General features: G+C 41.2%; 1 long non-coding RNA gene across 1 annotated transcript; it reads left to right on the forward strand.

Annotated features, from left to right (window-relative positions):
• Window positions 1–23,200: 23,200 nt before the first annotated feature.
• Window positions 23,201–56,396, forward strand: LOC125427314. Its single transcript, XR_007243662.1, has 3 exons — window positions 23,201–23,241; window positions 54,162–54,307; window positions 56,261–56,396. It is a non-coding gene; the product is annotated as an uncharacterized LOC125427314 (long non-coding RNA).
• Window positions 56,397–72,089: the final 15,693 nt, after the last annotated feature.

A 72,089-nucleotide genomic window follows, 5' to 3' on the forward strand; every position in this document is an offset into this window, starting at 1 on the left:
TGTACCAGTTTGGTTCCAGCCCTGACTGTGGGCTCCATCAGAACTGACATAATTAGACTTTGAGATAAGCCATCTGCTTGTGAGCCTTTTCTGGTCTCTGGCTTGAATTGGAACTGCAGAGGCCAGCCACAGGTCGGCAGCAGGAGAGGCCTGTCAGTGTCACAGCATCTGCTTACTGAGATACTGAGCCACTCTTGCAATTGAGTACCTACGTGCTGGGTTTTTTTAAATGTCATCAGCCAAGAAGAAAAACAGCATCCTCTTGCTTCTTCCTTCTGAAGACTGTACGCAGTGTGTATAGGGTGTAGGAGAAAGGCGGATGTTGTGGAGAAGAAACTTGAGGAGAAGAAGCTAATCACAGTTATGAATTAAAGATTCACATATTAGCATGAAGTGTGAAGGAGAGGGAAATCTGGCTTGGATTAATGGTAGCTGATTATGATTGTAAAATAATAAATAATTCTGCCTCTTAGTTGATGTTTGTTGAATGTTGCTGGAAGTCTTGCTCCATCACACAGATCACTAAAAACACTTGAAACTGTATCTGCAATCAGACACTTAGAATTAAGAAGTCACTGGGAAAGTCTGAAATTGCTTGTAGAGCTATTATCCTACAGCTGCTCAGAGTTCACCATTGAGAACTAGAATCATGTCATCATCACAGAATTGTTTCTGATCCCTGAGTAAAATAAGACACAGAATGTTGGACTTGGACTAAAGAGATGTAATTTTGGAAGTGTCAAACTCTTTGAACATAATGCACCTAACAAGCTTGCTGGGATGAAAAAAATAGAATAGCCTCCCAGCGTACCTTCCTGAGTTTCTTGGAGGAAGAAGAGGGCACAAATATAATAATTCTCATGCATTTTTTTTTGTCTAGTCAAAAACCTTGCGTTACAATTTGGGAGTCCATTGTACATATGTGGATTGCTATTATAGTGTCCCATTATTTCTGTTATATATAAGGCAAATTAGTAAAATAAAATATGTGCTCATCTTCTAATACTCCAAATGTGTAACTGGAGGCCCACTGGTGAATCGTTTATTTTTTCTTGAGGTGATCAGTCATTTGGCCTTGGCTGTACTGGGCCAAGCTACTGAAGTCACAAGTCTTGAAATATAAGAGTGAGTGTTGAGAACTAACGTCTGGGACCCTACGTCCCCTTCCACACATGCAGAATAATGCACTTTCAATCCACTTTCACAATTGTTTGAAAGTGGATTTTGCTATTCCGCAAGCAAAATCCAGCTTCAAAGTGCATTGAAAGTGGATTGAAAGTGCATTATTCAAATGCATGGTAGAGGATAAAGAATTTGTGATAAGAACGTTGAAACAAAAATGGGAGAAAGAAAATTTTTAGAAGAAGAAAAATAGAAAGAATTATGGACAGTATGAAGAAGATAAAGATTGAAAAATATGTGGAATTAGAAAGAAAGGTTTTACTTAAATGGTACAGAACCCCAATACAACTAGCCTATATGATTAAAGGATTAAGCCCAAAATGTTGGCATTGTGGAGTAAAAGGAGCATATTATACTCATATGTGGATAAAATGTAAAATGGTGAAAAAGTTTTGGGAGAATATTTTGAAATATGTAGAACAGTTAGTAAAAGTGAAAATTGATGTAAATAATGATTTACTAATTTATTGCAGGGATAATAGATGGTAGAAGAGTGAACAGAAGTTTGGAACCAATGTATAAAATAATGATCAGAGCAGCACACGCAGTGTTGGCGTTGGGCTGGAAAGATAACAAAAAATGGACAGTTTCAAAATGGTTGGAATATATTTGGGAGCAAATACAGTTAGAGATTTTTGTGAGACTGACAAAAATATATTATGGCAAGAAAAAATAGAAGATATTATGAAGCTATGGACAATATATGAAAAATGGAATAAGAGAATAATGAACCTCCTGCTGCTTGCATGAAATAACCAATAGAAAAGAGGGGGGAAGGAAAAATGTATAGATGGAACAAAGATATTGAATGTAACAAATGTACATATATTCTATACAATAAAAAAATTTTAAAAAGAAAGAAAGTGCATTATTTTGCATGTGCGGAATGTTCTAGATCTTATGTTCTAGATCTTAACCCATGTTCTAGATCTTAACTCAAATTCACCAGGTTTCAACAGTTGGTAAATCTCTTCTGAGAAGATCATTTTGTTGGGTGCATCTCCAGTTGGGAAACCCTTATCATTGGGAAGAAGTCCATAGATCCAAGCTGTTTAGAAGTAAGAAGCCTGGGAGGTGGAAGGGGATGTGGAAGAGCTGACAGTCTTTGGCTAGAGAACCCTTGCCAGCAAGGCTGCTGCTGGCTGTACCTGTAGCTGGATAGAGTGCATGGCTCTTCCCCTCACCCAGAGAATTTTAAAATGCCGTCTTCATATGCACTAGTGAGTTCCGTTCTGCCTTCTCGTTTGTCCTGTACATGTGAACTGGGCTGTAACATGTCAGGCAGACTCAACTCCCAGTTGCATGCTGTGTCCCAGTTGTGCAGCTGCCTTCTCCAACATCTGTTTGTAGCAGTTCTACCAGGCTTGTTCAGTCATTCGCATCTGCCCAGAGGGTAGTGCTGTGGAGGGTAGTGCTGTGGAGCTCCCAGCCTGAGTGCCCACTGCTGAGGGGGTGAGTCAGCCAACACATACATTCTTGGGCAGGGCTGTAGACACTGCTTGACCTTCTCTTCCTGTGATAAAAGGTGGTGTGGAGAGGGCACCAATTAGATAAGTGCACAAGGCAACAAATTGGTGGCCAGTTGGACTTTTTCTTGGCCTGGAAGACCACCAACAGTTCTCTTTGTTTTGCTTGCTGCAGCCCCATGGAATGTGCTTTACAACCAGGCCTCAGCATGTCATATTTGTGGGTGCCTAGTGGGCCAGAAGCTCTACTTGCCCTAGGTCCTTTTTTTTTTTTGTAGATATACGTTTGTCTGGGCAGTTAATGATTTGTCCCTTTTAGTCTTTGATCAGATACCATTTTATTTTACTGCCCACATGGACTCATGGGTGGATTAAAGCAATTCATAAAAATTAAATCAGGTGTGTACTAAGTATTTATTTTTGATACTCCACTCTCAGCTACATTACAAAGGATTTGTTCACTTTTTTCCATAATGGAAAGGAATATGTTTATCCTGCATATTTTAATATATTCTGTCTTTGTTTGTGGAATATACTTGTACTCTGAGCATTCTGTATGCATGATGATATGAATGTCATTGGGTTGTTATACTGTATCACTACCATGCATATTACTTTGCATGAAACAGGTGCATTTATATTACCTTATCTGACTTTTCTTTTGACCCAAAGGTCTTGAACAGATCAAAATCCAACTCTCTTACAGGCAATCACCACTGTTAAATATTTAGTGCCTGCTAAGAAAGTTTTCCAATCCTAATCTAGAAGAAAAAAATGGACAATTTTTGGAGATGATAAATTCGCAGAACCTATTAAGAAGGAGAATAAACATCATTCTCTCAAATTAGACCAGATTTCACACTCCAAGCTGACCAGATCCACATTAAAAACTCTGACCAAATACACTATGCCTGTAAATTGGTCTTCCAGTATGGAAGAATTTAGCTGAGTAAGCATAGTCTTCTATAATGAGGAATTGTTAGGCCTTTTAAGTAGCTCAGAATAGCATAAGAGAAGGGAACATCAAATAACACTGGTGAGCATACATGCCGTGCCCTCAATAAGACTTGTCCCATCCATATTCAATACTTAGAGCTTTATTTGTTTTATGATGATGTTCGTATGGTGCCATAAAATCCTAACCACTGGAGTATATTCTTAACAATCACCTTCCATAGCCCTATATAATAATCTCTCAATAAGATCCAAAATTCCTTTCCTTGCATTGAAGATTTTTTGCATTAATTTAAATCCCAAGATCCACAGACAAGCTTCTAGTGAATTCTGGGCCAGCTCATCTCCTAGAGCAATACCTGAAACACAGCTTGGTATACAGCAGATCTTGTGAATAAACTGTAACAGAGGTTGATCGAATGATTCATCCACCATGTTTACTAGAACTCCAACTCCATACTATAATTGGGCTACTGCCTTACAATTGACTATCTGAATAGCCCTGGTATATAATCACCAACTTGAGTGAAGAAAAATTGAGTAACTGCAATACTGGTGAATCTGTTTTTTTCCATAGCACTACTCAGATGCCCTTTCCAGCTCAACTACTGAAGGATGACCACCAGATACCTAAAGTGCTTTCTTTGTTTATTTGTTTGTCTGTTTATGAACTAGATATAGGTTTTACCAAATACTGTAATTTTAATTACTTTTAGCAGTTCACTTAACAAAGCAGAATGCATGATAATACAAGTATATCATCCACATACAGCAAAAACAGCAGTTTCTCTTTTACAATGGAAGATGGATTAGGGCACCCTAATACAATTAGACATCTCTAACCCAGTCTTTACCAAACTTGGAGGTTCTTCTAAGGAGAATTACTAGTAGCTATGCTGCAAATTTTGTGCCTTTAAAAACACCCCCAGAGCCCCAAAAAGATTTTCCCTAGGCTCCATTGGAACCATTTTTGGGGGGAATTCCCCCCTCCAAATTAGAAATTTGGGAACCCCCCCCCCCCAAATCAGCTCCAATATAGCTGACATCATTTTTCCTGATTTTTTTTACAACCCTATTTGCCTGGTTATCAATTATATGATGCTCATTTATAATCAGTAATTTATTTAATATACATAATTTCAACCGTTGTTTCTCTCCAGAGTTAAATTTAAGATTGTTAGAGGTTTCTATTGAAGTTCCCATAGTCTATACAATAATCTAAATCCTCCCTGTCAGATTTAAGAAGAAGAAGAGTTTGGATTTATATCCCCCCTTTCTCTCCTGTAAAAGACTCAAAGGGGCTTACAATCTCCCTGCCCTTCTTCCCTCACAACAAATACCCTGTGAGGTAGGTGGGGCTGAGAGAGCTCCGAAAAGCTGTGAATAGCCCAAGGTCACCCAGCTGGCGTGGGTGGGAGTGTACAGGCTAATCTGAATTCCCCAGATAAGCCTCCACAATTCAAGCGGCAGAGCTGGGAATCAAACCCGGTTCCTCCAGATCAGAGTGCACCTGCTCTTAGCCACTGCTCTTAGCCACTACGCCACTGCTGCTTAACAAGATCATCTCACTTTAATTTGCCTGACCTCACATTAAAATCACTTGCCAATATCATATCCGCTTTCAGTTATAGAATACAAATATTTCCAACATAATTACTCTGTCTCCACTAATGGTTTAACATGATCAGGTTCAAAGCATGAGGAATATATATGAATATTATTACAAGCAAACACCACTTCAGTTCTAATAGAATGGCCATTGCGATTAGAAGTCAGTCAGAAAGATTATGAAGCTTTACCTTCAGGGAATTAGACATGAAGCACTCTAAGGCTGCCCTAGCTCTTCCACTTATGACCTCTTTATTTGCTGATAGGCAACACAGATAGAAATAAGGTTGCAAAGGTAGAAAGGTGGAAAGGAGGAAATAAGTCAAAGAAAACCTGGCTAAAAAAATTCTGTTAGTGAAAAGCTTTTGGCCACCCTGCCTCACGATCATGTATTGGAATTATGCACAAGTGTGGGCTTATGTCATTAAGAGCCCAATGCACGAGGAGGAACAATTACAGAGTCTGAGCTTATACTTATTGGGCTGTATACATGTAGGCACCTGTTCAAACATGCCTCCACTTTCCACATTTCAGGCAGTCAGAGCTAATGTAGTCTGGTCCTCAACTGTGCGTGTATTTTACAGTGTCTGCACAGGCTCTAAGACTTGCAGTACAAGCAACTAACTGCCTTTTAAAAATAGCTATTTATTGGTGAACATTAATTACACTGAATTTTATCTTTAACACTTCTGGAAAGGTGATTTGTCAGGGGGAAGGGAGGAGGTTTATTAAGATTCTGTGACTCTATAGCCCTGTTTTGAAAGAGCATGGTGATTGCTTGTGTGTCTAATGAGAAGTTTTCCCCCTTTTGATCACCTAAAGTCAAATTCATTTACTCTGCTTGAAACAAGGATTTAATTTGATTGGGGGGAGGCTGCATCAAAAGGTGTTTCTACAGGACCACTGCCTACTAATCAAGAGAGAGACCATTATAAATCCTATTTTATGAATATTCACATCAGAGGGCAGCACCAACCTCATTAGGAAGGGTCTTGCAATCATTATTAAACTGTTGGAGTCCATTATGATTCAGAGTACAGTAATGATGACTGATACCCACTAAGGGCAGCTGAGAGGAATACTGGCATATAATGACCTCACTTCTTTATAAACCCATGGAGCTTTTTAGAGCTAGATATTCAGTTTGTGTCCTTTTCATCAATTCTATAAAAGTGGTTTAATATCAATGATTCGTCCGTAGAAGTGGTGTGAAAAGATACATTTGAGCAATTAGGGAGTCCAAGTGCACTACATTTGGGCGGCGTTGTTAAATCACTAATGCCATTAATTCTTTCAAATCTAGGGGCTTCATTAATGAGTTTTTTTCCTTGTCAATTAGACTAAAAGCTCTGTGCTTATAGAGTGCGCACAAAATCCTTTTTATTATTCGTTGTAAAATGAGACAATGTCAAACTTCAACCTCTATTTGACCATTGATAAAGAAGCATTGTTATAGTTAATGGATACTGTCAATGTAAACCAATCTTACTTTCGTTCCTTTCCCTAGAGCTCAAATTTGCATTACACTAAAACTTTGCTTAGTGCAAACCACACAATTACATTTTTTTTCCTGTCATGCAGTTTCTGTGCTTTATTTGACAAAGAATGTCCACTGCTCAGTTTAGAATCCTTGCCTTGCAACTGCCTCCTTGGTTTTGAATGGTTCGGATAAATGTTCTCTGGCAGGATAGGATTTTGGGGGTTGGTGTTGTTTTTTAAACATTTATAAGAAATCTGGAGAATCTTTATAGCCATCTTTAAGTCTCTTAAGTACAGTCAGAGATCCATCTATAAACTTTTGGCATGAATGTTATAATTCTGTCAAACATAATTGCTGCAGTGATTCAAATATGTATAAGTGAAATGGAAGAAAGTATGAAAGGAAAAACTCTTGGGATCACTCTTTCTCTTTGTATTTTACAGACAATACTTGTTCCTGTTTTGATACCACACAGCATGGCACTCTGACCAAGATCAACACAGTCTCGCTTTTACCACTTTTTTGTATCCCAGTATGTCTCCTAGTTCAGGCTTCAAGGCTACACCAGGAAAGGTATGTCTGGGACTGTTCTATCCATGTGGGACTGAAGCCTTAGTTGCCTCAAGTTGGAATTCAGACTAAGTACATCTTCTTTTAATGTGATTTTAATTGACATTTCTTGCTGCAATGTTCTTTTTATACGCTTGTAAGAACCTGTGTTTGTAACTAGTGAAGCTGACCATATAAATTATTCTGTGCTAATTTTACTTGAAGAACAGGGGATTGTTGGAACAGTAAATGTGAAGGGGGTCAGACATTTGCCACCCAAGAGCCTCCCCTTATTTGGCCTGTTTCCAGATTAGCTTCCTATTAACTCTAGTGAGATCACTCACTGTAGTTTGAGCATATTTCATTATCCAGTTACTGGAAAAACATATGTTGTGTCTTTGTTTCAAGCATAATTGTTACAGATGATCATAGCAGAAGTAACATCAGTCTTTATGATGTTCAGTGTGTGTGTGTGTGTGTGTGTGTGTGTGTGTGTGTGTGTGTTGCAACAACCTTAATGTTAATTATATTTAGTAAAGATAGTAGAAGAATATAAAAATCTCATAATAAGCAGGGTTGGATTTGCCTTTCTTAATAAATGATCCTGCTAAGATGATTGATTAGGATTCAGTTGAAATAAACTTCTTGTAAAAATTATGTCTAGCATATCACAGAAAAGTATGAAAGGGCTTCTTTAGAACTTGGATGCAATATCAAGGTGGCAAAAAGAGAAGTATTTATTAGCGGAAGTTTTGGGTGGCATAACTCCATTTTGGGCAATGGAAGGCTTTTCAGGTGGCTGAGAGATTTTTCTTTTTTCCTGCCTTCCCATGCTGCCTGAAATCCATCTGGAGGCAGCATAGTGGCAGCGCCATCCCTTGTCACCTCAGGCCTTGGATGGGGCTGCCCATCAGTAAGCCTCACATGTACTGGAAAGATGAAAAAGGAGCTCCTGGGGTGACAAGGAGATTGGGTTTTTCTTGTGACACCATCTGATTGAACTCAAGGGTCCGGTGGATTAACTTCACTATGGTCTTGGTTCGGGTGAACCAACACCCCACTCCCTATATTGCTTCTTCCAGAAAAGAATCTACAGTTGGGATTTTGATTATCAGCTCATTCTTCTTATTTTGCTAAATATTCTCCACAGTTGATCACATTCCTCATCTTTAATCATGATGAATTAGCTTCATTTATTTGCTTATAACATGTTATCTATCTTTTTAAGTGAAATTTAAGCATGCATGGGGCTTCCAAGTAGTCTCTCATTCAGGCACTGACTTGACAAGACATTCCTAGTTTTGAGAAAGCTGCACTATGAGCTTGATACAAAACATGTATCCAAACTATTGGCCCTGTCTCCTTGAGTCATCTTATAGAATCATTCATGTATTCCTTCTGACAACATTTGGGAACCAGAAATATTACTTCTGGCCTTTGCAGTCATGTGGTAATTTACCACCCTTTCCCTCACTCAGCCAAGAGAGTACATGCAATGTTTGTATCAGCCTTACTTGGGTAATGCTAGAACTGTTTCTTCAAGAGGAAAATTATTCCATGTGCTTGCCCAGATATATTCCTTGATGCCATATGAATAATAATGCATGTTCAGAACAAATATTTGTCTACTAGTTGTTGTTGTTTTTAATTTTAAAAACCTTTTCTGTAGTCTATCACAATATAATCAGGCTGGGGTGGAAAGTGCCATCAAGTCACAGCTTGGTGTGATCCCATTGGGTTTTTAAGGTAAGAAACATTCAGAGGTGGTTTGCCATTGCCTGCCTCTGTGTGGACTGAGAGAATTCTAAAAGAACCACAAGTGGCCCAAGATCACCCAGCAGACTTCATGTGGAGGAGTGGGAAATTGAACTTGGTTCTCTTGATTAAAGTCTATTGCTCTTGACCACTACACCATGCTGTCTCTCATAATTAGGATACATCACAAATATTAATTATTAGTTTCTTCAGAACAGCCAGGACAAGATCAGGTTTCAATTTTGTTAAGGTTTTTATTTAAAATTACAAAAATTCTACTAATGTGGTCACTATAGACTTGCACATGCAATCACATCAGATCACTTAAGGCTTCCTCCCAACCCCATACACACTGACTTATTGATGATGAGTAGTTTTGAGTGCTAAACAGCTTGCAGAATGTTCCTATTAGTGTAAATTAAAAACTTCAAAAATAAAATGTAAGAATTAGGACAATGTATTTGATCCAGTGAAGGACTTCTGCAGGTGGAGGACAACTGATTTGCCCTTCCATGACTGTTCTTTAGGACCCCGTTTCCCCCAGCAGCAGCATTTTGGATGTCTTTTTTTATTGCAGTGGTAGATGAGAAAGTCACGTTGGATCCAATCCAAAGGCTGCATATTCAGCCTTGGTAATTGGAATCAAATAATGGGAGATTTATTGGAGCCTTAGATTCCACAATTCATCATTACCTTCTTATGACACTCATGAAATAGTGACTGTGAGCCTAGATGATCCATTTCCCAACATGCAGGAAATTTTTCTCATTCATTTTGGCAAAGATTATTACAATTTTTGGCTTGTGGATACTGGATGGATGTAAGCAAATGTTTTCCTTAGAGGCCTGAATTCAATAAGTTAGTTCCATAAGACTAAAATATATGTGGCTTTTTTTCTTCATTTGCTCCAACAACCTCTCCTGGAGGGCTGGTGACTCATCACAGTCCATCATGTCTGGGGACTGCAGGGACCACACTGCCGGACTTGTCCCACCACCAGGAAGCCACCTGGCTCCAAAAAGGACCATGGCCTACCTGGAAGCCCTAGTCACAAAGGCAGCAGGAGGAGTGGCAGGGAAGAAGAGAAGGTTCCTAGACCCGGGGAAGCAAGCCAGGAATCACCAGAGAGCAGCCAGGCTGGGCTCAAGCTGCAGAGCAGTAGCCCAAGTGGAAGGTTCTGGGTGAGCTGCAGTTGGCATGAAGCCAGGGCCACCAGGGGGAGGAAAGATGCTGCCATGACAACAATGCCTCCTTCTCTCAGGCTGTCTCCCAGAGCCATGACAAGCAAAAAGCAGGTAGGAGGAGAAAAAAGCCTTAGAGGTACACTAGGGGGAAGAGCATAGACACAGCAAGGGGTTTAGGTTGGAAGTCAGGGGGCAGAAAAAAAGGGAAAGAAGGGATAAGAAGCCTTGGGGACCTGATGGCCAGGAAGGAGAGGCTGGCAGGCAAATGCCTGAGGCAGGGATGGCAGCAACTACATGAGCCGTTCTCAGGAAAAAAAATCTTGAGCTCCATCTGAGGTCACAGGACAGACACTGCAGGCCAGGATAAGAAGACAGGTGGAGCTATGGCCCTCAAGGTGTGACACATGATAAAGAATTGGGGTTTGCCATTAAATGGGAAAAAAGTCAAAAAATTCCCAGTCACACCCAAGGCCTGGAGTACACTTAAAGTTGTTCTTTGATTCCTGTTAGGAGTTGACTCCTAACTCCATATTGGGAAATTCCTGGTCATTTGGAATTGGAGGGTGCAGTTTGGGGACTTTAGTGAGGTATAATTTAGTGAGGTATAATTTCAGAATCTGCTTCCTTCTTACTTCATTTTTTTAAAGATCCTAGAATACCCAGCAATAACATAAACAGCAGAAACAGCAACATATAAAAGAAATGTATACATGCATACAACCTCATTAGTCTAACTTCATTATTTGGCAAGAACAGACAGGTTCTGAATAGGGGCAGTCCACCCACCAAAGCAATAGTTTTCTCCAGCAGAAGAACTGTTTGTGTTCTGTTATAATTCTGGGAGAATTCCAGGCCCATCTAGAGACTGGCAAACATAATTCCTGCCTATTTCATTTCTGTGAGGCAAGCAATTCATGTTTGCTGCAAAGTACCGAAAACTGGCTCCCTAGAGTATTCCCTGTTATGGGCATTTCATTTTATATGAACTTCCAATGGTCTTTCTAGTAGAAATTTCTTTCTCAGTAGGTTTGAAAAAAATAATTACATTTTGAGGCCACAAAAATCTTTGTCAGCCAGGGAACTGAAGGGGAGACAACAGCTCTCAAGCATCTCTATCCCACTGATAATGCCCACAAGCACCCAGCACTTCAGGCTTAGGCAAGAAAATGTTTCTACCTGGAAGGGAATGATCAAAGGGCATCTTACACCCTGGCAGTAATGTGACCCTTTGGAGGGGACAAAGATTTGGGGGAGGCAAATGGCAGTTAGTTTCTGTTCCTGAGCAGAAAAGGAAGAAAAAGGAATATGCCATGAGGGGGTGGGCAGACAGGACAGAGGCAGTACATTCCCAAGACACGAGGGAAACGGTGTCCATTCAGCATAGTTCATTTTACAGGGTCCATTTTGCAGGGTCCATTTTGGGTATTTTACTAGAGGGCCATCTTAATGGCCATCATTGCCACTTAGTCCTACAAACTGCCAGCAGCCCAGAAAAAGACTCCAAGGTAATAGGGAGCTTTCAGAATGTTGTAACTCCTAAGCATAAAGAGCCTGGCTTAGAACAGGACTAGCTATAGCAGGGGTAGGGAACCTGCGGCTCTCCAGATGTTCAGGAACTACAATTCCCATCAGCCTCTGTCAGCATGGCCAATTGGCCATGCTGGTAGGGGCTGATGGAAATTGTAGTTCCTGAAAATCTGGAGAGCCGCAGGTTCCCTACCCCTGAGCTATAGTATGCATAAGGCTGAGGGATGGAAAATTGCATTCTTGCACCATCTCTTTGTATTTCTGGCTTGATCCATTGTTGTGCAGAGTATGTGTGCAGGCTTCCCCCCCCCCCCAATAAATCCTTTTCTATTGAAATGATGGTATTTGTTCTCCATACCACATAGACCTGCACCATTTGAGCATGATATGTAAATGGGTGCCTGGGAAGGAGTGTGCAAGTAAGTCTTTCCCATGATAATCAGTTATTGGGTAGTAGGAGATGTGGGCATTAGGTTGAGCCTTTAAACAGCATCAGGGATAGAGTGGTAAAAATGCTGACCTACCAGCAGGTACAACTCAAATTGACCAGATTGGGACAGCAGAATTACTAGAGAGAAGTGAGGAAAATGACTCCAAGATTCAAGTGAACTTGGGAGCAGTGGCGTAACTAGGCAAACTGGAGCCCTGGGCAAAAATCCTGAGTTTGATCCCCCCCCCCCCCAGGCGTGTGTCCGGTGTAACGCACACACACCCGGTCCCTTGTAGCTACGCCCAGTGGTGTATCTAGTCAAACTGGAGTTTGGCACCCCCCATGGGCAGTTGTCCTCCCCCACCATGACCAAGCAATGATTTTTTACACTAGGTCATTTCAAAGTCACCATCACATTATAGAACATGCCCCAACTCACAAATCTGAACACAGCAATAGGCCATGCCACACAGCAGAAATAAATGCTTTGAAAATGTTTTATTACTGCTATGAAAACAATTTATAGTGTTGTATCCAGTCCCCCCAATTGGGGGGAACAGCATCACTTTCAATGTTATTTAAACTGGGGACCCCACATTCTCCTTTTAAATCCACCTTAAAGGGAGAATCTGGGGTCCCCAGTTTAAACAACATTGAAAGTGATGCTATTTTGGGGTTGATTCTCCCCCACCCTGAAACAACATTACTTTCAATGTTTAAACTGGGGACCTCAGATTCTCCCTTTAAATCCATGCCAAAGGGGGGCGATTTAAAAAGAAAATCTGGGGAAATTTGGGGGGTGCCTGCTGTCAGGGGTGCAATTGTTAACCTAGCTGTCAGGGGTGCAATTGTTAACCTAGCAGCACCAAACTTTCAGGGTATCTTTAGGAGACTCTCCTAATGATACCACTCAAGTTTGGTGAAGTTTGGCTCAGGGGGTCCAAAGTTATGGACCCTCAAATGTGCAGCCCCCATCTTCTATTAGCTCCCATTGGAAACAGTAGGTGATGGGGGCACCCCTTTTGGGAGTCCATAGCTTTGGACCCTCTGGACAAAACTTCACAAAACCTGGGTGGCATTAGTAAGAGACTGTCCTGATGATACCTCCCAGGTTTGGTGAAGTTTGGTTGATGGGGTCCAAAGTTATCGACCCTCAAAAGTGTAGCCCCATCTCTTATTAGCTCCCATTGGAAATAATGGGAAATGGGGCACCCCATTTGGGAGTCCATAACTTTGGACTCCCTGAACCAAACATCACCAAACCTGGTTGATAGCATCAGGAGAGTCTCCCAAAACATCCCTGAAATTTTGGTGCTGCTAGCCTAAAATCTGCGCCCCCTGCAGGCCAAAAACAGAAAACCCACTAAAATACTCAAAAAACCCACAAACAAACCCTGCATTTTTGGTGCCCACCACAAGGGGGCACCCTGGGCAACTGCCTACTTTGCCCACTGGGCATTACGCCCCTGCTTGGGAGAATGACTTGTCACCAGATTGATGGCTGAGTGTCTAGATGCCTCAGAGGGCCAAAATGGAATGGGGCCATGGGTTATCAAGGCCAACTGCATGTATTACCTTTTAATTTTTTTTGACTGACATGAACAGTATACATCAAACTTTTTTTTCTTGAGCATTTTGAGCAATCTCTTAATGCTCATTGTCTTGAGCAATAGGGCACATCCTCACATATAATTAGTGTGTCTCAGCTCAGATGTCAGTGGAAGATGAAAGGAGTACTTCTCAGTCATGTTAGAATGGTCTTCCACACTCTAATTTTAGATGTCAGAATTCCTAATTGAAGATGTGGCACTCTGTTTTCAAATAATATGAAGTGATTGTATGATTATTAAGAATTAAGGCTAAGCCAAATCAAGAGCTTTTTTGTGTGGACTCTTAAATATGCAGGTTTTTGTGTTTCTTTGTGTGAAGCTTGTTAATGTTGAAATGGCACCTCTTCCGCTTGTGTGTTGTCAACAGGTTTACTTTGAAATGCTGCAGGCCAAAACAAATTCACCTACAGCCGCTAATGAAAGTGTTTCTTGAGCATTTTTTTCTTGGGACTTTCAGAATGTTATAGTGATCCTGTGAGTTTAGGGACTAATGTGTCTAAAAATATTTTCTCTACCTGTGCATTTCTACACAGTTTCACCACTGTCAAAGCAAAGAAGTATTTTTTACAAATGTAAGAAGTAATTTTATATCCTCTGAATCTTTTGCACTTCCAAACTACACGGAGTGTTACAAAACAAATATTGAACTAATCAGATTAACCAAGATGCATAGAATTAAACACATAGAATTAAACAAAAAAAGAATAATCAATATGTGTTCCATCTTTTGAAAAGATCCCATGATGGCTTAGAAATAATATTGATGTACAATAAGAGCAAAAGCAGGCAAAACCTATATATAACATATCACATGAAATATAATTCCATAAAATATAAAATAATCATTAAAATATGACCATATAGTATAACCAAAAATATCAATGCAGTAGTAGTAAAAATGAGTATGAAAACAAAAATGGCAATCTTGTATCACATGAAAGATGAATACATTGAGGCATAGAGTTTCATGAATTAGAGCCCCCTGTGTCAAAGGCATAAAAATTATAAAAGCAGTAAATCAACAATATCCAGTGTATAAAACCAGTGTATAAGCCTCATATCAAGGTATTCCAAATTTGGAAGCATTAGCTGAAAAGGCTCTGTCTGGACTAAATTTAGCTAACATGACTTACAGAACAGCTCTCAATGCTTCTGCAGGTAGATGTGTTGTACATATTAAAGTTATGAAACCAAAACAAATGTTTTTATGCACAATTGAATAATGCACGAAAGTTTTCTTAGTTAGAAAATGATTTCTGTCTTGCTCAGTTGTGGCTTGATTCATTAACCTATTTGAAAAGATTCAATAATATTCAGTGGAGTCAAAGTAAACTCCAGTATTACGTTCATGTCCCCTCAAGGACACACCCCTTTTGTTCTGAAAACCAGACTCTTCATAAACATTCATTGTCTGTTGTATGGGACTTAAAGGTTCATGCTCCCTAGTAAAAGGAAGGGAATGCAGAGGAGAAGCCCAGTAAGAAGATCTGGGAAGACTGACTGGTGAGAGGAGCCTATCCTATGAATGAACTAGTTCTTGGCTTTTTGTTTGTTTTGCATGTGTGTGTGTGTGTGTGTGTGCGTGCGTGCGTGTGTGTTTTATATTACTATTTATATTGTGTGCTTCAGAATTCCCTTTCCCAGGAAGCTCACCTTGTTATCTTATTCCTGCCTTCCATCATTTTCTAAATATCTTTTTTGTTCTGAAACATGTTGAAAGTTTTGTTAATCTCCAATCCTGCTGGGCTGGGTTGTTTTATGCTCATAACAAGTTTTATAGTGATGCCTTAGTGAAAGATTTTATTATATTGTTGTGTTGATTGTATATGATGTTAGCCAACTTGAACACCATGTAACACAAAAGGCAGGGCGCAGATACATGACTAGGACAGGCCCAGGTTTTAACCAGTTGGTCTGTTGATGTCTGGTTGAGTTTAGTCTTACAAGGATTGGAGGCTGGAATGAGGCAGTGAAAAAGTATATGAGAAATTCTGAACCAAAACTGAGATAGAGAAAGAGGAATAACTTACAATTCTATAAAACAGAATTGGACAATTTACTATAGTGTGGGGCCAGGATCGCGTTTCTGGTCCTACACAGCTGAGTTAGTTTTAAGAAAAACTTAAAATTAGCAAACACCCAAGAAGTAATTTTGAGAAAGATATGTTAGAAATAAATTCCCAAATAAAAGCACAAGACCTCTGACATCAGAAACAAACAGACAGTTTTTACTTAGCAGAATTTTAGACAAGTTACAGAAGGTGACCTCTCCCGAGGGAGAGACACGCCCCAGTGCTCTCGATTGAGAGACACGGAATTTAGATCGTTACAGGAGGTTGACCTCTCCTGGGTGGCTCTCGAAAGACTCACGGCCAGTAGAGGAAGAGCCTTAATTTTTATAGATGCAAAGACGTCACACAATCCATCCCCTTACGTTCCATGTATTATAATCCATACCTCTCACGTGCTACAAGCATGTACCTTAAAAATCTTATTGGTCAGAATCTGTCTCCTGGTCACAGTAAGACAACCTCTTATTCTACTACGTGTTCACATTCCTTCTGTTACTCAAACGCTACATGGTGTGAGCTCGTGGCCCTCTAGGCATATGCAAAGGACAGTAATAAAACTAGCTTGCTGTCTTCAAGAAAAACCCGTTTTGCTAAGTTTCTCCCAGAGAGAGCTATACCTCCAGGGCATGCAGGATTCCTTTGGCTCATAAGACTTAATTTTCCCCAGCATGAAATGTTTCTAACATTTTAAAAGATTTTACAAACACTGATTCTAAGACAATAGAATTATAGTAAAATACTAATACATGTGAATTTCTCCTTATCATTTATGTGTTCATTTAACTATATAGAAAAACACTTTGTAATTTAACTAATCACATTCATTTCTAACCCAAAAACCAAAGTTATAAAATGCATTTGTCTTCTGTCACGTAGTAACCTGCAGTTACAAGATACTAAAGATGTTATCTTGCTTGTTTGCATAGCCACTGACAAGCTTTGACCTACTGCAAAAATGCAGGCTTTGGGTCACTTACACAGAAGCTCCCATTTTGATTCTTTACAATTCTTTGGTTCTATAACTTAATCAAATACAAATTTATACACATTCTGGCCTGTTCCCACAATTGCAACATATTGATTTTGTTTATTATATTTTTATTATGCCTTTTCTCCTGGGAGTTCAAGGTAGCATACATAGTTTTATTTCATTCTGCTTTATCAAAACCCTGTAAGGTACATTAGGTTATGAATACAATTGACTTCAGATAACTGTGGTTTGAGAAAATTTTGTTCCCCCAGTCCAAATTCAATGTTTTGCCCACGGCGCCACACATGGTCTTTTTGTGTATTTGTGTTAATCACTAGTTTTGGACAGTTGTGTGAGTGAGGAAGAGGGGTATCATTTTGACTTTTTAAAGTCTCAGTGAAAGCCAGAATGACTGAAGAGGGCCTTGAATCCAAGTCTGACAGATCCAAATCCAATGGTGTATCTACATTTTTGTTGCATCAGTTCTAATGTTGTAATACTTTTCAAACCTATGTGTATCACAGTGTAAACATTTCCTGCTTTCTTATAAAATATTTAGGAAAAGAATCCTGTTTTGATATCTCACTGAATTATCTTAATACACAGCTACATGCTGTTCTAGTTCAAGAGATTTTTTTTTCTTTAAATAGGTAGGGGACAGTTGTCATCCTCAGACAAGCACAAAGTCAGGAGTGAGAGCTGTAAGAAAAATAAGCTTCACCAAATAGAGCAAGAATTGGCAGACCTATACGCAGCTAAGAAGCATTCATATGACTTCTGTAGATATGTTTGTTTTTATATCAAGAGCATGTTACATGAATGACTTACTGGTAGTCACAAAGATGGATTGGTGGACTGTTACTGGAGGGGAAGCTGCTGGCATACCAGTGATAAAAAGAACTTTTCAGAAGTGACATAAGCCCACTTATCTTAATAAGAACAGTCACTGCAGAAGCAGAGCCAGGTAACAGAAGGAAATTCACTCAACATATTACCTTGAAGAGAAAGATATACCACACAACAGCTGCTTTGTTTCCTGTATCTTGAAATTCCAGCTCTCTAGACTGACCTAATAGTTCATGTAACTAATCACTTTTACTAATTCATTTGCTGAAATAATATGGTATGAGTGTTGCTCAAAAAGGTTTTACATAAAGCTGTGGTAAAATAAACTTTAAAAAGGCTGCCTTATATCATGTTCAAGGCTAGGAAAAAGGTCCTCCTCTCGCATTCAGAAGATACTGAGTAGTGGTATATGTTTCTTAGTAGAATACTTAACACTAAGGTACCGTATGTAGTTTAAAGAGATAATCCAAGGCAAAATATCTAATGCAAGGTATTGCCTACACTGTTTTGCTTGTCAATCTTCAGGAACAATATAGGATTAAAAAAATATTCTACAAAGTTTATAACACATCTTCCTGCACTCACAAGAGCCCCACAAATTGTGCTAAAAATGTGGTGTTAGCAGTTTGGCAGCTGTCAATGTTATAACTATGTACAATACAAAAAATAAACAATTTTCAAGGAGTGGGGATGGGTGGAATCTTTAAAGAGATGAATTTGTTGGCATGTTTACAGGAACTCAGATGAATATATTGATAGAAAAAGGAATAAATTGTCTAATCTTTCACTGAACATGCTGAAATATAGATACCAATGTCTTTTGTGGTTACCTTTCTACCAGATTTCCATCCAAACTTCCCCTACATGCACCACTCCAGCTTTGGCCATGGAAGCTCCTGGTGCAGATCCAACAATAATTTCTATTTACAAAATGAATTTTTTAAAGGGCAAAGGACTTTCTTGCCTCCCTGGTACAGCCTAAAACAGTCTCCAGAATGTTTCTCCTGGGGGACAGGTATCCCAGCAACTACACAAGATCTGCACTGGAATGGGAGAACTGGGCAAAAATCACTCCTTCAGTGTCTCTGAGACTCCAGGATTTGAGACACCTCGTAATGCACATTCTCGTCCACCATGACAGTACAAAGACCTTTGCAGGGGGATGCCACTTGTCCAGGAGAGGCACTTTTTTCAGCAAGCTACAATGGAGTACAGGATATATGTATGTTTATAAGTGTTAGGCAGTCCTGCTTCGATCACCACGTCATTTATGAATCTCATCACCTTGAATGGCCCCATGAATTTGTATGGCCCCATGAATTTCATTTGCTGACTGTAGAGATCTTTGGGAGCCATATCGGGGATGGGGCGGTATAAAAGCCCAATAAAATAAATAAATAAATAAATATCGGGAGAGATAGTCCCATAGATACACAGCCCCAGATTATTAGGGGCCTTGAAGGCTAACGCCAAAACCTTCAGATCAGATCAAGATATTGATCAGATATTCTACCTGGAGCCAGTGCAGCTGGTAGAGCACAAATTGAATGTGTGCATACCAAGGAGTCCTGGTGAGGACCAATGACATTACATTCTGCACCAGCTGGAGTTTCTGGAGGAGACACGAGAATAGTCCTGTGTAGAGTGAGTTATAGTAGTTTAGTGTAGAGGTGATGTTTGCATCTGTCAATGAGCAATGAGCACAGCCACTGCAAGGCTGAACCCTGAATTGAAACATCAGCGAGATGGTTGGTCAAGATGTCTTGCTCAACCAAGTTGAACTCTGCTGTCAGATCAAACAATAATAACTGCTGACCCACCTCAGTTCAGGTGTTTACAGAGGTCATCCGTTAGAGTGGTCAGAGCTATTTCCATCCCATGGTCAGCACAAAAAATGGATTAGAATGGATCCAAGACAGATGCTTTGAGTCTTTCTAATCTAAGCTTTATTCAAAGTATTTTCTAAGATTTTTCTTGAATAGTCCCATAAAATTAGATGGTACTATGATCGGTGTGAACTTTTCATAGCTCTTAATGTAGTCTGCTCACCAACCTTACCTATGATTTATGAACGCTCAAAAATAATGTCCATATAATTCTTCAACATTTCTAAATTAGCTCCCTTTTTTATGTGTGAAAAGTTTCACATTGCTGATTGGGAACTGTAATGAGCAGTGGTGTTCCTAGGCAAACTGGCACCCTGGGCAAAACCTGAGTTGGATGCCCCCCCACATGGGTGGCCACCCTCCCCCACCTGGGGCCAGGGCGGGGGAGGCGGTGTTTTTACCCCTCCCTGCCACCGCTGCTGCAGTTTTTCTGGTTCGAGGCAGGAACAGAGGCAGACCCCTACGAGTGCCCCTCCCACTCACTCAACCCAGCCAGCTGTGCAGGCGTCGTCATCGCTTGGGATCCAAGCTGAGGCACTGCTCCTCCTCCTGGCCAGGCGAGCGCAGCTCTCTGCAAGAACCAGCTGCTCTCCTCCTCCCCAGGCGCAGATCCAGGACCAACGCTCTGGACAGAGGAGGGAGAAGAGGAGGCGCCGCGCCACTGGGGAAGGGAGGGGTGGGGAGATCCCCTTGGAGGTCCCCAGACCAGCCTGCAGCTTTACCCACTGGGGGGAGGGGGCACAGAGGAGGGGGAGGGGGCACGGAGATCCCCTTGGAGGTCCCCAGACCAGCCTCAGACACAGCGTGGGGCAGACCCCAAGCCAGGCATGCCAGAGTGGCCAGGCTGCATGGGGTTGGAGATATTGCATCCAGCACCTAACAATTTGTAAAAATAAACTAAATCAAGCGGTGCACAAATCGAAGCCCCTGCCTGGGTGAAGGCGGGTGGGGGCTTGACTGACAGTACCTGTTTCTCCATAGCAACTTTTCCCTTCTGCCAGCCACCCCCCCTCCCCACCCTGCAGCACCTTCCTTTAGGCAAAAATCTTTGCCTTTAAAACTCACCTTTGCTTCACAGCCATTCAAGGCAAGGGTGCCCTCTCCCAACAAAGTAGGAAAGAGCCAAGCTGGGTCCAGGAGGACTCCTCGCCTTCCAACCCCACCTCCCTTCTCAAATCTCCCCAGGTCCTCCAGCTTTAACCCGATGCCTCCCCATCCCTGGAAAGGAAGCCCTTGCAAACTGCCTGTGTCAGGGCTGTTCCTCCTCCTTTGCAACTACAAGCCCCGTTGACCCCCATGGGATTGAATCCCCAGGAAAGCATGCATGGGGAAGCACTGGGCTCAGGGAGCCCAGAGTGGCGCCATCAGGCAGGTTGGAGGTTGAAGGGGGGAGGGAGGGGGTCTCCTGCAACTTCACCATCATGGCATTCTCTCCCCCCAGTTGCCCTGGTTGTTTCCAGGGCTGGAGACCAGCCTTGCCTCACCTCGCCCCCTCCCCTCTCCTTCCCTGATGCATCAGAACCCCCTTAATATTTCCAGAAGTTCCCCCAACTCCTTCTGGCATCAGAGGCTCATTGGTTGTGAGCAGTGGTGCTGAGATGGTGGGCTTGGAAGGACACGCAACAGCTCCGAGTTCTCGTCCACGTCCAACCTCACTAGGCTTCTTCAAAACTCTTTTCCCGGTGTGATCGCAGCATGGCCAAGACAGGGGCGAAGCTCCTCTATCGGCCATGTGTGACCGCAGCCTCTGCCGGCCAAGCTGTGTGGGCTCCCGAACCTGCCTCAATCACTGACTCCTTCTACTTCCCCAACCTGTGGGCCAACGGGAGCCAAGCCACCAGCTGGCGGCTTCATTGCTGGCCCTCGCCTACGGCTGCAAAAGGCTGGCTGCTGCTCCGTTCCAGCAGCCAGCATCTATGAATTTCTTAAAGGAGCAATTCCCCAAAGATTGCTTAAAGGGGAAAGCAATCTTTAAGCAATCTTTGGAGAATTGCCCTTTTAAGAAACTCATAGATAGTGGCTCAGGCTGAGCAAGAGCGGCAGCCTAAAGCGAAGCCTGAGCCACGGGTGAATGAAGGGGATGTGTGGGGCGCTGACAGGCTGACAGGCGGGTGGGGGGTATGGGGGAAGGAGCCTGCTGGATCATGGATGCCCCCACAACTCTGACCTGCAGGCTGCTCGGCTTGTGCCGGCCACAGTCCGGAGTGGGTGGGGCCGCTCAGAAATTTTGTTGCCCCTTATGTGACCTACAATTTCTACGCCCAAGGCAGCTGCCCATTTTGCCCAATGGCCGGTCCACCTCTGGTAATGAGGGTATGGGGGAAGGAAACGTATTGCAATGATGAAAAAGCTGGGATTTTAAAAATCACCAGGGTTCACGAGTGACATTTTTTCCAATTTCCACACACAGAGCTTTCATTGTTGTAAAAATAAGCTGTAGAAATTGAAATTGTGAACTTATGATAGATCTCAGGCAATATCAGTAGTCAGAATCTGGCATTAAGATTTTCTTGAAAAAAGGACAACTAATTGTTTCTATGCATATAATTTATGTATTCCAAAAATACTACTTCAAGGATAGACATGGTAGAGGAACCAGCCATTAGACTGACTGTGTAAGGGACAAAATGCTTTACCAGAAATGTCTCAGGAAAGGCAAGAGGAAGCGAGAAGCATGTCTTGATATCTCCTTCTGTCAGAGTTTCATTTAATCATCAGATAACTCTCTTTTCCTCAGCTGGTTACAACTAGACTCTGGCATCATTTCAGAACTGCCTTACCTGGTTACTTCAGTAACATGACAATTCTAATATTTAACAAGTTAGTAGAGTCTGGAAGGCTAAAAGAAAAAGCGTTATAACTATGAGTCAATATTTGTAAAGAACTCCAACAAAGTGCTTCATGAAACAAACAAATTAAGGGTAACAGAAGTTTTGGCAGTAAGCCAAACAGATTGAATAAACAGCAGCATTAAGCTCTTAAGTATCTTGCCTAAAGATCATATGTGGAATTTGCATATGTTAAACTCTATCATACCCTAGTTGTATTTTAGGAGCATCTGGCAGGACATGGTTGGAAACAAAATTCTGGATTATACCAGCCTTTTGGTCTGATCAAGCATTTGAAAATTGAAGTATTAGCACAGGTTGCTTCTCAAATCTGACATCATTATGATCTAGGAATTCATTCATCTCTATGGCTTCTTCTTTTTTACCATACTCATATGCAATTCCTAGAGCACTGTGACATTGTGGATATTAGTAGGCAGTGACGTCACTCCCTGCTTCTGCTGGAACAAAGAGGCCCAGCAGGGCCTGTGGGCAGTATGGCAACTCCATTAAAGGAGACTGAATAGTGTCAAAGGCATGGTTAATCACAGAAAAGAAAATGAAGTAAAATATAGCTAACTTCTACATGCGTGAGCATTAGCTATAACATTGTTGACTATAAAGCTATCATTCTTCAACTGGATACAAATTTCCCAGGATGTAATAATTCTGACCTTCTCTCATAAGAAAGAGGCTTTCTTTTTCAAAGGGAAATGCTAGGGATGGAGGGGTTTGTCTTCTGGGATATTAACACAGTAAACTAATTTAACTTAGTGTTGCTAAGAAAAAAATATGAGTTTCTTCTATTTATAGATGATGCTGTGATGCTCATAGTCTTGAACTTTTCAGCAGACCTCCCATCAAGAAATAGGAGGACACACCAGAAGTGCCCAGGTATGGTGTATGGTGGGAAACATTTTACTTTCATTGGTCTCGTTACAAAAGAGCTAGTATTTCTTCAATTTCACATTCCCCCAGTCCCCAGCCCCATGATACACTCCTCATTTAAGACATGATTATGCATGTTATACATTTCAGCTTTACAAAGCACATTTTTGAGATGCAGTAACATCAGAAAACTCATTAGTCACATGGTTTTTCTTTCCCTGTACCTGTCTTCCCTGTACAATCTCTGTTTCTCAATTGGATTTAATTAAACTGTAGCACATCAGAAAACAAAACATTGGCACAGAGGAATTACATGTCAAATAACTTTTTTTTGTTTCATACTAGAATACTCACTGTCACTATTGTATATTGATTCAAATGTGATTTGATTCAAATATTGAAAAACATTTCACCACTCTCAGAGAAGTAGCATTGTCTTTTACTCTGCTCTGTTATACCTACAGTCTGTATCCTGTTTGCAGAATCAACAGAAGAATTGTGGTCTAGAAGTGGTACTCCATTTGAGGCCCTCAGTAGAAGTTTAAGGAGTTTGTCCCTAGAAGGTGTCAGCTGAGTAGATGGTTAAGTTGTTTCACTGTGGTTTTCCACACCGACCATATATCCTGGGACCATACATCCCAGTTTGGACATGACTTCCGGGTCTAACTCGGGTTTCCGGGTCTAACTCGGGCCCACCCTACAAGATGTCCCTCATTCCGTGGCTTTCAGAAAACAATAAATTGGTGGTTCTTTTTTGAAAAACCCACTCTGATTCTGCACCCATACAAACATTGTGGGAGATGGACCAGTTTATTTTTCTCACCTTGCCGCCTGCAGCCAATCAAGGCGTCAGAAAAACGTTACACTTCACTCATGTGCAGCAACATTGGCAAGGAAAATGAAACTAAACCGGGGCTGTGCATAATCACCGGGTGTTCTTCCTCCTGGCCTGAACGTGCTGATGGACTGCTGTGTGGAGGGAGAAACTGAGATACAAACATCCCGGTATGCATGACCCTAGTTTTCCCCCGGGATATTATGTTAATCCAGAAAATGCCTTCGTATACACCATCAGTTCCCAGGACCATTATCACTTTCAGATTCTTATTCCTTTTGTTACTTTCTGGAATGGGGAGCTAAGCAGGAGCATAAAAAATATCTGATGAGCAGGGAGCAGCTGCCAGTTTGTTTGGAGTAATGGATAGGAGGATTTTTAAAACAAGAATGAGTTTAATTTCACAGTTAGATTTAATGGTGAGAACATTTTCCATCATTGGGGGCAATCAGTAGCTTGGGGATTATTTTGATCAGGAAAAAAACCCCTGAGAAAATGGGTTCAATGGCAGTGCTGCTTCCCAAAACAGTTTGTTTTGTTTTTAAGAAACAATGTTGGGAGATTATGGGTCACCTGCATAATGTGTAGTTTGGCTGTTAGTTATGAAATTAAATGGCAAACTTGTTCCTAATTTACAATTCAAAGCATTCTTTAATGATCTCTTTATTCCTCTCATAAATAACATCAAGGTTTTCAGTGCACTCTTTCTTTCCAGTGTGATCAAGTTGCCCATGATAGTCGTGGAAATCCATCTCATTAAGGGGATGGTGATTTCAAGAGGTCAAAGCATTGCCTGTCATTGAAAACTAGGTCTCTGAAAAGCTGCCTTACAAAGAGGGGTCTACTTACAATGTGGATTGTCTACATATATCTGTTAAGTGCCTGAAGGTCAGGCCTGGCAAAGGAGATGAAAGTCAAGAAAATGAATGTAGCCTGATTGAACAATTGACAGAATGTTGAGGGGCATAAGGGAAATTTCTTGAGAAAGTGAATGGTTGTTTTGTTTTATGAGAAACTTTTCTGAAGAGGAGTTTCCTTATAGTTCTTGATTTATTTTTGATGACTTCCATGCCTGACTTGGGGCTAACAAAAGGAAACTTGATGACAGGCCCACCTAGTCTGTTGCTCAATTAATTGCCAGGCTTTGTTGCTAAAATCCTTTCATGATAGTTCTGATGTTTCAGAAAAAAAGCTGAGGCCTGGGCAGTGCAATCCAGAGGATAGGCCCAAATCCCCCTCTGGATGCAGTGTGAGCTTCTGCTGGTGTAAATGCCCTCTCTGAGGCACTTACACTGGGGGGGGGGGCAAATCTGCCTGTGGAGGGGCAAATCCACTGGCACTCGGCCACTGCAGCACCCCACAAAGCTCAGCCACCACTCCTGGCCTCACACCAGCATTTCCATGCTGTCCCTAGCTTCACTGGCATTCTAGGGATTGTTCTAGGGGCATTCCAAGGGGCAGGGCAAACCTTAGTCAGCCTCCAGACCACTCTTGGCCCCCGTATGCCAGTGGAGCTGCCAGCGGCGATATGCCGTGATTTATGCAGCAAATCACTATTCTCCCCTATGGGGGTGTTGGAGGTTTTTTTAAAAACACACACACAACTTTTTTTGGCTTCCTGCACTGCGGGAAGGCCCTGTGGAGCGGGTGGAGTGGTGTTCCTCCAGTGCTGTCCCCATCTTCTTTAGCTCTGGATTGTGCGGACTATAACATATGTGTATGGGGCGGGGGGGTGGGGGGTAAGCAAATATAGATACTTCAGTCCTATAAGCTTATTTAGTTAACAAGGAAGATGTGAATAATTTCATGTTCTTGCTTGTCCAGCCACGATGTTTGAACCCATATCAACATGTGTAAAATATTTTAGTTGCTGTTTAGTTGCTGTTTTTTACTCTGCTGAGAATCAAATCAATAGTTATCCCTGGGCATGTTGTTTAAGAATATGAAAACTACACTTGTATCTAAATCTGCACTTGCAAATTGGCAGAGTTGCTTTGGATTAATACCAGTCATTGTTACAACCGGAATGTTAATAGGCTTGCTGTTCAGGAAGTCTAAGTATCACCAAGACAGAAATGCAGTGAAATTTTTTCAACACAGGAGCCAATAAGATTGGTGCTCTGAACCAGTCAATAAAGCCAAGGCTCAGATATGACAGATTCTGACAGTGTAAAGTTAGAAGTTGTGACTGAGAAAGAAGGACTGTTGAATAATTAGTTTGACAGGAGTTTGGATTAAAGGTCTTTATCGGAATTTCTGTTTGAATTCCCCATCAGAGTAACTGAGATAATAGCAGGTCTACCCAGTGTCCAACTGATCTTACACCCATGAAAGTGTTTTTTCACTGTTAATATACAAAGGTGTTACAGTATTCCAGAAGGGTTTGATGGATCTACAATGTATTTAAGGGTCATCAGAATGCTGCAGTTATATGTAACAAGTGGGAAGTATGCAAGCCTTGGGAAGGGGGGATCCCATCTCTCCCTGTCTCCATTGCAGCTTCAGGCCCCACCATCCACCCCTATTTTTTATTTTATTTTTAATCCTAAATTTTAAATTTCAGATTTTTTTGCAGACCCCAAATCTGAAGAAATACCTGTTGTGGGGAAGTATTCCCCCTGTTTGTGGATTTAAGTATCCATAGGCAGGGGAAATACTTGGGAATTAGATATAGAGATAAACCAACCTGGATATGCTTTTTCTTCCTTTGGGGCATGTTCTATTTAGTCCTGATATTCCACTTCTCATTATCAGTTGAGATTCACCTCAGCATGTTTTTCTTTCCATATAATCTTAGTTCTTGTTAATTTGAAAAGAAAACTGTCTTGTTTCTGCCAGTTTACCTTGGTCCTTTATTTGGGTTTGAGTAGGTTTATACCCAAGCTCAGATTCAATCTCCAGAAATGTTTTATTTCCCACTTATGCTCCAGTATAGTGAGGAAGGAAAATTTTGTAACATATTTTTTGAGTTTTCTCTAGCCTCAGGTTGAACCTCAGCTAAAACCATACAGAAGTGAAGGGAAGGGAAACAGCGCCTAGGGTGCGTTCGCCCTGCCCCAGAATGCCCTGCCATGCCCCCACCATACCCTCTTGATGGCCTGGCCATGCCTCCGCCACTGCTCAGCTCGGGGTATCCCACCCCCGCCCTGCCCCGTGGGCACTACACCACTGAAACCATCAGAATCACTTGTGAGGAAGAATGTCATGGAGCCTAGGGATAGTGCAGTGCCCATCATTTACGCATGCAGTTGTAATAGGGGAACCTTCTGATCTCCCAATCTTTTCCTATTATACTTCTGCTTGCTCTAACAGTTTCATGACAATTTTTGTTGTTGATTTTGTGCAGAACAGAAGTGTAATGTTTGTAGTGCCTGTATCATGGTTTTTGCACTACTATTTTGTCATGTTGTCAGGGTGATGTATAGTTCATTGCATGTTGGACAATAGTTCTGGTTGTCAATCTCCAAACAGCTTGCTGCACATTGCCATTTTTGCACATTTTTCATATTATCACTATTATGTGCATGGGAATAGGAGCCATTTTGATTTCTACTATTAAACAACATTTCTAGTCTAGTGTGGTAATAGTGCTGATCAGCTTAAATCAAAAAAGAAAATCTAGAGTCATGTTTACTGGACAGAGGACAAGTGGATAATTGCTCACAACTGTTCACAAATTGTGAGTGGTAAGTGTGATCTTTAGATAAAATTTATAATTGTAGACATGTTCTTATACAAGGCAATGCTAGACATGGCTATCAGCTGTTCAGACATGGCTATCAGCTGTTCCACTTGGAAAGATCACTCAAACTAAAACCTAATCATTTTTGGAGATTCAGAGACTGAATTGTTTGATGTACATTTACTTACACATGCCATTTAGTTTGCTACTTCATGCTATTTTTATGGCTCCAGTGTGCTACAGAGGGTAATATCTGCAGACTCTAAACTGGAGAATTGGGTTTGATTCCCCACATGAAGCCTGCTGGGTGACCTTAGAGTAGTTAAAAATATGTATACCTTAGGGTAGTCACAGTTCTGTCAGAACTCTTTCAGCCTCACCTACCTCACTAGATGTCTGTTGTGAGCATGGGGGGGTGGGGGGGAAAGTGGGATGTGAAAACCAACTCTTCTTCTGATTGCTAAGAACATAGTAGTGAAGAGTAGTGAACTCTAATCTGGAGAACCATGTTTGATTCCCCACTCCTCTAAGTGAATGGCAGACACTTATTTGGTCAACTGTTTAATCGCAGTTCTTTCAGAATTCTCTCAGCCCCACCTACCTCATAAGGTGTCTGCTGCAGGGAGAGGAAGGGGTTGAGTTTGCAAGTTGCTTAGAGACTCCTTGCAGTTGAGAAAAGTGGAATATAAATCTAAAGTGCTCCTACTCCTCTTCTTCAAAGTGATGATCATGTCTGTACCTCAGGACTCTCAAGCAGGAATCTTGAGTTTCAGTTAGCTTTTGGTTATATAGTAGATGATAGGGCTTATCATAACTGGGTGTGACACTGCAAATCTATAATCAAAAACAATTAAGTAAAAACTGAGTTTGGTTTCCTGGACTATTTTGGGTGGTAGCTTTAGCCTGCTATCTTATGTTTTCTTGTGTAGATAGATTTTTTTTCTCTGAAGATGTTAAAACACAATCATATCAGCTGTCTTCTAGCGGATGCATTCTAGGAGCTTATTTAATGAAGAATATAGTTTTTGATGATATTTTCTTGGATGATTGAATATATTTTGAACCCTAGGAGGATAGGTTCTGAAGCCTCAAAATTTGCTACTGCTTGCATTTTCTCAGAAAGCAAATTATGGTGGTAAATCTGTCGTCCTTCTTAAAATTCCCACTTTGTAAGACCAGTTTAACGTGATGCATACTAAAAAAACCCCCTCAAGCTATAGGATTTCTGACATTTATTCATCATAGAAGTTCATCAAGCTTTGTAAAAAAATTGGTCTGCTGTGAATAATTTTAATGCTACAATTTTAAAGAAACATTATGCTCTCTAATGTAACTTACTATCTTATTGTCCATTGAAACCATCTTGCTTTGCATATCTGTATTCCTGCTAGCTGCTAGCTAGATCAAAGTGTCAGTGAATCGCTCCTCCATTCTTACTTTTATTAAATGCCTTTCATCTCTCTGTTGCTAAGTAGCCTATTCTTTCAATTTACAGTTCATTAGATTATTGTTTGGTTCTGGACTTCTTTTAATCAATTTTTCAACCTAGGCTATGTGTGTTAAAAAAATCAATGTGCACAGACAATACACAATTATTTATATGACTGTTGCCTCTGTTGTAATGTAATATCATTTAAATGCTTTCTGAGTATTCAGACAATCAAGGTCTGCACCACATGTTCTGCAGTGCTGGAGCCTCAGAGTATTGTTTTTGAAAGCTATTTATTCTTAAATACTCTGGATGGTAATACAGATACTACCAAAGTTTTCAAAGTGGTTTCAAACACTATAGAAGCAGGGAATAGAGGGCCTTGTATTGTCTTGGCTGTGGCACTGAGCCCTCAAAATGTGTCTGAAAAAGGAGACAGGCAGGCAGTAGGGGCTGATTAAGAGAGAAATAGGGTGATAAAACCGAAGTAGAAAATTGATCTGCAAAGCTTGCAAGTTTATTTGTAAAATACCCCTCCAGCTGCAAAGCTTAGCTCCTGAATAAGAATGTTCGGCCAAGACTTAACCCTTGATGTGCTTTGATCCTCTCCCTTTTTCTGTGTCATTTTTGAATTTCTGAGATCTGTTCCTTTGCTGTCTTAGACTGTCTCCAAGTGCAGTATGGCATGTTTATTTCTCCCACCCCCTTTGATTTCACACTGTGAGGTAGGTTATACTCTCTCTCACCAAAAGGTTAAAGTTTAGTCAAGTTGTGGAGCAGCAAAAGAGAAAACAGTATGCTTTGCATTAGAAAATAGTTCTGAAAGAATAGGAGAATTAACATTCATTTTTAAGTGCCGCCTTTATCAAAACCATTATTCTGTGCACTATTGATCATCGTACTTTGATTAAAGAGCACTTATAGCACATCAAACAGCTATCAGCAGTACTTGCCTTTTTAAAACTGTGTCATACTTTTCCTTGGAAAAATGGGTGATGGAGCAGAAGCAGACATGTCTTCCTCTGGAGAGGAGTTTAAAAGAACAAGAAGTGCTTGGCAGGAAAACAAGAGGAGATGTGGCTGACTCCCCCCCCCCCCCAGGCATCCATGTGAGTCCCCTCGCTGTGTCCTATAGAGCATTGCAGGACAAGGCTTAGCTGGGATAAGAATGTGGGGAGCCACAGGTTGCTGGTGGAGTGGCTGCTGGGCCAGGTGCTGGGGAGGCAGCTCCTATGTGGTCAGTGCTGGGTAGCTAAGCCAGTCCCCAGCTGACATTACACACTCTTGTACTTATAACCTCGGTGAGCCGCTTCTCCCTTGTGCAGGTGCTTTTGGGCTGTTGGAGCAAGGCTATGCACGGGCAGGGCGAGTTGCATACTGGGAGACTACCGCTGGATTACCTGCAATGTTGTGCCTTCTGCTTCTCACCACAGCTCACTTAGGGGGGAGGTCTGGGAGTGGCTGAGGGGCCTCTCACCAGTGAGCTTGTGCCACCCAAAGCCTTGTTGCATGCCATGGACCACATGCTCTTCAGTTGCCTGCACAGCCCTCACCATGGCCCCTGGCAGGGTTTGAACCCCTTCTCACAGTTGGTGCTGGCCCTGCACAGTCACTCTGATCATATGTTTGGCACCAACAAAGTCCTGAGGGTGAGGGGGGTTTTTTTATTTCTGCATTTGAGCGGGGAGGGAAGAACTAGGTAGGCACTAGCACAGAAGCTGAGAATTCCACCGCAAAGAAGCTCCAGCATGTGGCAAATGAATATTCAACTCTGCTTTAATCTTTTGGTAGAAAAGAGTATAGAAAAAGCAACTGATCCAAGGTCATCCTTTAAACTTCATGGCTCAATGGAAATTTGAACTTAGATCTCCCTGATCCTATCTCAACATTTAACAACTACAGTACACTGGCTGTGTGGATCTTTTCCTGTGTTGTGTAAACTGAAATCCCAAACATACTTACTGAACAATAAGGTAAACTGAAACTGCTGGGACTTATTACTCTATGAGCTTTTCAGGATTAATGTATTGTCGAAGGCTTTCACGGCCGGAATCACTGGGGTGCTGTGTGGTTTCCGGGCTGTTCAGCCATGTTCTGGCAGCATTCTCTCCTGACGTTTTGCCTGCATCTGTGGCTGGCATCTTCAGAGGATATGAAGGATTTTCAGGATTTTCAGGATTAATTTGTTTGAGAGCAAGAAGATGTCCCCTATTTTTTAAAGTTTTTAGTGGTCGTTCTGAAATGAACCCTCAATTAAAGACTGACTAAAGGATTCATCGGCAGATTGAAAGCTACTAGTTTAAGATATTGACTATAATCCCAGGTGCAAACAGAACTACCATTGTTTGCATTGCTTGCAATGATCTGAGGATTCACTGGCGATATGGATTTGTACCAGCTAGTATGTTCAGGAACAGAAACAGAAGAGTAGGCGAATCATTGGAGTAACAATACCTTGCCAATACCTGTCTTTCCTGAATGACAATATTTGAGCAATAGAGTGAGCAGGAAAAAATATTGTTGATATTTCTTTATGAACAATATGTTAGAAATAGCAGCAATTAGAGTGAGATTGGTGGGTGGAGTAGGTTATGTGGAATGGGCTAAATTTCTTGTGTTGGCCATTGAATTCTCTGCCAGTTTGTAACAGTGACATGTATCCAGCCAGGTGTGGACTTTGTAGAGCATGACTTTCCTGATTTTCCCTCTTGCTACAGCTCACTGAGCCACCCAAACATTTGTTTCTGCCACTGAGCAGACTCTCAAGAACAGCACAGTAGGCAGTGCGGTTATCTGTGGTGGGAGGTGGAATCAGCAGAAATCATCATTCTCCCTTCTGTAAACTGAGGAACTGCAGAATTAGCTAAATGCCAGTATCTGCTTTATTATTCCTGCTCCACTACATCAATGAACATACAAGAAGCTGCCTTATACTCAATCATCCTCAATCCATCAAGTTCAGTATTGTCTACTCAGAATGGCAACAACGCTCCAGGGTCTCAGTCTTTCATTACTTGATCCTTTAACTGGAGATGCCAGGGATTGAACCTGGGACTTTCTGGATGCCAAGTAGATGCTCTACCACTAAGCTATAACATTTCCCCAAACAGCAGTATTGTCAGTGCTGTTTCCACCAATTCTTATGTGCCCTTCTGTCCTTTGGCATGAAAAGCAAGCATAAGCACTTTGTAGAAGTGTACTGTGCTCAGCAGTTTCTGGTATGATAACCAGGGATACTTCGGACAAACGTGGTGAGAAACAAACTGAGATATGAATGAGGAGGAATAGACAAGACACTTTTGAAGCTAAAATAAAACACAGCACCAGAAAAAGGTGTAAAGCTGAGTAACCATATGATACACACAAACCCATGCAAGTTTCTCCTGAGTAATGCTTTAGATTTGCTGTTAACCATGAGATGTTGTGAATTTTTGTACATGAGGAACAAGATACCGACTGGATGTGTAATGTGTCAAGAGATGTGGCATTGGTAATGTGATGTTTTAGGATTTGTCCAAATCTAAGAGTACCATGTCAGTATCTCATCAGTGTTATGGAGAATAAATCTCCAAACAAGGCAGTCAGCAGTAAGCAGTTATTGAATATTTTAAGTGTCATACGGCTTAAAATGCTTTCAAAATGTTTTATTACTGCTGTGAATCAGAGGTGTATCGGGGGAAATGGCGCCTGGAGACAACTCACATTCTGCCCCCCCCCCCACATGGGCTGCACCCACGCACGTCCAATAGAGAGGGGAGGCCTGGCCTGGCAACAGCCTCCCAACCTCTATCGGAGGCCCTGCAGGACCTCCGGTAAAGGGGGGGGGGGGCAAGCCAACTGCAGCCTGTGCAGCCTATGTCCCTTTAAAATACTTCACTTTATGCTCTTGTGGTGAACAACAAATTGAAACATTGGCACATCAACTGCTTTGCTGCCCTAAATCTGCTAATATCAGATCAAAATATTCCAATATTCTTTCTAGGATACCTAGTGAAATGGGAGAATCAGGTAGACTTCCTTTCCTTCTGGACAATTCTGACAATGAAACTTGTGAATTGGTTTCACAATTTTTACTGGAGGTGATGCACAATCAATAATTTATATTTTATCCTAAACCTTTGGATTTGTATACCTTTTATCTCAGGTTTTTATTGTGTTATGATTATTGTTATGCCAAATAAAGGCTTATTATTATTATAAATACTTCACTTGTGACTTTTTGTTGCCTTCTGTAAAAGCTGCTTTGTTGGTTTATTTTCCAAGATTATTTGTCTTTCCTGGTCGCAATATGTTATGTTATGTTAAATTTAATTTATATACCGCCCTCCCTGAAGGGCTCAGGGTTAGATTAGAAGAGAAGCCATAATAGATTAATATGGCTTCTCTTCTAGCATTTTCACGTAACACATGCTTGAATTCTTAGCTGAACAGTGCACTTAAGTTCAAATACTATCAAAATCAACACAGCTTCTTAAAAAAATTAAATTCTATAAACTGTTATTTGGTTTAGTAGCCATTTTCTGTCATTTTGCTTATTCCCACATCAGGCAAAATCAATGATGGCATTCACAACAGACACCTGAGGTATGCAAATTAAAGCTAGGACATTAAAATTCTGATTCTATGTACCATATTCTCTCTCTCTCCTCTCACTTTATCTGGTGAGGGGAAACTGTTGCCATAGCAATAACATCTTAAAGTTTTCCAGAAGTGCTAAAGGAATAATTTTCTTTCTTACTCCTCCTTAACAGTTTAGGAAAACGGAACTTATTACAGAGAAATTCTTTTTCTTTGTGATTTGATAGGAGATGAGCAAAGTGTTTTGCAGTCCCTGGGAAACCTGCCTTCTATGATGAGAAATCCAGCTGAGATGCCCACTGCTACAATTTGCCTAACCTAAAATGGTCCGTATCTCCTCTTCTGCTGACTTGGATGCCAGAATTGTGATCAGCCTGGGCATTCTAAGTGGCTGCTAAGAGCAGGGCAGGGTAAAAAACATGCACCAAAGGGATGAGCCCAGTGAGATAAACAACCACAGTAGTTCGTACAAGCACACCTGAGGTCCCTCACTGTTATCAGAGCTGTACTATTGCTTCATTGCTAAATCTGTATAACCTAAGCCGAAAGAGATTCACAGTGCAATCCTCAGTACTAGTTACATCTTTCTAAATCTATTGAAGTCAATGATCTTTCCCTATGGCAATTTAGTGTTAGTGGTTGTCAGGTTACTCAGGGTTGATTAATGTAGTTAGGCCTCAGGCATTCCCAAGTAAAAGAACAAGAAGCAGAAGAGTTGGTTTTTATACCACTTTTCCCCCGACCTTTAAGGAGTCTCAAAGCAACCTACAATCACCGTCTCTTCTGCTCCCCACAGATACCGTCTGAGGTAGATGGGGCTAAAAGAGTTCAGAGAGAACTGTGGCTGGCACAAGATCACTTGGCAGACTTTGTGTGGAACAGTGGGGAAACAAACCCAGTTCTCTACATTAAAGTCCACTGCTCTTAATCACTGCACCATGGTTGGTCTTTCTCTTCAGAGCCAAACTGTATTCTTTAATATTTAATGAACAATTGAAAAATGTAGCATTGGGTATAGGAGAACTATATTTGTCTTATTCTATTTGAAGGTCTTTTCTGCCAACATTCTGATTTAGCGGGAGGGGTGGAATATCCTCTTCCCGGGGCTTCAATGTAGTAACTTCCTTCATAGATGTTGCTTTAAGACTGGCTGCTTTAAGACTGCCTGCCAGGGCCTAGCTCTCTCCACAGCTATATTCAGCCCTTCCTGATCTATAGCTCTCTCAGCTCTCAGGAACCTTCCACCTCCTGAAGAAATTCTCTGCTGCAAGTATCTGGATTTCAACTCTGTCCCAGTTTTCTGAAGTCCTCCAGAGCTCTTCCTTGGACCCCCTGACCCAATCTTCACTAAACTTGGGGGTTCTTGTAAGGAAAGTCGCTTGCATCTGAGCTGCAAATTTGGCAGCTCCGCCTAGAACAGCAAAAAAAACCCCCTAGAGCCCCACAAATATTTCCCATAGGGTGTGATAAACTCAAACATTTTCAGAAAAAAATCCATATTGGGATGAGAATTTGACTTTTTTTCAGTTTTCCAAAAGATTTTGGTCAATTAAACCCAAATCCCCAAAATACTGAAAGAAAATTGGTGCTCTTCCCTAAATATGGCCTGTCTCCATAGTTAGAATGGTATAACTCTGCTGAGAATTGTACAGCCAGGACTCCACTTGCTTTCTAAGGAAGATAAAGGTAGTCCCCAGTGCAAGAACTGGATCATTACTGACCCCTGGGATATCATCACATCATGTTTACTAGGTAGGCTATGTTTATGGGATGGTTTGTCACTGCCCTCCTCAGTCATCTGCACTTTATCCCCAGCAAACTTTAAACTGATTTCTATCAGTTTGGAAAGATGGAAGGCTGAGTCAACCTTAAGCTGGCTACCTGAAACCAACTTTTATGGGATTGAACTCAGGTCATGAGCGGAGCTTCAACTGCAGTACTGCAGGTTACCACTCCATGGCATTAAGGAAGGGGAGAGACATTATTACCATGTTGATTGTAATGTGCAGATCCAGGATGAATGAAGATTGTACAGGCTGTGTTCATGGTACTCTCTATTCCATATGATAAAAGCAGTCACTCTTTATCTTTTATACCTGCAAAATTTGTTTCAGAAAGTTGTTTTCCAAATCCACAACATCTGACAAGAATTTTGTGCTTTAATAATTCAAACACTGGTTGACTTTTCATTTAAATCTCAGCCAGCTCTGGTTTGTGTGTGTGAGTGCGTGTACGCACAGGTGTTCAGGATTTATTCAGAACATATCTTCCTAGGTCTGTAAAGTCCGCTTGATCGCTCTACCATTTTGTTTATCTAAAACAGCATCAGATTATATATCTTCACCACGTCAGGGAAAATGTGCAGTTAGAAGCATTCATTAACTTTGGTGATCTTCGCATGGGAACTAAGTCACAAAAAAGCTATTCCTGTCTGAAAACAAGGTGAGACAGTCATTTCAGCCATACTTTTCAGTTCCCAAAAATGAACATACCAGAAACTAAAGCTTTGCTGCCTGAGTATTTTTTTAACTCAGGAATCTAAAGTCTGAGTGAGGAGCATGCAGAATAATAGCAGACATCAAAAAGTATGGGTAGGTCAGTGATAAATATCTGTGAGAGAAGGATGTAGTGAATGGGATATATATTCAACAACAGATTGTGTTTAGGAGAATGGTATGAACTGTGAGAGCTGAAGAGGATAATTGTTTGTGAGATTGTGTGTTAAAAAACCTTATTAACATGATATATTGAACGCACATACAGCCTGCATGTACATTTGCAAACCTGCATGTTAAAAAAAGGCAACATGTGTTCACTTTTCATATTAAACTGGAGACCTGGATAATTTTTAGTGAAATTTATGAAATTTGTATCCCACCTTTCTGCCCTTTCAAGCGCCACCAAGGTGTCTAACCATTTAAAATATGTATGATGAAATCACATTTTAGAAACATTACATGGCATAAATGTGAAGTTTAAATTACATGTTGAGCTGTACATGTTTGGTAAGGAGAAGCCTGAAGCCTGAAGTGTACACACATGGTAGGTCAAGGCTTAGAGTCAGGGTGTTGTCACGTGTAAAAACAGGGATGCATGAACAGTGGGACCAGTCTGTTCTCCATCACACCAACTCCCTATGTTGCAATGGAAGGAGAAACAGGATTGGTGTCATGATGGTGTCATTGGGGTGGAATTGCTTTTGCTTTTGCAGGTGCAGTTTTATAACTTCTAGCTTTGGCCTTGGAGTTCTGCGGCTGGGTAGAGACTCCAGGCCGGACAACGTGAACTGTCTGCTTCTCATGTGGGGGTGGGGATCTCTCACTCATATTATCGAGGGTTTGGTGTGGTTTTCACCAGAACTCTCTTTCTATGTTCCTGACATGTCTTCAATAAAAGCCTTGAACCCATCAAGTGATTTATTGTCTGAACATGGACATTTGGCCTGTGAGAGCTGAACATCTGGCATTTGGCCTATGAGAGCTGCAGTTTCCCCCATTTTGGTTCAATGTAGAAATAAATAAACGTGGCCCTTTTTGTTATCTCATATGACATTGCCTTCATTTCCTTTCTGCATGTAATTACTCAATGCATTTATGAAGAAAAATCAAGTCTACACTGTACAAGAATTGTATGTGTGTTCACTATAACTTTCAAGCATGGCTAGAGAGGGATTCAAGCGCAGTCATTGTACGGTGTTGATTATAATTGATTTTTCTTTATACATGTGTTCAAATTCTCTTGTTACATTCAAAACATATGCAGCTGAACCCCACGTTTATTCACGTACTGGTCCCCAGTTTCATTTGTAAAGTTAGCACATGCTTATTTATTTATTTAAAAATATTTATACCTCACCTTATACCTTCTAGGGAGCTTACACAATAAAAGACCACAATGAAAGATCACAAAATAATAAAAGAACACAATAAAACCTTATAAACTATGACAGTGAAAAGAAATAATAAAAACCACATGTTGATTCTTTCTTAAAAACAGATGTACACATACGCATGTAAGATGTTCATGTGTTTGCTTTAATATGTGGACAGTGCTTGAGTTTGCAGTTGAAAATAAGCATTTGTGGAAGAGGCCCATGATTGGGGCATATTAGAGAAATTGGAATAAGCACAGAAAAAATTACCAAAAAAATTACCATGTCATTTTTATTTTTTACTTGTGGTTGTATATTTCAAGTTACTACTATATATAGTCATTTTAAATTTTAAAACTTTATCTCACTGAACCCTGTCAACATTATTATGAATATATACCTTGCCTTCCTATTGAGACCTCAGGCAAAAAGCCAAATACCAAAGTTTAACAAGTCTCAGTATTCTCACATACTTAAAAAAATGCCCTGAAGTATAAACTTTTACTTAGAAAGCTTCCCATATTTATTGTTTTTTTCCCTATAATTTTTTCACAAATTCTATCATATCATTTTATTTTTAAAAAGGCAATGTCTGTGTATCTCTGTTGGAAATATCTACAGAGGCATGGATTTATTTATTGTGCAATCAAATCACAGCTGACTTATGGTGACCCTGTAGGTTTTCAAGGCAAGAGACATTTGGGGTGGTTTGCCATTGCCTGCCTCTGTGTCATGACGCTGGTATTCCTTGGAGGTCTCCCATCCAGATACTAGCCAGGGCCAGGGCTGAGAGTGTGGGACTGGCCCAAGGTCATCCAGTAAGCCTACATGGGGCAAGTGGGGGTTTGAGCCTAGTCTGGCATCTTAACCACTGCCCAATGCTGGCTGTCATGGATGTAAGTACTGGGTTATAATTATAACTCTAGCCCTCTGAGTAGATTGGGAGATCTTCCTTTAGTCTTGATACACATTAAACAGATTAGCATGAAACAAAAATTCTGAAGCCAAGCAAATAAGGTTTTCAGGTAGCTCATTAACCAAGCAGTTCAGTTCAGGTCTCGGCTGCAGATTTGTTGGTAGGAATGAGGAGGAATCCCCCCCCCCCAATTTTCACTGTCAGGGAAAATTATAAGTAGTAGTAGAAGAAAAGTTTAGATTTATATCCACCTTCCTCTCCTGTAAGGAGACTCAGAGGTGCTTACAAACTCTTTTCCCTTCCTCTCTCCACATAGACACCTTGTAAGGTAGGTGGGTCTGTGAGAGTTCTGACAGAACTATGACTAGCCAAAGTCACTCAGCAAAAATTTAGCAGTGAGGAAACAAATCTGGTTCACCAGATACAAGTCCACCATACATGCGGAGGAGTGGGGAATCAAACCCTATTCTCCAGATTAGAGTCCATCTTCTCTTAAGCACTACACCATGTTGGATCCCACAGATGCAGAAGGATTAGTAGTATGCTGGCAGGGATCAAAGTATCTTCAGATGAAACCAAGTTCATGCTTCAGAACTGTACAAGTGGGATATCTGGCATTCAATATGATTTTGTCAAAGCCCTAGGATCCTGCCTGCAGTTCTGGGCTGCTCTACCCTGCAGATTTCTTAAGTGTCAGTTCTGGATCTGCCTTGGCTGTGGACTGGGATGAGTTGGCAGGCAAGCCCACTGCATAGGACAACTTTCAGCCATCAAAGAGTTACTGATATGGTAAGTTTGCAAGAGATCAGAGCATATATCTTCACTCCACAAGGAGAGACCTAAGACTCAGAGTTAAGACTGAAAGGAAATATAGACAGAGGACATTCCATCTCCCCCCCCACTTTTTTTTTTCTTATGTATGTTGAATCTCTCTGTTCTAATTTGGGTGGATTTAAAGGTTGATTATGAGGCTGTCTGGCAAGTTTACTGCAAGCCAGACAAAACAAGGGACATCTCACAAAGCAGGATCAGAGATATCCCCCCAAATTATCTTCCTTGGCTTTATCTGCCAGCTTGCTCCTGCAGACTTCAGAATAGAAATGTGTGAACATCAGTCTCACAGCCAATACAATCAGCTTACATTACACACCCAGCTTCTCCTCAGGAATGAATGCAGAGAACACAGATGCATTAACAGGTAATTGTTTGGACCACTCCTCATAGGTATAGTTAGGAATCTGTACAGAATCATCTCTGAAGTCTTTGCCAAATTGTTTTTTGGTATGAGGATGTTCCAAGTAGTGCTCTAAGCACATGATGATGAGAAAGGAAGTAATCTTCTGCCACTGATAATTCATTTTTGGATTTACCATTTCTACTGCTTGTTCATGACTGGACTTGAAATGAAAATAGAGCTTAATATGAATTTCTGTCCTGACAATGAAAGGACTGTTAATTTCTCTCATTGACTCTGTGCTGTGGGGTTCAGCATTGGTTTTCACACTGTTGCCTGCAGGATCAACTGATGCAATTCTTAGACATGCCTGCGAACTGTTTAGTTGTTTCAGCATCCCTTGGGGTTGTATTTTTCAGCTGCTTCTTTTGTCTCCGAGTACTGGTCTCGTGGTTGACTTCAGGGGCCAACTGATTCCATGAATCTCTACATCTATGCAGGGGGCAATCCTTGCTTCTTATCAGAAGATTTTAAGCCATGCCTTCTGCCATAGGAGTACAGCATTTAATCAGTACCTAACTGCTTTTCCATCAAGAGAATAGGATGGAAATTCATAATAAAGTCAATATTCCTTTCTGGATGAAAAACAGGCAAAAATTGATAGTGAGTCACCATAATTATGATTTATGATGATGGATCCTGCTTTAACTGGAATAGTATCTCTAATGTTGTTTTCATTAATTGCAATTCTGAGAAACCTCTATTGCTATAAATACAGCACAGATAATTAGGGCATGAAGTTGTTGTACCAGCAACTGTCCTTGAAGCTCCTTGCCCATTCAGAAATGCAAGTGTGATGCATGGAAGGTGTGATACAAACTTGTTCAGCTTAGGAGCTGAATTTTGTGTGCATCAGGGAGATATATTTGCATCGATTCTGGAAGGACTCTAACTTCAGTTATCAAAATCCACGTATAAAATATGTCTTCAGTAGCTGTAAGCAGAGTGAATTTGAGAATGTGTCTCAGCTGTTCTACTGCTCAGCAGGTACATATAATGATATAAGTGAAACTGATACTCTCTTTTAAGAACTGGAAGTAAGATTTTCCTGAAGAGTCTTCTTGGATTAAAATATCACGTTTTTCCCAGCAAATGTTCAGTAATGTTCTCATGTTTATCTAATAACATTGCATACAACAGAACTCTATAATTCTTCAACATTCTCAATTGCAGTGATTGATCCTTAAGAAAGCACCAACCTTCATTTTAATTCAGGTCCTTTAAAAGAATCTGCAAATCTATCTATAAAAAAATAGAAGAGGTATAAAACAATCACTTGCTGAGTAGCATCTGCCCTCTGATACATGGTGATTCTTACAAAGCGGTAAAAGGTGTATTTTCTAATTTTAGATGGAAGCTAGGGAAGCTTTCAAGCTTTTACCTCATGGTAGCCCACTCACTGCACTGAGGTTGAAAACTAGGCTGTTTTTATATGATTTAACTGCACTAATATTTATTTATTATTATTTTTACCACCAAAGGGTCTCACAGCAACTTACAGACCAGCAAAGCATCATAAATAAGTTAAAAAACCCCACAAGTAAAATCATAATAATTAATACAAATAAAATATTAAGATAGATGATATATAATATAATAACACTAGGAGAGTCCAGCCACACCTCTAGGCTTTTTACAGAGTCTACAGCTATCCGCTGGACATCAAGAAGTCTTGGAAGTGACCCTCTAGCTAGCACCTTTCTGAGCTTCATTACTTCCATCTTGGATGGATTCTGCTTTAGCCAGCTTGGTAACCACATCTAGGCATAGGGGTAGGGCCAAGAGCCATGTAGCTGGCTGCTTATCCAGCAGGAAGAAGAGCTGTGTGCCATGAGTATATTGATGGCACCCTCTCCTGAATCTCATAATGTATCCCATAGGGTTTAATCTTTTCTTCCAATATATAACTTTGAAGAGAGGATCGAACTCTAAGGTCGCTTCTGCACGGCCCAAAAACCGTGCCCTAAGGATGGTAAAAACACTGTCCCTGGAGCACTATGCCAACCCTCCCCCCCCAAAAAAAAAACAGCAGGAAAATGCCGCTTTTGAAACTCGCTCCCTGAGTGAGTTTTTTTTGAAAAGCAGCATCTTCCCATTGGCGTGGTGCAAAGCACACTGGCGTGAGGGTGCCGCATTTGGCCCCTCCGTTGTTCCATTCACCTAGCTCTCCTCCCTGCGAAGGAGAGGAGGTTGGAGGGCAGCGTGGGCGTGTCCCTCCAACAATCCAAAGCTGTGCAGGGAGGAGAGGTAGGGGAACGGGACAAACCATGGGTGGCTACGTGCAGAGGTTCGCAGCAGCTTCAGGGCTGTCCACACAGTACCGTGTGAGCGGTCCCAAAGCTCCACCAGCATTAATTATGCTGGTGGACAGCTGTTTCTGCCGCATGCAGAAATGGCCTATGGGACCCCAAAAGTGTCATCAGGGAAGTTTCTCCTCAATTCCACCCCCCAAGAGCATCCCTGGAATAACGAGAACCATCTCAGAACCCCTCATTCCCAGGTAGCACCGGCACACCTTTTCTGGATGTAAGTGAAGACGATCAATCAAGGTGACCAGAGGTCCCTTAGCCAGACCTGAATCCTGAATGAAAATGTTTGAGGACACATGTCTCATCCAGGATGTCTGCTTTGTAGAGAAAATAATGGAGGAAAACACATCTTACTATGACATGCCTCTAAAGATGTCAGCCATAGACACTGGCAAAACATTAGGAGCAAAAATTACCAGACTGCAACCACACAGCTCAGAAAACCCTCAAAAGCCACTTGAATCAAACCATGAAAGCTTTCAATAATACCAAAGAATGTATGTTGCCGTGTGTGATGAATGCAACCAATGATGCTTTCACAATAGGCAAAACATGACATTTGACTGCAGATGATAGGTCTACATATTTCCCATGTAGAATAGTATCTCTGTAGGAAAATCATCATCTGTGAAATGGCTCCTAGAACTACCAACTTCATTGCATAAATTTGACTTGTAGTTTAAACCAAGATCTGAGATGAGAAACAGTATCGCAAAAATATATATAATGAGCCAGAGACAGTATCTAATTTACATAAGGGAAAAGAACCTGTCTGGCTCTAGTGCGAACGTAAAAACCCTATTTTTAATGAAAATAATTAAAACATTTATATAACAGAAGCACAACTCTTAATCAACAACAAAGTATACAAAGTATGTCTTTGGGTTCCCCTGTGTGTGTATTATTCATTGCTTTGTTGTTGTTATTTATAATATGTATACTTTGTTGTTAATTAAGAGTTGTGCTTCTGTTAAATAAATGTTTTAATTATTTTCATTAAAAATAGGATTTTTAAGTTCGCACTAGAGCCAGATAGATTCTTTTCCCTTCTGTAAATGAGAAACAGTATCCTCAATGTCACTACATTATTTGGGGTTTTTTTCCACTGCATATTGATTAATGAAAAATCAAGTAAAATGTGTCCTGATATTACAGCAGGTTCCTTACAATCTTAGGGGAGATTATAGGAATTCATGAAGGAAAAAAAAAGGTGGTCAAAGGCTGGAATGTAACCTCCATATGCAAAGGCATTACTTCAGAATGTCAGTTGTTTTGGGGTTCTGTTGGGGGCAGCTGTGCACTTTATGCAGTGTTTGTTCATTGTCTCAAAAATATCTGGTTAGCCACTGTGGAAAATAGAATGCTGGACTAGATGAGCTCCAAGGTTGTAGTATGCCTAGGACATTAAAAAAAATCTTGGACTGGCTCTGTGTGGTCACCATATCTAGTTCATTTGGCCTTGTGGGTCACCAAACTGAAAAGGTTGGAAAGCACTGTTTTAACATTGACAGGCTCAATGCAGACTGAAGGTGGCTTACTATGTCAAAGACTCCGCACACATACAACAACAACCCCCCATCCCCATCAAATTTCATTGCCGAATAAAAACATCTATCAGCCATTGGTGGACTAATCCACAGGGTACAGGAGGAAGCACAGCACCTCAGTCAAGCAGGCAGGAACTTACTCAGATGGGATGGGATTAAGGTTGTCAACCTCCAAGTGCGGCCTAGAATTCTCTTGGAATGACAACAGATCTCCAGACTAAAGATCAATTCTCCTGGAAAAAACAGTAGCTTTTGGGGAGTGAACTATATATCGTCACTTAGCCACTGAGCTGTCTCCCATCCCCGAGAACCACCCACCTCAGACACTGCCCCCAAATCTCCAGGAATTCCACACATTGGAATTAGCAACCCTAGGATCCAGTTAAAAATAAATAACAATCCTGGGAAAGACTCCATAAGTATATCTCTTGAGTTGTGCACATTCTTTCCCTGTTTAAGATACTCTGGGTTGGAATTCCTTTTTTTCTTTTTGGTTTGTTGTTCTCCATTATCGCGTGCGCACACACGCACGCGTGTGTGTGTGTGTGTGTGTGTAAGCCCTGGAGGACATTTGAAAGCAATAAAATTGTTGCCAAGATGAAGCTGGAAATATGGTGCCAGTGTTAAGCTAAATTTCATTTTTTTCCAGTTCTGCACTAAACTACCTTATTCAGTCTTTGTAGTTGCATTCTAGCTTCTATACAAAAGATTTTTCATGTGCATCCAAACTGTCACAGCTAACAAATCCCTGGATTGGATATGTTAGGTTTGGGTGCATATAAGATATGCACCTCCATGGAGATGTCCCACTTAAAATGCTGAGCCATCCTCAACTAGGAAATGTTTTCTAGGTGCAAGAATGTGGATTGTGGACATTTATTTCACAGTATGGGATGATCAAAAGAAACACAGTCAGCACTGAACTGCAGCCTGGTAGCAAAATCTATCTGTACGCATTTGGTGCTTCGAAACTTCTAGTGTATCAGTTCCGTAGTCTTGCAGGCCAAGGGAGTATAGGGGCAGTCTGAGGGCCATGCACCCAGTCGACTTGATTTGCAGGATCAGTGAAATCATAAAATGCTAAGCATCAAACCAGCAGAACATCCAAGTTCAAGTGTTTGTTCTTGAATTCTCACCCCTCAGGGAAGAAGAAAAAGCTTTAATTTATGAAGTGTCACAACACATTACAGCACATCGCATCTTAATACGCCACTGCACAGAGCTGACATTTGTTTGCTTTAATTCCTCAAAATAGCTTTTATTTAGAGCAAATGTTCTCTGCTCTTCAAACAATTCCTGTTCTCCCCTACAGTGTGTTTTGCTAGTTCCCTTGGGGACAGTCATTCCTGCGGGGCTCTGCCCTCTGCTGGCAATCACTCATGCCTTTGTCATGGGTTTTAATTGTCTTTCTCTTAAAAATAATGTTTAAAAAGCTTTCATGCTCTAGCAATTAAACATAATAGTGCTTCCATTGTCTCTATTTGGCATAGTATACATCACTCTCACAAAAACGGTGAGCTGTTTGATGGGAACCGGGGAGGTGAAAAAAACCTGTGCAGTAGCAAAAGGCTCCCAGCTGCCCTTTATGAGGATGTAGTGAAGAGCAACCTTTCTACAGAATCAACACACACAAAGGAATCCAGTCTTCAATCTTAGGAAATAGTTACACCTCATTTCCTAGGGCTAGTTTATTGTCAAGTATGCCAAAAGATGTATATAGTCTTTCTTAAGACTTATTATGTTTTCAGATAGTTTTCCCCCTATACTGAAGCCTTTTCCTCTTCAAAATAGTGCTATTTGCTAACTAATAGTAATTAAAGTAGTTGAACCCAAAGCTAATTTGTTTTTCTTCCAGTTCTGCCCTAAATAGCCCAAAGAGTGGTACAGTACTGTACTTTTAAACTCTAGATTTAATTATCCTAAATGTGTATAGGTGAACATTCACAAAACATAGGTGAACATTCACAAAACATTGATGTCCTCAGTTATTTAGAAAAAGAAGAAGGGGAGGAGGAGGAGTTTGGATTTATATCCCACCTTTCTCTCCTGTAAGGAGACTCAAAGTAACCTACAAGCTCCTTTCCTTTCCTCTCCCCAGAATAGACACCTTGTGAGGTAGGTGGGGCTGAGAGAGTTCCAAAGTAATGTGACTAGCCCAAGGTCACCCAGCAGGAATGTACGAGTGCTGAAACACATCTGGTTCACCAGATAAGTCTCTGCCACTAAGGTGGAGAAGTAAGGAATCAAACCCGGTTCTCTGGATTAGAATCCACCTGCTCTTAACCACTACACCATGCTGGCTCTACTATACCACACTGGCTCTAAAGCACGTACTAAAGCATAAGAAAACAACAATATAGACAGAGACATCTGTGCACACACCATCACCAAAGCATTTAGTGATACCACAATTTCTCTGGTTCAGATGAAACAGTTAAGCGGCCATTCCTATGTACCTTTTCCAAAAATATTTAACATTAATTTTAGAAGACAGGAGTAATATAATGTTGGGCTGGGGAGACACGACTATGTCGGCTGAAATTAAATCCACTATAGACAGAGGTGCCGTGGCTGGGCAGGAAACAACTGGGAATGGGATGCCATCTCCTAGCTCTAGATGATGTGCAATTGAGACCTCTTACGATGATTGAGAGTCTGGATGTGATCCCAGATGCATCCCTCTCTATGGAGGCACAGGTCACAAATGTGGCCAAACTGACATTTTCCCACACAGCTAGCTGTCTCATTCTGACCTAGCTATAGTGATCCATACAACAGTAACCTTCAGATTAGACTACTACAACTCGATCTATGCCAGGGTACCCTTGAAACTGCTCCAGAAGCTCCACCTTGTCCAGAACGCAGCTGCACAGGTCCTTACAGGAGCACTATGGAAAACACACATTCAGCCAATGCTCCATCAGCTTCACATCTCCAAGTGAAATATTGTATCAGGTTCAAGGTTCTGGTCTGGGACCTTCATACCTGTGGGACCGTTTCTCCCAATGCACTCACCATGGTGCTCAGCAAGTAACAAATTACTGGTGGTCCCTGGCCTAAAAACTGTTTGGCTGTCCTGCACCAGAGCCAGAGTCTTTTTGACTCTGGCCCCAGCCTAGTGGAATGCTCTTTCGAATGAGATTTGGGCTCTGTGAGACTTACTTCACTTCCACAGGGCCTGTGGAGCTGTTCTGACAGGCCTATGTTTGAGGGTAGCAACAGTATTCATCTTAACTGGCCTCCCTTCCCCTTCCTTTTCCTTCATGTTTCTATTCAGTTGATACTCTTTCTTTACTTTTTGCTTTCCCTTCCAATCAGTCTTCCACCTACTAGTTCTTGGACACAGAGCTTTTGGCTTTTAGTTTGGTTGATTTTATTCTGTAAAGTGTGACATTTCATTTCATTACAGTACATCCTTATTTCATGTGTCGAAAGTTTTCTTGTATAATTCAATTTTGCATAGTTTGTGAAAAGCCAGGAAAGCGGGAACTTTCCTGACTTCAACAGACAGGATATTCCATAAGGTAAAAGTCTCAGCAGTGAATGCATATGTATGGGAAGTTGTTAATTTTGCCCATTTGCAAAGTGGCACCTACAGAAGGTCCTGCACAGATGAGCAAAGCTGCGGTGGTGGAACATAAAAGAAAGGCTGTCTCACAGGACCAAGGCCATGAAGAACTTTGCATATGTTAGCGACTACCTACACTGAACTCAAGAACTGATGGGCAGCCAGTTGAATGACTGAAGAATAGGAGTAATATGCATTCACAGTTTAGCCCCCAATAGTAGCTGAGCTGTGGCGTTCTGCAACAACTGGAGTCTCCAAATTGATTTTCAAGGGAGACCTATGTTAGAATGCTTTACAGTAGTCTAGTCTTAATATGACTGTAACATGGATCCAGGTGCCAGATCATCTCTATTAAGGTAGAGGGCCATCTTTTAAGCAAGACTGAGTTGTAAGAAAGTGGTGGGGGTTTTTTTGCAGCTGCATTAACTTGCTTCTCCAGCAGTAAAGTTGGATCTAGTATAATGTCTAAGTTTTTTATTGGTGTCAGCAAAGGTCAGTTGAACCCCTCTGAAAGTGGGGAGCACAATGTCCTTCAAGATTTCTGCCTTCCCAATCAGAATGACCTCTGTCTTTCCAGAGTTTTGTTTCAATTCATTCATTCTCAGCCATTTAACCATAGCAGTCAGGCAGCAATTCAGGATTTCTACCACATCACCAGGAGATTTGGATAAGGATATATAAGTTTGAGTATCATTACCATATTAATGACAGTCAGCCCTCAAGATACAAATGATTTGTCCTGCATACTTTCCACATAAATCAAAGAGTATAAGGAATAGGACTGCACCCTGTAGAACCCCACAGGATGGTGATACTGGTGTCAAACAGCAATCTTTTGAGTATGGTCTGTGAGGAACGATTTAAATCAGTACAACACATAAACCCTGATGCCTAATTCTGCCTCTAAGCACCTCAACAAGGTGGTATAGACCACTGTATTAAAGGCAGCAGGTAAATCCAGTAGGAGCAACAAAAAGGCATGGCCTTTCTCTACATTCAGCCCCGAGCTCCTTGAGAAAAAACAGAATTAAATATAAATAAAAATAAGACAAAATAAGGAGTTTCTTAAAGCCTAAGTGGTAGGAAAAGGATACATTTCTCTGTTCCCCACTCCATTGTGTCAGAAGGGGAAAGGAATTCTTCATTCTATCCCCTCCTTTTTATCCATCTGTCCATTAATTTTTTTATTGCACCTTCTCCCTAAGGCACACAGGGCAGCATACAAGGTTCTCACCTCTTCCATTTGTCCCCACAACATCTCTTAGACATGGGCTTGGCTGAGATATTGAATGGCATCAGACCACCTGTCAAGCTTCATGACTGAGGGGGGATTTGAATTCAGGTTTTCACTGTCTGGCACCCTAACCATTGTCTTTCTTAGAAATAAAGGAAACCAACCTGCCAAGATGGATGCAATTGCATTAACCTCACCCCATCTGAGTTTGAAGAAGGTTCTCTGCTCTCTTTTCATATATCCCTGGGAGGGGTGCAGAGGAAGGAGAGGAACTCTCAGTGAGAATCAAAGAGAGAGGTGACAGAAGGGGAGAGTTTTGCTGGCCATGGGGCAGTTTGCTATTAGTTACTGCCATTTTTGGCTCAGAGAAGAGTATCATGTTTTTTGCTACTGTTCACAGCATTGATACCATCTGTATTGCGGCTCCCATCTGAGGGGTGGAAGCAGCTGTTTCCTCTTGGCACCACTTGCTTAATGCACCTCAGGCAGTATGGTGGTGCTGGTGGATGAGGGCAGCTGCTGCTGCTGCTGCCATATGTTATTTATAAGGTAGTGTCTCCTCATCCAAGTTTTGAGCAGCTGTAGCTCAAATGTACACTAGGTTTACTTGACTTCTGTACCTTATTCCCATCAGGACCACGCTCCCTTTTCACTATCCCCCTTGCCTCTCCTAGCAGCTTTATCTGATGTCTGACATCCTATTGTCTAGTGCAGAATGAAGGATGCAAATAGAATTGCCATCCTCCAATGGGCTGGAGATCTCCTGGAATTAAAACTGATTTCCACTCTGCAATAAGGTTGCCAGGTCATGCCCAGCAACTGGTAGTAAAATTGGGGTGGGGACATGGGAGGCCATATATTCTGTATGTTAATATATGTCACTTCTGGGGAAAACCTGGGGAACTTCTATGTTACCATATGTCACTTCTGGGGAAAACCTAGAAGTGACATAGGGTAGCTCTAGGAATCCCTAGAAACTGATCTGTGGCAGCATATCAGATGGTCCCTGAACCAATGATCTCAGTTGGAACCAAGACTGAACTTAGAACCAACACTGTTTCGTGCACCACCAATTGTGCTCTCTCAAAAACTGACCCCACTGGAGACAATGATCATACTGACCCCAACAAATCACCTAATGGTACAGATGACAATATGTGTGTGTTTATTCAGTCACTGCTCAGAGAATGGCAGGCAACTAGGACTGCCAGCAGGGGGCTTCCTGCCATAGCAGGAGGCCTGGAAACTCTACTATGGAGATTAACTTCCCTGGAGAGAATGGCCATTTTGCATGATTCACTTGATGGCATTATATCCTACTGAGCTTCCTTCCCTCTCCAAAGTCTATCTTTCCAAGGCTGCACCCCCAAAATCTCCAGTAATTTTCCAACCCAGATTTGACAACCCTAGGTGCAAAACAAGTGCTCTCAATGCCCCCCCCCGGGGGTATTTTTAATAAGGTTGCTGGTAACCTGCATTGGGGAGGAGGAGAAGCTGCTGAGCCTGACCTTTAGACTTCAGCCCTGATGCCCAACCTATATAAGGGAACTTGTGGATTCTAGAACAGTGATAGCGAGCCTTTTCGAGACCGAGTGCCCAAATTGCAACCCAAAACCCACTTATTTATCACAAAGAGCCAACATGGCAATTTAAACTGAACACTGAGGTTTTTGTTTAGAAAAAATGGTTGGCTCCGAGGTGTGTGTTACTCAGGAGTAAGCTTGGTGGTAGTCAATGGCTTTGCTTTGAAGCAACTGTGCAACTCTTCCAATGGATGAATCACGACCCTAGGAAGGTTTACTCAGAAGCAAGCCCCATTGCCAGCAACCCAGTTTACTCCCAGGTAAAGAATTGCGCTTTAGTTCTTGGCATGAAAATCAATAGGGTTTAACAGCACTTAACAGGGTTACCTACACTGATCCCCAAAACTAGGTCTTAATGCTAATGCTAATAATCGAGCCCAGTGGCCCAGGCCAGCCTAGATGTGTGTGGGAGGGTACTCTGTTTGCACGTGCCCACTGAGAGGGCTCTGAGTGCTACCTCTGGCACCCGTGCCATAGGTTCGCCATCACTGTTCTAGAACATATTTACCTTATACTCTATAGTATGTATGAGTCTGATTTGTACAAAAGTGAATATGCCAGTGATAGCAAGGAACCCTTTATTTAATATCTGGGACTTTTGGATTTCTTTAAAAGAAAAACCCTTCTTTCCCATTGTTATGTTCCCATGGAGAGGCAATACAGAGCTAGCAGGCAGTCTTGCAAGAAGAAAGCAGCAAGGGGCTACTATCTAGAAGAAGCCACTATAAACTCTGAAACTACTGATCATCTCTGCACCACGCAGGGCTCTGGCAATTTTTCTTCTGACTCCTCTACTGCTCCCCTGCTTGTACCATTCTGATCTCCCAGGGTGTAAAACAAATGAACCAATTTCAAAATGACCAGCAATTTTGTGACAGTTAAGTTTACAGTCAGGGGAAGTATCTTTATGGTAGTCTTTTAAAAACTGTAGAAAAAGCAGTTTCATGTACATTATTTGTGCAAATACAGACTTCTTTTAAACTTTTTAACATACTTGAGTCTACCCTGTATTCTCTTGAAGGCTACTCAGCAAAGGCTGAACACATAGAAGACCTGAGCGAAGGCTGTACACATGGCAGCCTAGAATACTGTGATCTGATTCTACTGCCACTAAAACAAATAGAACTTTTAAAACATGTATTCATGTAGTTGCTAAAACTGGCATCTGTCCTTCCTCATCCTACAAAAGTTCTCACGTTTGTTAGCCACAGCAGGACAAGTAGCAGGCTTTAACCACAATTCCGTGAGGAACTCTACAAACCTATCCAGCACAGGAAACATAACCAAGCCTGGGGACTCTGGATATAGGTGTTTGATCACTTTATTCTTAGGTTTGGGAGCCAGAGTGGACACCTCAATATCCAAACTTTTTGTCATCTAAACATCTGTTGTGCATATTGTCTTAAGTTATCTGAAGGAGAGGCCTCTGAGACTTTTAAAAATCTCTGAAGAAGGAGACTCCACAACTTTCCAAGGTAGTGAATTCTGCCATCGAACAGCCCTGATGGTCAGGAAGTTCTTCCTAATGTTTAGGTGGAATCTCTTTTCCTGCACCTTGAATCCATTACTCCGTGTCCTAGTCTCTGAAGCAGAAGAGACTAGATCTCCCTCTTTGACATGGCATCCCTTCAAATATTTAAACATAGCGATTATGTCTCCCCTTAACCTATGCTTCTCCAGACTAAACATCTCAAGCTCCCAAAGCCTTTCTTTGTAGGGCATGGACTCCAGACCTTTTACCATTTTTGTTGCCCTCTTCTGGACCTGTTCCAGCTTGTCAATATCCTTCTTGAATTGCGATGTCCAGAACTGTGCACAATATTCCAGGTGAGGTCTAACCAATGCAGAATAGAGAGGTACAATTACATCCCTCAATCTTGACACTATACTCCTATTGATACAGCCCAAAATCGCATTGGCTTTCTTGGCCGCTGCATCACACTGCTGACTCATATTTAGTTTATGGTCTACTAAGACTCCCAGATCCCTTTCACGTGTACCGTTGTCAAGCCACGTGTCACCCTTCCTATATCTTTGCATTTCATTTTTTCTGCCTAAGTCTAGTATCTTACATTTATCTTTGTTGAAATTAATTTTGTTTGTTTTGGCCCAGCTCTCTAATTTGTTCAGATCATTTTGAATTCTGATTCTGTCCTCTGGGGTATTAGTTACCCCTCTTAATTTGGTGTCACCTGCAAATTTGATAAGCATGCCCTCTATTCCATCATCCAAGTCATTGATAAAAATATTGAATAGCACTGGGCCCAGGACAGAACCCTGTGGCACCCCGCTAGTTACTTCTCTCCAGGATGAAGATGAGTCATTGATGAGTACCCTTTGAGTTCAGTCAGTCAACCAATTACAAATCCATCTAATAGTAGCATTGTCTAGTCCACATTTCACTAGCTTACTTGCAATAATATTATGGGGCACTTTGTCAAAAGCTTTGCTAAAATCAAAGTATGCTACGTCCACAGCATGCCCTTTATGTACCAAGCTTGTCACTCTGTCAAAAAAAGAAATAAAATTGGTCTGGCATGACTTGTTTTTCAGAAACCCATGCTGACTTTTTGTGTCTGTCTAATGATCTGCTCCAGAATCTTCCCTAGTATTGATGTCAGGCTGACTGGACGGTAATTATTAGGGTCCTCCTTTTTCCCCTTTTTGAAGATGGGGATAACATTAGCCCTCCTCCAGTCCACTGGGACTTCTCCTGTTCTCCAGGAGTTCTCAAAGATTATAGCAAGTGGTTCTTGAAATTACTTCTGCCAGTTTATTTTTAATATCCTGGGATGTAGTTCATCAGGCCCTGGTGAATTGAATTAGTTTCAAGTAGCCAAGTATTCCTGCACTACCTCTTTATTTGTTTTGTGCTGAATTTCTCCTACTATATCTTCTGTTTCATTTTCTCCTGAATGAACACTGTTTCCTTTCTGGGAAAAGACTGAGGCAAAGAAGGTGTTGAGTAGTTCTGTCTTTTCTCCATCCCCTGTTAATATTTTGCCATCTCCTCCATGCAATGACTCTATCCTATCATTTTTCGTCCTTTTGCTACAGACACAGCCAAAAAAGCCTCTTTTTTGTTTTTAACCTCTCTAGCAAGCCTCAGCTCATTGTGAGCTTTAGCTTTTCTAACTTTCTCCATAAACATCCTGGTTATTTGTTTGAATTCCTCTTTGGTGATTTCCCCCCTTTTTCATTTCTTGTACATGTCCTTTTAAAACCTTAGCTCAATTGTTCTTTAGACAATTCTTTAGAAAGTTCTTTAGACAGCCATCCTGGTTTCCTGAGACACCCCCTATTTTCCTCCTCATTGGAACTGTTTGAAATTGTGCCCCAAGATCTCACTTTTAAGAAACTCCCAGCCATCATACACTTCTTTCTCTTCTAGTATTTTTGACCACGGGATCGCACCTAGTAGATTCCTAAGCTTACTGAAGTCAGCTTTCTTAAAATCTAGAACGTGTGTATGACTATGCTTAGCATCCCCTTTCCACTGTATAACAAACTCCAGGAGAGCATGAGGATCCACCTAAGGATCCTACCACTTCCACTCCACTAATCAGGTCATCATTATTGGTTAGGAGCAGATCTAAAATAGCTGTTCCCCTTGTTGCTTCTTCCACCTTCTGGACCATGAAATTGTCTGCAAGGCAAGTGAGAAATTTGTTGGACCTGATTGTCATGGAAGAGTTTTGACTCCCAGCAAATATCCAGATAATTTCTTTGTGCAAATTTGGTCATCTGTTCCAAGAATGCATAATGATACTCTCCTCCACATCCAACTCAAGCCAGTGCTCTGATTAGCTGTCTCCTTCAACTGGATTTGGATCATGTTGTCTGGCAGGCATCACCCTCAGTTCTGGGGGTGGAACCATCAACGAAATCCTTTCTAGTCCCTGATGGAACACTGGCAAGAGCAGCAGTTGCAGCAATCCATGCACCAGATGGTCCCTGAACCAATGATCTCTGCTCAGTTGGAACCAAGACTGAACTCGGAAACAACATTGTTTCATGCACCACCTCATGCACACAACAATCATACCAATGGGGTCTGCATGGGTGAAGTTCCCCTCTCCCATTCCACTGAGCTCCCCTTCTTTCTCAGCATGCTTCAACTTCTCCTTTGCCTTTTTACAGGGAGGCTCTGATGAACTCCTTGGAACTGGCAGTGAAGTTGAACAGATCTGAGTCTATTCTGAAGAAGCGGACTCCCCAGAACCAACCTCACTGATGAAGCAGAAGAAGACCCCCCCCCCCTTTCTCCATGGAATCCTTATGCACTAGTAAGTCGACTGTCGGCAGAGTCTTCTCATACATTGTTAATTTCAGTTTTAATGCTCTGTTATGTCTAGCTTTGGGGGTAAATTGTTGATATATCTTACACCCAGGTATATTATGCTCCTCACCAAGGCAAACAACAGAGTAGGTGTGCTCATCAGTTCTAGGCATTTTATCTGCATTCCTTGCATTTATTAAATAATTCCTTCTGTTCCCTATGTTCCACCCATGCCTGACCAACACAATTGTGTTTAGTGGGCCTCAAATACAACTAATTCTGGTCAGCCTTTCAAGAAACGTAATTAAACTCATGAACAACTGAAGCTCACACCTTTCTTTGTCGCCATGAAAAAGGAACTGAAGGGAGGACATTCTGCCATTGGGAGGGACGGTCATTCTGTTAGGAGGGACGGTCATGAGGAATGCCTAATGGCAAGAGGGTGTATGGTTGAGAACCTCAAGATTTTTCCATCACTGGCTCTGCACATGTGCAGTCCCAATGTGTGTCTGCACAGAAGACCACTTCATGAACAGCAGTTACAGGTAAACACAACTCTGTTTCCCCAACACCAAGCACCTCCAAGCTACCTACCTACTTTGGAATGGGATGCAGAACTAATAAGGAAGAAAACTGGGGATGAGGGGAGGACATTTAATCTAATTTTACCTTTGGAAGGGTCATGAGAGTGTGTGTGCTCTTCATTTCCAGAATAACACATCAACAGGCTGCAGCATGGAATGTCCAAGAACTTTGCAACTGAGCCTCCAGAATGGCCATAAAAACATGACTAATTCCTCAATCTTTTTTATTTCATTTTTATATTGATTTAAACAATATGTTTTCCACTGTTCTTCCAGGCTGAAAAAGGTTCCTGGGGCAGCTTTCAGCAAGGAATGAAAGTTGTATATTTTGTACTATGATATCAAATATCCAACTATAAAACGTATCTTCAGTATCTCTCTGCAGAGCCATATTGGAATTTAAGAATGTCTCAGCTATTCTGCCTTTTTACATACTTTTTTTTAAAAGCAAAGGCCCTGGAGATAATTTCACACAATTGTCCTTAGTTGCTCACACTTTTCTTCTGAATATACAACAAATAAATGACTCCCAGGCAGTCTTCCATCTAGATAGCACATAGGATCAGATTTCCTTAACATCATTGGTACAACTGTGCATTGAGTTGTGTATAATCCCCCATGCACTCTCACAAAAACACAAAAACACTTCATATTCTTCAGGTCATTTGCCTGGCCTTTTAAATTACAGAGTGGCATTATGAAAGATGTACCATGGGATTTTTCACAGGTACCCTTAAGCTTTAAATGATTAATACTATACTTAACTCTCAGTGATATTCTAACCAGAATCATACCATTCTGAACCCACTGACGTAACTACTGCTACTGTTCCGCAGTGCAATGTCCAGTAAATGAACTCATTGCTTCAGTAACAGAATGCAGTGATCAGAGGTTCACACACACAGAGACATGCAAGTGGCACCTGGGGAGGACAGGGACCTCAGGACTGGGACCTCCAACATATGTGTCTTTAAAATAGTTTTTAAAACACACATACATTTTTGTGAATACACAATGCTGTGATCAGTTCTGGGCATCATTGATCAAAGCCATATTGATTTTCAAGGACATCATTTTACTAAGCAAAATTCTTCACATATTCCTCCCACTGTTACTGAACAAACATCATTCATTTATGATCCAGAGAGTTTTGATATGCAAATAAGCTAATTGGTGATGGTGACCACAATTACTGATTCATATAGTTCCAAAAAGCAGTTAAAACCTGCTGTTCTGCATCCCTTAGATTTCCTTAGATGTGCTTGGATATGAGTGTGGAGAGTGCATTAAACAATAATGTCAACACAGCAACAGGTCATTCAGATACTCCATGTTCCAATTTGTCTGGGGATATAATAATGATCAATTTGTCATAGGAAAAAAGAAACAAGAATAACAGAGACAGCAGGTTCCATTGAAGTTGGCAGTGCTCAGTGCTTGATTCACTCATGCTCATGGGAAAAAGAAAAAAAAATTGTTAAGCTCTGGAAATGGGACCGGTGATGCCAAAGAATAGCAGGTATACCTCTGATTACCTCTCACTGGTGAGAAATAACCAACATTTATTACGAAGTTGTTTCTAAACCTCATGAAATCGTGGTTGCCACTGCTGTTTTCCATCCTTTACTATTTACTCAAGAAACACTTTTGTAAAAGACAGTGTCTGAGATCAGTTAAAGTAGTGGTCGGGCACTTTCTTTTACCCTTGTTCTAGCTTCAGCTGTAAAATATAAGCTAAAAAGAGGGAATTCTGGCCTGTAAGTACTAATGATGTCCTTTATGTGGGAGTGGAGAGAGGCTGTGAACAAATCTCACTTGTGTATGTTTGCAGAGAGAGAGAGAGAGAGAGAGAGAGAGAGAGAGAGAGAGAGAGAGAGAGAGAGAGAGATGAAAAGTACACTGAGGCTGATTCCTCATGGGCAAACAAACACAGGTGTAGGATGCTATAAAATCTATTTTGGGGGAGGGGGACTTTGCACAGACCCCACCCCCAAAATGAGTCTGCCCTGTTTTATTTCCCTCAATCCAGGTTTTTTTAAAAAATTATTAAACTAGCAATTCTTTTGAAAAAGCCCAGGTTGGAGCTGCTCCCAAGCAAACAGCCAGGCAGGGGGTGCTTAATTTGCCTCCCTTCCATCGTGCCCTCCATGGTGAGGGAGAAGTCGCCTGTCACTGACTGGCCATTCCAGGGAGACCCCTTTTCCTTTTCAAAAAATTTTGCAGGTTGCATCTGCATAGCTATGCAGGTGCAGCCAGTCATGTTGTGGGATGATCAGCATGGCTGTGGAGGTTCATCTCTGCATGCTTACATAGTTACACATGTGAAGCAGGATTTTTAAAAAAGAGAGAGAGAGAGAGAGAAGCGTCTCCACACAAAGCATGAAAGCAACCCAGATTGTTTCTGTGGGCTCCAATCGCTGCCTGCATGGAACTCAGGAGCAAAGGCTTGGCAGGCAGGCAGGGCTTATCGGAGGATAAAGAGACAGAACATATGGCTTCTGTAGTTTCTAACAGGCTGACAGGCTGCTTGCCTGCAGGGGATAGAGGCAAAGACTTCTTTTACACACTGGGAGGACTGGAAAGATTGGAGAGAATTAGGGGCAAGGTTTTGATCCCCACAGTCTATCATTGGTAGCCTGGTTGCTTTACAAACTAGGGTGAATAGATAAAGAAGCTTAATATTTCTCCCCAAGGTGGTATAGAAAAAGTATACAGATGTGAGAGATGCAACAGATATCACTGGTAATGAAATAACGCATCGTCTTTCTTTGGAAGAAAACATTGCTGACAATCCAGGATAACCTGTCAATCTTATTAAAAGCAGGTTTGAGAGGTTCTCATATGTCTGGTTGTACTTGTCTGTGTGTATAGCAAAGGTCCATTCCACAAAGCACAAAAAAGATGCCTGTGAGATGTCTTAAAAAGAGGCAAGTGCCTCTTTTCATTCCACACACTGAAAATAACTTCAGATACATCTTAAAAAGAGGTGAATTCTGGGTGCTTTCCAGACAGCACAGGCATTTGAGGAGAAAAGAGGTTGTATCCCATACAACCATTTTGCTCTCTGGTCAGTTTCACCCTCAGCTTGAGTCTGACATTTTGTCTGCAGCTAAAGAGATTCTCCCTGTTGCCATTTGCTGAAGGTTGCCCCAGGATGGTTGCTCTGCAAGCTCCAATACGGAGTGCCTTTTCAGCCCCAAAAGTATATAGTTGTGTACTCAGCTGGTCCTGCCAATCCAGCAATCCAGTTTTATGGCAGTTGAGGAAGATGGCTATGGCAACTGACATTCTGTCATTCATGAGCTTTTTATCTTCAAACTTTGGTTTTAACTTTTTTAAAGCTTTTAATCTTTTAATTTTTATTTTCCCCTTAACTTGGCTAATCTTCTGTCTGTTTTGGAGGGGGCATTTTAATTGCTTAGTTAGCCTTGAAGAGCTTGAAGAGAAGTTACAACTTAGTGTCAATAGCCTCGGTTGTTAATGCTTTTCATTTTTTGCCCCTGTTGCTTTGCAATGAAAGCGAGGAAATGCTGCCATTCTAACTTGAACTCAGACTTAACTCAAAAATCCTGCAAACAAACTAGAATTGACTCTTATTTGCAGCCAACCTCCAGCCTCTTCTGTGAATGGGCTCAAACTGTGGAACCAGCCTGTCATTTAGAAGGTTGCACTCCCCCTAAAGGAGTAGGTTTGTAGCTTGGAAGTGCTACGAGATCCTGGCCTGTGATCACTGGCGTAATGCCCATTGGGAAAGGTGGGCAGCTGCCCAGGGCATCACCTTGTGGGGGGCATCAAAATGCTGGGTTCGTTTTTGGGTATTTTAGTGGTTTTCCATTTTCTGCCTGCAGGGGGCGCAGTTTTTGGGCTAGTGGCACCAAAATTTCAGCGTATCATCGGAAGACTGTCCTTATGCTACCCCCCAAGTTTGGTGAGGTTTGGTTCAGGGAGTCCAAAGTTATGGACTCCCAAAGGAGGTGCCCCTATCCCCCATTGTTTCCAATGGGAGCTAATAGGAGATGGGGGCTACAGTTTTGAGGGTCCATAACCTTGGCTCCCCTGAACCAAACTGCACCAAACCTGGGGGGTATCATTAGGGCAGTCTCCTGATGAGACCCTGAAAGTTTTGAGACTGTGCCTTCAGAAATGTTGCCCCCCCAGCCTGCAACCCCCATTGACAGCAATGCAGAAAACTCAATGCAGAACAAAGATTCTTGGGCAAATTTCGGGATGTTCTTGCAGGGAGGGCATTCTTGGACATATCAGCACCAAAATTTCAGGGTATCATCTGGAGACTGTCATGATGGCAACCCCAAGGTTTGGTGCAGTTTGGTTCAGGGGGCCCAAAGTTATGGACCCTCAAAACTGTAGCCCCCATCTCCTTAGCAAAGAATGTGGGATGGGGTACAGCATAAGGACAGTCTCCTGATGATATGCTGAAATTTTGGTGCTGATATGTCTAAAAATGCACCCCCTGCAGGCACCAATGTCCTGGTGCAAAAAAAATTTGGTCGTGGTGGAGTGGCCGCCCATGGGGGGGGGCATCCAACTCAGGTTTTGCCCAGGGCTACCGTTTGCCAAGGGCTGCCTCGTTACGCCCCTGCCTGTGATAGGAGGTCAAGTTCTGTCCATGGCATGAAGCATCTTTTAGTAATTCTGGCTGGTTAGCCAACTACAGCTGTTCCTCAAAAAACATGATCTGGTCACAGTGATCCACACTCTGGTCACATTCAAGTTAGAATACTGTAATACAGTCTGCATGGGACTGCCTTTGAAAAGGGTTCAGAAACTTCAGTTGGTTTGAAATGTGCCCACCAGGTTACTGTCAGGGATTGGTAACAGGGATTTTATCTCCCCTGTGCTGAACAATTGTTACGGTTTTACAAGTGCCTGCTTCATTCAGTCAAGCAAGAGTTAACTGCTGAAGTAACATGACTAGAATCACATCAGCTTCTTGAAAGATCTCTCCTTCTTCCAGAAAAAAAGAGGAGAGGCAGACACCCAGGCACAGATAGACTGAGCAGACACCCAGACTGAGCACTTGCATAGATAAATTTTGCTGCACCTATATTTAGTGTAACTTTATTTTGTTATCCAGTAAAGTTGTACAAAACAACTCACTCACATCTCTTCTATATTATTTACTCTTCTAATTCATTGCAGTACAAAAAAACCCTATGCTGGAAAAATTCAAAGTGTTGATTCTTGCCTTTAGAGAACAAATAACTTGAGGCCAGGATTGTCTACCCCCAGGGTATCTGGTCCACCTGTTAAGATTTGCTTTTCAGGTCCCAATTTTCCATGCCCCCAACTTCAGAAGGGAGATGGGTGGTAACTAGAGATGAATTTTTTTGTGGCTTCATATCATGTTTAAAATGCCCTTCTTCTTGAGGCTCACCTGGTGCCTACTTGACTTACATTTAGGCTCCAGGCTAAAGAACATCTTTTTACACAGCTCTTTTATTAGGGTTTTATGTCAGCTTTTAAAATAATCTTCTCTGTTTTATGGATAGTTCTATGCTGTTTGTAACAGCTTGTGTTTTGTGCTGTGGTTTTTAATTGTCAGCCATCTTAAGTAGGACTCTGAAGTGGTGATATAGAAACATTCTAAATAAAATAATTGATAAATAAATACTTCCAACAGTTTGCCTAATGATTCTGTGCATTGATCTGCAAAAGGCAAATTCAGTTCCCAGGTGTATTGAAGCTTGATTCAGAATGTGACAATGATGTGTGAAGAAAAGGGGCCAAATTCACCCCCTTGCTGTTTTCCATTTAGGCCAAAATTGGCCCAGGGAATCACTGTTTGCCCCACAGGGGAAGCTTATGCGTAGTCATCAGTGGATGCACCTTGTGCTACAGTCCTGATCTTAATTGGGCTTCTATGTGTCTGGGAATTTATTCCCAAGCATAGAAGTCTGGATGCACATTTAATTGTCAGGATTCAGAAGGGAACTCAAGGATTTTGTTAGCTATCTTGTAAGCAGTGTAATTGCTTGCAATTTCAAGTGCGGCTACCTTCCTAGTTTCAGAGGAGAGGCTATGGATCATTGGTAGAACATCTACATTGCATGTAGAAGTTCCCAGGTCCAGTTCCTAGCATCTCCAGTCTATTAAAAGGTCCGGGGATGTCAAAGACTTCTGATTGAGACCCTGGAGAACCACTGCTAGTTAGGGTAGACATTACTGATCGTACCTTTGGGACCGCATTACCCCATATGTCCCAGCTCGACCTCTGCATTCGGCAGAGGCCAACTTACTGGAGGTCCCTGGCCCCTCAATGATGCGGCTGGCCTCCACTCGGGCCAGGGCCTTTACGGCTCTGGCCCCTGCCTGGTGGAACACTCTCCCTCCAACTGTCCGGGCCCTGCGGGACCTTGGGGATTTCCGCAGGGCCTGCAAGACCGAGTTGTTCCACCGGGCTTTTGGAGAAACCAGCCGCTGAGTGTGCCCCCTCCCCTATACTATCAGGACCCGTTATCGGGATATATGGGTCCTCAATACTATCAGGACCCGTTACCTCTCCCACCCCCCTCTTAGGAGGATTAGGTTTTTAAATGAGAGGCCATCTTAGGATATAACCGTTGTTTTATTATAATTCTGACAGTTTGTTATGATGTTTTTATTGGTGGTTTTATGTTGTACACCGCCCAGAACCCTTCGGGGATGGGGCGGTATATTAAATTGAATAAATAATAATAATAATAATAAATCAGTAGTCTGATTAAGTATAAGGCACCCTCATATATTTACAAATAGGGAACTGGTGAAGGTAATGTTTTGTTTTGTTTTTGCTGTCATGTCATGGGTGTCTTACAGGGACCTCAAAGGGTTTTCAAAGCAAAAGGCATTTGAAGGTGGTTTGCCGCTGCATGCCCCCAAAAGGTAAAAGTGACCCAACTTAAACAAGGACCCCATGCTGGGGTTACTCCTGATTTTCTTGAGAGTCAATCCAAAAACATTCTAATTAGTTTGGACAGCGTTCTTCAAGATGTCTAGCCCCCATAAGCATTTGTACAGTTGCGGTGTTTATTTTCTTCTGTATATTGCTTAAATAATGAGGATTTTCAAGGGAGGTTTGTTGTCATCGGTGTCATTAACAGTGGCATCACAGATCCCCTTGTTTCTTTTTAGCTCTAAAATAGAGCTCTAATAATAGTTTAAATAAGTCCCCTAAATTCCCAGCTTTTCATTTTAAAAGAGTCTCTTGCTTCTACTCATATGGAGATACAAGGGGAAAGACATATTTTTACCAGGGAGGGAACTCAAGACTTTCTTTTTAAATGAAAGTTAGGAGTTCAGTAAACCTGCTTAAACTCACATACCACACTACAGCATTATATTGATATGTAGGGTCATTTTTTTTAAAAAAAATGAAACTTATGTAGGGGGGAAAGGGAGAGGATGTGGGGGGAGTGATTTAAACTGATAGAAATATTATGCACTAGGAAAAAGCTGACATAAAATTGGCTTTTAGAATAAGATCAGGATATAAGTAGTCTCAAAAAAGCTGGAATAAACCAAGTGTTATCGATAGAGAAAGTATTGCTTTTTGAGGATCAATAATGTAATGCTTATATGATATTCATACTTAGCTTCTGAGCTGAAAGGGGGGATTAATAGAAATGCTTGCCATATAGGGTAAAAGGCTAAAATGTTTTTACTAACCAAGAAAGGAAAGCTATTTCAGCATAAAGTAAATTTAACATGTCGATGGGGGAAATGCTGGGAAAAGGGTAAGTGGTCTTAAAAACTCACAAGATAGGATGAGCGAATATCAGGACTGGAGGCAGTTTCAGGTGCCCAGGAATAGCCACTAGGTGACTGCAAGAAATAAAGCAAAACTGAATCTGAATACCAGGGCCAAGGTAAAAAGTTTAGCCAAAATGCCTATGCCTAATGAGTATTAATAAACTGTTGAATATTATATGACACATCCCATGAGCGGAATGATAATATACATGCCTTGGGAAGGGTCCCAAAAACATGTGAGTGGTGGGCTAGCATGCATTGTATGCAGTAGGTGGATTAGGAAAGTTGCAACCCTAAAACCCGTGTAGCCCAATCAGAGATGGAGGGAGGAGAAAGGAAATGGGATGGAACTGGGTGGAACAGTTGAACACTGTTGTTGGCATGTCTTCCTGCTTAAAGGAGGATGCCCATGTTTGCAAGTATGAATAAATAAATAAATGCTGCTTTCACCAAAGGTTGTGTTCATAATATTTGTGAGACTCTTGAACCTATGTTTCTAACACAAGGGGGGCGGGGGGCAGAGTGAAAACTAAAGCACAAAAATGCACACAGAAGTTAGGGGTTACACTGAAGAAGTATGGGGGTCAGACCCGATTGGAAATATCCCATGCTGAACAATCCAAAGGGAACATTATGTTTACCCCCCCCCTCATTTAAGTAACTGTAACCCATGACTTGGGCATGCAGATGAAAGTGAAAACTCCCCATGATCATCCCTGATCCTGTCCTGAACTGGCTAAATAAAATAATGAATGAATGTTCATTTACGGCCATTGACCAGTAAAATCCAGAATTGAAAATGGCAAAATACAAATAAAATACAGATAAAATACATAACAAATTTAAAGTATGTAAAATGATAAAGGAGACAGTATCCATTTAAAATAAAAGAAATTAGTTGCAACACCCTATAGAATTCTGTCGTACCTTCCTAATTTTGCTAGAAAGCCAAGCAAACTTAGCAATAGACTAAAATAATGAGTGTATGAACTTGTTATTCCTTTAAAAACACCAGCGTCACAATTGCAGTTAGTGTACAGGAAAAAGGAAAGAAAACATGTTAAAGGTCTATACATTTGCTACATTAAAATATTATTTATGTTATGTACAGTCTGGCTTTTTACTTGGACTCAAGACTGATTACCCAGAGTGAGTCAATAACATCAACAAGACAGGACATTAAGAAAATAATGAAATAGGATTCGGGTTATAGATACAACCAGAAGTCTAAAAAGCAGAACTGAAGCAAAGCAAGGATGGAAGGCTGAGTTAAACTTGAGCCAGCTACCTGGAACTGACTTCTGTTGTGCTCAAACTCAGGTCATGAACATAGCTTTGACTGAAGTACTTCAGCTTACCAGTCTGTGCCATAAGACTCCCTGCAACCATATTACCTGCATAGAAAAACCCTCTTAAATAATTCAGTTTTGCATGGGTTGTGGAAAGCCAGGAGACTGGGAGGCTTCTCAACCTCCTCAGACAGACCATTCTACAAAATGGGGACCACAACAGAGGAACCACATGTGTGGGCAGTTGTTGATTTTGCCCATTTGCAGATTGGCACCTGCTTGAATGAGCAAAGTTGTCATAGCAGAGCATCGGGGAAGAGGGACCAAAGCCACCTATGGCTTTGTATGTTATAGTCAGTATCCTAAATTGAGGCTGGTAACTGATGGGCAGCCAGTGGAACTACTGCAGAATGGAAGTAATATGCACACTTCTCTAGCTCCTGGCAATAGTTAAGGTGATTAAGTCTTAACTCTCTGTGCCAACTGGAGTTTCCAAATTGATTTCGTGGGGAGACCAATGTACAGTGCATTATAGCAGTCTAATCTTGATGTTATTGTAGTGTGGATGGAAAACATCTATGTGAACTAATACAGTTGTAAGAGTCATAAATTTTATGTTGTTAAAGCAGCAAAACAAGTATTGCATCCATTTAACCTTAATCCCCATTTTTTGTTGTTTTTAAAAGGGAAAGCAGAATTTTCCCCCATGTCTTCAAAATAGTTGGAACTTTTAGATCTCTAGTTAGCGAACTCATGATGACTTGATCTTGGAAGAGAGACCCATGGTGAACTGGGGAGAGGACCATGTTAGGGCAATAGCATGGAAGCCATTGTTAGACATTTGGTAGACATTTGAGAGATTTGGTAGACATTTGAGAGAATAAGCCAAAGCATTGAGTGTACTGCTTTTTCTGCCTCCCACACTTACTTGCTCCACCCTGTCCATGTATCACAAGCAGAGCACAGAAAGGGTTTGCCTGGAATTCACTGGGATTATCTTCCAATTTTTTCTCAGATATTTCAACTGAAAGGTAATGCAGGGTTGAATGATTTAGAGGCTGGAAAACACAGACTATGGGTTTTAAGACGCTCACAGGTTCCCATCTGAGCAGAAACATTCAATACTTATTTTATCTTCATTTAATTGGCTGGGAAAATCTATTTTCTCTACCCTTTCAAAGTTCTGTGTGAGGTTTCACAAGGACAAGATGACCTAGGTATTTTTTTTTTAACATTACCCCTCAGTTTTGCACAATAAGATATCAGTTGATGTTTTCGCTCAGGTTTTTTGGGTTCTAGAATGGCACTGAGATTACTTTGGACAGAGTTAAGTTCTCATAAGAGTCTCTTGAACAAACTGTTACAAAATATAGAACTCAACCATCTGGTGATCACTAAATCAGTGTTATATATTTCCACAATACCACAATCTATCTCTCATCTCAAGCAGCATTTTGGTAGAGTATCTAGGATGCCTCTTAAGACACAATTGATCTCAGAAAAATGCTTCAAAATAAATAAAAGAAAGCATTTAAGCATAATTTTTTAAAAGGAAAGGATAGACATATATTGGGAAGGAGGGCAGAGAGAGAAAGGTATCATTAGATGAACTTTTCACCCAAACATGTCAACCGACCGGGTCCGTTAGATGGGTTTTTTATTTCAAGCCATTTGGGAAAGAAGAAATCAAATCCCCTCCACCCCACCGCAATACTGGATTTTAAGAAACAAATGAAATTGAGGTGAATCTCTTAGCTGTTACAGTATTTACAGGATAAATAGTTTCCATTTCATGGCCATCAATACCTCAGCACTTTAAGTCCATTAAACTGCTGGCAGTAATACATTTCAGTAATGGGCAAGTGTTGATTTAAAGTGAAGAAAAACATGTTTTGTGCTCTGCTTAAGCAGCTATGAATTTAGTAATGTGACCATGTCATTTAATATGTGCTTTGCAAAGATGTGCACATGGCTGGTGTCCAGTTCTTCTTGGATAAAGCCAGGTGTCTTCAGGAGGGGAGTCATGGGCAGTCTTCTTACTTCCAAATCAGTAACTAACCAGAGGAGTTGGAGCAGTGCTGTCTTTCGTAATCCTTCAAGGTCATTGCAACTGCAAGTGAACCTAAGGAAGAGTGAATTTGTGAAAGACTGGTTGAAATTATAGTCCTGCACTGAGCTAGTTTGTTTCTGTTCACACAGATAAGCTGTTAAGAAGATGCCTCACTGTATCAACCACAGGTTTCACAGAAAGATAACCTTATTTATTCTATTCTTGATGTGGCTGTCCAGAATGAGCAGAATATTTATTATGCCGTGCTTCTATACTACGCTTACTTTCATGATTTTTGAAATAACATTCATTTATTTTCTCCTTCACTGTATAGCCTAAAACAATTCTGTCCTGTTTGGAAATGACTGACATATGTTTATTTACTAATAGCTGGAAATGAATACCCAGTACCTTCGTCCTTTGGACTGAATGAAGGGGGTTGAAATCAAAATGGAGCCTCTGTAATATTTAGACAGCAAGACTTTTTCATACTATCATCGAAAAATTACCTTGGTTTTGGGGGAGGCTGCCATTAATGAGAGTTTCATTTAATTAAAAAATGGTCACCTGTTTGCTCCGTATATGCATTCCTTTCATGTTGCATTTGAGGAAAGGTGTTTAAGTGATATCTGTAGTTTTCCATTTATTTACTTATGGATTGATTTAGTGTCTTTTTATCCATCCTTCCTCGAAGGAGCTGTGGAAAGCAGACATCATCCTCCCCTCGTCTACTTTACCCTCACAACAACCCTGTGCAGTAGATGATGATGAAAGAATGTCTGACCCAGGAAGGTCACTCAACAAGTTTGCTGCCCCAGTGGGAATTTGCATCTAAGTCTTCTGGATCCTTGTCCAACTCTTTAACCACTTCACCAAGCTGGCATATTGATCATCATGTTCCATTGGTGACTATGGGTTTAAATACACAAGGTCAAAAAATCTTCCATAAATCATTAGCATTCAAATTAATATTTTAGCATATAGGACATTTATCCACATGCCTTTATTTTCAGAGAGCTGTGCATTCGGATGCTCAGACTAGTTAGCTACTCATTAACTGGATCAGAGCATCAGAACATTGGCACAGGTCCTTCAGCAATAAGAACAAGTTCTCTCTTTCCCTTGACACACACTCTTTTAAAATATATTGTTCTAATTTTCCCAAAGGGATATAAAAAATTACTGGAAATGGTGTGTGTGAAAATACTCTCCTGCTAGCTGTAATCAGTCTTTCATCATGCAGTATCCCTATGTCAAAACCCCAGTCTTGCTCAATAACAGGAACCAGTACGTTAGAAATAAAATTATTGTTTTATTGATAGCAAGCATAGGATTGTCTGAACTGGCCAGCTCTTCCCAAGACACAGATTATATGTTCCCAGCAGTTTCCCCTCCTCCCCACTCAAGCGCGATAATTCCCAGGAAAGAAAAGGGCTGATGAAAAGGTGGGAGGGAGGGAGAGCAGTTTCACTCAGACACACACACACACCAAAAGGCAGATTACATTTTTGACTTGATAACTGTCTTTCTCAGGCCAACAGCATGAGAAGAAACTCTTACAAGCAACATGGCAGAACCTGAGCTAACTTTGGCCAGGATCATGACATCATGGTCTCATACATTTGGCTATGGAGTAGGTTAGGCTGAGACAGAGCAGACTTTACTACAGCCAAATTGCCAGTGCAAATAACTACTCATGTGATCTCAGATAGAGAGTAGGCGATCAGAAAAGCTGGACTTTTTTTCCAGTCACAGAAGAAGAGGTGAAACTGACTGTGATTCCCTTCTCTGACTTTACACTGATCATTCAAATAGACCACTTATGCAAGCAATTATTTGCAATATTGGAATAACCTGTGAATGAATGTGGCATTCCAGTGAAGTGGCATCACATGAAGTTATCTAATTCATGCAAACTTTTAGAGTTTTATTATAAGCCCTGATTGAATTGAATTCCACTTTATTTGCATCTGAACAAAACTGAAGTCTTTCTGCAGTGATTTTCTTCAGAACTGTTGAATGACTCTTCAGCATTGGGCTATTTGTCTAAATTGATGTGGATGAAGAAGTATGTAAGATTTCAGGAAAACACCAGATGTGGAGTGTGATTTCTGTGACTCTCAGATACAAGCAAAGAAGGTGACAGGTTGCTCAGTTTGCTTCTGCAAAGTCCCTTTTGGCAGTCTACTCAAGCCAGGAGGCTTTCAGGATGCCAGACTTCCAAGGGGTCAGGCATGAATGAAAGCAGTGAGTTATGTTGAACATCTGTTTCATTAGTAAATCATTAGCACCAGCTCATTTCTCAATGCCTCATCAGTGAAGGAAAGAGGGTAAAGGTGGTCCTGTTCCTGACACCAGGATGGGCCTACAAGTTGACTGCTTTTATTATGTAGAGAGTTTGTTAGTTGTTTTCTATTTTTAAAAAATGCATAAAAGATTACATTAGTCCAGTGCAAAAAAACCAATTACAAAAAACTTGACCAGCCTAAAGACAAAAAAACCCCCACAACAGTTTGTAGGTTTTCCAGTTCTCTAGAATTCCTCATCAGGCTAAAAAGGGTGGCAGGAGTGGCTTCAAGCCCTGAATTTAAGTTCTCTTGTCTGCCTTCTGTACAGGATGCCCCACAGAACTGAATAGGTAAAGGAGTAGCATCTGGGGGAAAAAAGACTGGGCAATGTCAACCTACAGCTGAAAATAGTAAAGCTCACTTGATTATCAAAAGACTCCACAATACCAGATGAATCTAGTTGTTCCAGTTTCATTTCCCACTCTGCCGTGGAAGCTCACTGGTGTTCCCGATAGGGAAAAAAGTGGTATATAAATATTTAGAATTAAACAATAATGTCTCATGTAAGATCCTTGGAATGGATTTTAAATGATGCACAAGGCAAAGAGTCAGTGGAAACCAAAATGAGTAGAATTGCCTAGTAGGAGGAGAAGAAACCCCCAAAACAGTATCTCTTACCAGGATATTTTACTTCAGTTGAAAAGTATAGTCAACTGGGCACTGGTTCCCTCTGGAATAACTGTTCTTTACTGAGCAAGGAGAGCAAGAAGGCCAATGGAAATTAATTCTGATAATTGCATCTAATTACACAGAAAAGTAAACTACTGAAAGGATGTTTTGTCTTAAGTACTGTAATAGCATTCTGAGAATGTTCTGTATTAGTAGGTAATGAATAAATATTGACTATAACTTCCCAACCTATTAAATCTGGGGAAATAAATTTCATTTATTTATTAAATGTGTTTTGATTTAGCATCTCTTTAAAATAATAACAACAACAAAGCATAACCTTACAAAAACATTCAGCATCTTCTTCCTTCCCTCCTGTTAAATTACCGGGCAACATTTCTGGTGTCTCAAGCAGCAGTATGTTATCTAACTGTGCAGGGAAAGTATCAGCATAACAGCCATTCTTTTTTATTATCGTGCTACTTTAGTCACTATTAAATAAATAGTAAATATTCTTATTTAGTAAATATTTAATTAGCCATTGCAATCTGTAAAATCTATTGCTTTCAATACATACATACATGAAGTAATCTGTTATTCTTACAATTTAAAGAAATACTTGGTATGCAGAGCATAAAATTAGAGTGGCTAATGGTGCTATGCTTTGTGTATGGCAAAGATTCACTGTGTTTCTCCTCCTGTAGCTCAACTGATAATGTTATCTCCATTTAGTATAATTCTTCAGCTCCTGACCTGCCCTAGCCTTGTGCTATACTCGAAACATTGAAGGGGCCATTGATTTGAGGAGGCTGGATGTGATTTGTAGAGATAGAAAGTATTCACAGCTTTCAGTGGAGTTGAAGGATAATTTGTATTGTTCCCAAATCAAGCTGCACTGCTGTTAAAAGTAATTGTCTGTGAACATGGGGGTTTCTTCTTCATTCTAAAGCAAATGCATGTATGCTGTGTTTATTTGGAATTCTCTAACATTGGGTTGAACAACACAAGGCCCATCTCTGAAAGCTTTTCTTGAGGAGAAGTCTGTTTCTGCCTTCTATCATTCTACCAGCCCCAGGACAAGCAACTTAAAAATGTGGCAACAGATTAGAGATGTACACTCTTATGCAGAGTTGAGGAAAACTTTTGGTAGAATGGGCATTTTTGGATATTTTATCTTATCTTGTAAGTCACATAAATTGGATTAGGTAGTGATTTTGCTTTAAAAGATTCAGAAAATTTCAAAAAGCTGAAAAAACCCAAACCACCATGTAAGCTTTTTCGGTTTTTGAAAGCTGAACCCAAAAAATACCAGCAGTACAACTGAATTCAGCGATCAGCTGAGCTTGCCCCTGCATTCAGCTGTGCTGGCTTCCACACAGCCTATGAAAGTCACTTGGACTTCTCAGGCTGCATAGAAGAGCTGCCTGTAGGGATTGGCAAATCTGAACCGCCCAGCCCCCACCAGCTCTGCTGGCTGCCTCTCTGCCTGCAAAGCCTGCCTGGGTTTTGCCAGCAGCATGGAAAAGCTGCCTTTGGGAATTGGGACTCCTGACCCACCAAGGCAGCATTGTTCACTGCCTCACCAGCTGCAAAGTGACAGCCAGCTTCATAGGCAGCAAGGGAGGGTTGTCTGTAGGGATTAGGACACCCAACCCTACAGGCAGCTATGACTCTAAAAAAAATTCTAAAACTGGTTTGACTCTTTTGGCACTGTTTTGGGGGGCGGGGGAGTGCAGTAAAACAACCTCAAAAAGCCAAAATGGCTTTTTGGTTTTTTTCTGCATTTGGGATTACTCAAACAGCCAGTCCTAATGCATCAGCAGCCCCGATATGTCCTCACCTAGTCGTGGCAGGTAACAGTGCAGGCTTACTTTCTGTGAAAACAGCATATACTGAACAGCAGTGGGAAGTGTCCGTATCGTACACCTTTTCCAGGCAAACCTTGTTACCTAGCTAAATACATTGTAATGGTGATTTTGTGAATAGCTAAAGCCCAGCTTTATCTGGGCGGGCTTGTCAGAACTTGAGTGCTAAGAAGAATTGGCTATAGCCAGTACTTAGATGGGAGACCAACTGCTGAGTGGAGGAAAGCTTGCCTCCTGCCTGGAATTCTCTGTGGATGGGATCACCAGCAGATGGTAGCAACTCGATGGCACATTCTTCTTCAACTAACCTCATGAAAAATGAGCACCACAGTAGGGGCCATTTTTTCCCTTTCAACTCATCATAGAGAAGCAAGTATTTGTATTGTTTATAAATTAGATGTTTAGATTATGCAGTGGTGTATGTCTCCATTGATATCTTTTGATCTGTTAATGTCTCTTATATACTTGAAGAGAAAGGGGGTGGTATTTGAAAGTCCCATGAAACAGCCAATGTAGTATAGATTGGTTATAATGTTGGACTAGGACAGGGAAGACTTGGGTTCAAATTCTTTTTTGTGATGATCCTCACTGAGTAAGGCAGATTCTTCATGGGCCAAAAACAGTGGTGTGAAAACAGTGTAAAATGGTTTAAAATGGTGTAAAAGGGTTTACACCATTTTCACACTGTTTTCACACCACTGTTTTTGGCCCATGCGAAATCCGCCTAAGTGTTGGCCAGTTATTCTCTTTTAGGCTACTTTTCTCACAAGGCTGTTAAGGAGATAAAATGGAAGAGAGAATCATGTACACCTCCTTGAACTCCTTAAGGACAGGATAAAAATGTGATGGATTAATAGTTATCAGCTATAATTCCTAATTATTGTTAAGAATTATAACATTGTTAGGAATTATAACACTGCTGTAACACTGTTGTTATTTGGAACTTGGATACAAATGGGAAGACCCAGAGAAAGCTACCTAGCTCATCTTTTCCCTTCAGTGTTCAGTGGAACCCTCTGTATCTATCCATTAGGACTGCCAACCTCCAGGTGGAACCTAGAGATCTCCCAGAATTATAACTGGTCTCCAGACAGCAGAGATCAGTTCTCCTCAAGATCATGCTTGCTTCGGAGTTGGGACTCTATGGAATTATGTCCCACTGAGATCCTTCCGCAAACCCTGCCCTTTCCAGACTCAACCTCCAAATGTCCAGAAATGTCCCAACTCTGTATTAGCAACCCTAACCAAGTCAGGGGGAAGGGGTTGGATGGATAGAAATCCAATAACCATTAATG

This window comes from Sphaerodactylus townsendi, linkage group LG02, assembly GCF_021028975.2.
Source record: "Sphaerodactylus townsendi isolate TG3544 linkage group LG02, MPM_Stown_v2.3, whole genome shotgun sequence".
In the NCBI taxonomy this organism is placed as follows: domain Eukaryota; kingdom Metazoa; phylum Chordata; class Lepidosauria; order Squamata; family Sphaerodactylidae; genus Sphaerodactylus; species Sphaerodactylus townsendi.